Source organism: Protomyctophum parallelum, assembly GCF_964188405.1.
Source record: "Protomyctophum parallelum genome assembly, chromosome: 8".
Lineage (NCBI taxonomy): Eukaryota > Metazoa > Chordata > Actinopteri > Myctophiformes > Myctophidae > Protomyctophum > Protomyctophum parallelum.
The window spans coordinates 46,980,427-47,052,515 of NC_139703.1; the positions used below are offsets into that span (position 1 = coordinate 46,980,427).

Consider the following 72,089-nt stretch of genomic DNA (forward strand, 5'->3'; position numbering starts at 1 on the left):
TCGTCTGGGCAATTAAGAGGCATGGTAATGATTTGTCGCTCTTTTATCTCTGTATTGCTGGTTAGCAAGGCCAGGAAACTGACATTACTTGTGACATTCCAAGTCTGTTACACAGACACAGATGAAGAACGCCCTGAGCCCTAATGATTGTATGTATGGCATGGCAGCATACCAATGTAGAGTTGGCATAAAAGAGAGTTTCCCAGTAGTAGAGAATACTATTACGTCCCATGGGGGCATAAAAAGTGTGCATTATGCATTATCGTTCCCAGGGAGCACAAGTCTCACCGTCTCTATTGCAACAGAGTCAGTTCACACCAGAAGTTTCATTTCAGGAAGAAAAAAAAAATAGACGGTTGGCCAAAAAGTAACCATGAAGCCCTATTCCATAAATAGCTAAAATAACGGATTAAGCTCACAAAAACGAAATCGTTTATCATGCTCGTGCTCCAGTTTGATCTTGAAAAGCTGTCCTGCCAGCTTCACTTTCAGAGTCTGGATAGCAGACTTGTGCATAGTTGAGCCCCTTGCAGTTAAAGACTACAGATTTGTGAAACTAATGTAATGTGGCTGTGCTGTACTGTATGTCACTAGACAACAGAGGGTGTTGGAAATTACTTGTACCAAATACCCTGTCACCTACTATCTCATGTAGGCCTACTTTTGACAAAATAAAGCAGACAGAGAAAAGAGCGGTGACCACACATGAATAAACAGATTAGGCCTATTTTAATTTACATTTTATTACCATCAAAGTCTTCAACTCAGTCAAGGATTACGGTAGCCTACAGACTACAGACCTTACAGATGAGAGACAGGACCTACAGATGTCCACTGGCCCTGGTGAACCTCACAGCTAGATCATAAACAGAACACAGCAGGGAACCCACTGGAAGAAAAGCATTGCTTTAAAACTGTGAAACAGTATTTATTTGAGCATCTTAACTAAGAGAATGGACAACAATAAATAAACAGTTTTAAATGTGTCAGATGCAGCATTATAATATAAATAGAATAGGCAGCAACAAATGAAAACCTTGGATTAAAAAGAAAAGCTGAAATGTTCACAATTGTTCCAATCCAGATGACTTTCTCAAATTGAATCATCGCTTGGTCCTTTATTTATTCAACAACGCCAGGTCTGTTGACGAAAACCTTGGTGTCGGATTTGAACCAAGCCTGAAGTTTGACCAACATATTAAAGAATTGTTCATGTTTTTAGTTTTCATCTCAGGAATATATCCAGGATGCGTTGACATCAAAATAATCATGCTTTTATTATTATTATTATTATTAGACTGTACAGAACGCTGCTACTAGGCTATTGAATAAAACCAGGGGAGGAAAAACAAAACGTAGCCATCAGGGGATCTGGGCTCTGGAATGACCGAACGAGGAGTACTGCTGTGTACTACTGTATACATTTATCAGTATGATTATTATGTAACATTTTATTTTTGTTTGTTTTGCATTTAAATTCTGCCTATTGCACGCTTTTCTGCCTTTCCTTCATGATCTTGTGACTCCCAAGATCTTTCTCTTTTTTTAAACTTTCTGTTCCTTGTCATAATCTAAATATTGACATTTTATTGTTTGATCACACTGGACATTTTACACACATCATATTTTTAGTTTTATTCTGTAAAGCACTTTGTAACTTTATTAAGTGCTCTATAAATACACAAAAATAACTGCTGTCCTGTTTTGGCAAGCCTTTTTACATACAAGCAGCGCAGTGCAGTGCACAGTGTACATAGGTCTTCACAGCTTACGATCATAACTAAATTATGATCTGAGCTTTGCCCACCAAACTCTTATTTGAGAGGTGGCTGCTAGGTGTTAGTTAACCCATTCTGAACGGGCACCCATTTAGGTGTTGGCATCATGTTATGCTTTAGCTATTGAAAAATAGCAGATCTACAAGCTCATATCGCGCCACCGAGTGGCGCGATACGAGCTTGTAGGTCTGCTATTTTAGAAAAATCGAAGAGCGACTGACATTTTTAGAATCTGATCTCAGGTCAGAATGGGTTCATCAGACCAGTGTGTGTCCGGCGGAAACCTCGTATGAATCTGATCTCAGGTCAGAATGGGTTAAGTGGCCATGAACATGGGCAGGAGGCTGACAGACTACAGATGTTTACTTACAGGTATACAGTACATGCACACCAGGAATCACAGTTTCTGCAGCCAGTTGACTATTGCTCAATTTACTCCATCCAAGGTGATAAAAATAACTCTTTCTGTAGTTAATTATTGATACTATAGAGGGGACCATGGACAACTGAAATGGACAGCATGTAGTTATTGTTCATTATCAAGTACAGTATATATTAAAAAACAAGGTGATGAACACATAGTTACATCTTTTTTACAATTTTGTTTTACAACGATACAAGTAAGCAAAGCTCAGGGTTGTAACCACAGTAGATATGTACTAAGAATATTAATGCTTTCCCTTTTAAACAGCGTGTGGACCAATTCTTCACACCACATGTTAAAACGTACTGTATGTGTTATCATCAGAGTGAATAGCCATAACACATTAAATGAACTCAAACAAGAAACTGCAAGGATGAGCTGTTCTAATCGTCTAGTAACACTCACACATTGGACTGGATTAAAGATGACATGAGGCCTGCATAATCTATCTACTATATACAGATGAGCTACAAATGCATAGAAACTACTATGTAACAAAGACACAACAAATGTTCAAACCACATTTACAGCAGCAGCACTAAATGTAGAGTAAATAAATCGTATAATGTGCTGTGGACCTTTGAAAAGCGCATTAGTGCTCAACAACGCTTCTATCTGGAGCCTAGAGCATCATTATGCCTGACAGAAAGATAAGACAAGGTTGGCAGAAATTGACCGTTAGTGTTTCATGTGAAGGAGTGTCTTTATCCACCAAGTGCTTTAATACGAATGTGAAATAATCAGCATAAGGTAAGAATGCATGCTGTTTTGGCTACTTCTACAAAGGTCTTTATGTACAAAATCTTTACAATTACCGTTTTGAGGTTCTTTCCTGAGCAGAAAGTGGGCAAAGTAACAGAGTTTGCATGTGTGAAGCTGCCTGTCTCAAATTATAGCGACACATAAAACGTTTTATATGGTGTATATATAGCAACAGATAGGAAAGAACAATGTTCCCAAATGAGAGGAATAGGAATACTCAATCTTCTCCACATGGGAAACTACAGCAGTCCCACTATACTGGGTATCACTGTGCTTAACTCAATTTCAGGACCAAAATAACAGTGCTTGGTACCCTGTCAACAGCCACTATAACAGAAAAGAATTACTGTAATAGCAAGACTACTGCAGAGAAAGATACAGAATTTGGCTCATTAAAAAGCAATCCAAGCACGGTTTTGTTTTTCTGTTTTCTATTATCACTAAAAGGTAAGACACCGAAAGAAACCATTAGGTGTAAGCTACGAGCTCGGAGAGAAAAGGTCACTTTTGCCCAATCACAAATGTTTGGAAATATCTGTGGTAGACATGGTACAGTAGTTGGACATTAACCACCACTTAAAGGACCACTTCACCACTTATATAATTGGTCCTCACTAATGTTCATGATAAGTGAACATTAGTGAGGACATCATCGTTAGGCAGTTTTTTTAAACATATATTTAGATTTTTATTATTGGATGGCTTCCATTATCGCATTGCAATAGAAACGAATAGAAAGCCCGCAGTTTCTATTAGCTTGGATTCCCCATCCATGATGTCACTGGTTTTCAGGTTTCTGAACTTCCCACAGCCCTCCTATGAGACACAGAGACTGAGTAGAAAAGAATGGTGGCATTTTATCATGAACATTAGTGAGGACCAATTATATGAAGATACGTTGAAAAGTGAAGTGGTCCTTTAAAAGGGTCATTGTAAAAAGTTGGGATACATACGGTATAAATTAAGCAAATGCAATACAACACTCAGGAAAGATAGCACACAGCCTCCATGATATGGTACTAATGCTGCAAGTTTGAAAGAAAGCAGTGCCAGTATCCCCATGCTAGCAGCTAATGTACTGTACATTGAGTGTGCAGGAGTTGACGCAGCCCCACAGAGGGCAGTGTGCCTGGTGGCTCTAACCCTGCTCACCCCCAGCCTCAGCATTGAGCTGGAGAGGAGCCAATGTCTCTCCATTGCAACGCAATGTGGCCTCAACCTCCTGTGGGGCTGGGCTGGCCTGCTCTGGATTGGTGGCTGAGGCTGCTGTGCCGCTCTCCTCCACTGCAGCAAGAGGCTCTGTGACCGCAGCGGTGGGTGCTACAGAGAGGTCAGTCTGGGGTGCTGCGGGGTCTGCTGTGGCTCCAGCTGCAGGGCTGGCTGCGCTGGAGTCACCCTGCTCGGGCGCTCTCAGCCTTTTCATGATGGTGGTGACCCGAACCGCTTTCTGCAGGAGGACAGCATAAAACGCGTCAGAGCAAGTGTGAAGAACTAACTTTGACCTTTGTGAGAGGTAGCCTTCTGAAGCAGGCAAGAGGGATACTTACCTTCCATTTAGCTTTGGCAAAGTTCTTTTCGATCTGTGCACAGACATTCTCCTTAATGTTTTTATCCGAAGCTGCTCCCCCAGAGATCCTGAAGTACAAAATGCGGTGGTCATTTGCATTATAGTATAGAAATGTAATTTCTAGACACTAGTAAAATAAGAATCTTTAGTGAAAGCACACAATCACCAAATGCATGACTCGTTTTGAAAACTTGCCAAGTTTGTTCAGGAAGAGTTTCATCATACAATTAAGACCCCAATGAATAATAAAACAATTTGCCATTTTAATCACGTTACCACAGACAGCAATGTCATTTCATGATGTACAGCAAGAACAGTTCCTTCCTACCATTCATGATTAATGGCCTCCTGAGCTGTCAGTCTCTGGTCCTGGTCAACCTCCATCAGACGAGCAACCAGTGTCTTGGCTGGCAGAAGGAAAAACACAGAGGAACCAAGAAATGTAATGTTTATTCTCCTGTTGGATGAAATACACAGTAAATATGAGATGTTTTCTGAACATCTGAAGAGGAAGAAAACACACACATCCAAATAGGAAGGTGCTAGGTGCTGAAGCAAAAAAAAACAACAAAAAAAACAGCTCATACGGCTGTTGGGCTCTACTGTATTATTATTTATTAATAATGTCAGAAAAGCCAGACACTAATACTTACTTACCTGAATCTGAGATGTCATCCCAGTATGGAGAGTCGAACTCATAATCTCCTGCTAGGATCTTTCTGAAGAGGTTCTTGTCATGGTTTTCGTAATCATCGTCATCAATTTCATCATAGAATGGAGGATTGCCTGAGAGTCTGAGGTAAGTCAAATCAGCATCAGAAGTTCAGTGCATGTAGGACAAAAAATAATAATTCATAAACATAACTAATTGGTTGTCTAATTTCTCTATCTCAACAATCTGTATTAAATAAACTATGAATGTCACTATGGAGTGGGTGATTTAAGCGCACATGCACATGCACACGCACACACACACACACACACACACACACACACACACACACACACACACACACACACACACCACAGTGGCCTAATATCAAACTAGCTTTGAGTAAATATGTCCCTACGAATGTTTTCTGTGACAACAATATAAATATTATAATGGTAGGTACTAGGTTCTCTTGTATGCGATAAACATCATTGCACTCTGTATATTTTTGACATGGAAATCTCTCAGTCATTAAGAGGAGGCCAAAACAGTGTATCTACAATATTATCTATAAAGAAAAGGAAACAATAAATAAAAGGAAAACTCACAGTATGTACATGATCACCCCCATAGCCCAGCAGTCCACAGGCCTGCCATATCTCTGTCTGCCAACAACCTCAGGAGCTGTGGGAGAACAATAAGATGTTTAAAGTCACAGAATGTTGCTGCATTAGTTATTTTTCCTGTACTAAAATGACATCGTGCTAACTGCGGCAGCAGGCAGAGCCAGTATAAAAAGCAGAGTGTCACACTTGAGAAAAGCTCCATTTTGCTGATGCTGCTGTATGGGAAGACAAAGCGGCTGCGCTGTGGTCTGAGGCGTGGACGAGGCGTATGCTGAAAAGACAACTCATTTATTTACCAAGGTGTCACTCCTTCCATTTAGTGGAAAATGCAGCAGGCAGAAATGGCTGCTTCTGCCGGTGAGAATTCAGCGGGTAATTCAAGTGGGTGATATGAGCATTATTGTACAAAGTCTCTGTGTGTTTCTCACCCAGGTACTCTGGAGTCCCACAGGGGTCTTTGATCAGTCCGTTCTCCAGCTTGGCCAGGTGGAAATCACTGATGACTATTTTAGAGTGCTTCAGACGATTGTAGTATACCAAGTTCTCCAACTGAGGAAAAAGACAGACATATACAGTAACACTGTATAATTACAGTTCTTTTTATTTATTTATTTATTTTAATATTTTTTATCCCACGATTTTGTAACCCATTTTTTCACCCCTGTGTCAATTATCTAATGTGATCCTGGGCTCTACACACCCTCCGCCAACCTGGGGAGAGCAACGGACTTGAACTCATGCTTCCTTCATGCCTGAGTGTCCAAGTTGCTCCTTTACACCTGACAGGGGGGAGTTTCCCTGGTCGGACGTAGCGCGTGGAGGAACACGTTATTCCAACCAGTTCCTTTCCCCTCCATCAGACGCCCCGGCTGGCCAGGGGGAGGCAGTTTAGAGACCAGGATTACTGCATGTTTTTTGTGAGGGTACCTACCCTATAATTACAGTTCTGAACATTCACTTGCATTATACTTTTGGTCATGTTCATAGTGTATTATAATTGTAATTGTTGTAATAGATTATAAATAATTATTCTATAAAGCACTGTAAACACTGTGTTACAATGCAGCATTATAGAGTGATTATTATTACACTATACTGTAAGTGGTCATCAATCAATAGATAGCCAGGCAACCCACCTTGAGGTTCCTGTGGACAATCTGCAGGGAGTGCAGGTAGGCTACAGCCTCCAACACCTGGCGGACCACATTGCTGGTGTCCCTCTCTGAGTAGTATCCCTGGTCAAGGATCCAGTCAAACACCTCTCTGCCTGTTGCGCTATAGAAGGGTGACTGACTCAGTCACTGTATCATACACTGTATTTATGACACCTGAATTTCCCCCTGATAATAAATGCTTATCTTATCTTACAGTATCTTATGTTTATAATGGATTCAGTCAACCTCAACTCATACCTTTCAAGTGCCACAATTTTTTAATTTTTACAGTTTTTCATGTGTCTATGAGGTGACAGTACTTCATTAGACTCCCTGAAGTCGTTTTTATGTGCAATGGTGTAAAGAAAATCACGGCACTCCAGAAATGAAAGAAGTGAGAAAGCAAGCCTTTGATCCAATGTGCTACTGTAGAAGATGCAAAACAACTCTGACAAGATTACAATTTCCACAACACCTGTTGAAGGGAAAGGATTGTATCATATCCTCATGAACATTTCCTGTGGCATTATATATAATCATGTTCCTCATGAGTAGAATCCCCAAAACCCACAAATAAAATGCCCTCCTTGGAGGAAAAACGAGTACATTTAATATATCCATGGAAATACTGTACATCAAATTCCCCAAGAACACATGCTGATGAGAATGTGGGGCAGCTACAGTAACAAGCAATCTGAATACCAAATGAGTGAAGTTCAGAGCTTTTCTCATATCTGCAGGGCCTCGGGCTACAACAGCTCATTCCCCATGAGTGCATTATCAACACATACAGTTGTAGGCCTTGCCTGCCGCAATGACACTCTGACTACCATCGCTGCCTATAATCAGATGGTCGCTATACTCACAGTTCAAGGAAGAGGAAGTATTCTTTTCTGGTCTCGTACACATCCACCAGCTGGAGAATATTGGGGTGTTTGACCCTGAGGAGATGATACAGGCCACAGAGAGAGAGAGAGAGAGAGAGAGAGAGAACAAAGGTTAGCACTTATTCAGTTAGAGTAGCTTTGATCACCATAAATAACACACTACGTAATCAAGAAAGCTAAAGTGTGTGTGGGTGTGTGCGTGTGGGGGAAGGGGGGGGGGGGGGGTGAAATACAATTTAATCAATTCAGTTTTCACTTCAAGGCCCAGAAATCAGGCATGTTTAAATGACTGAGCATATGGAGCAGTGTCGTCGCTACGTATACGCGCAATACGCACTGCGTGTAGGGCAACACGCCGAGGGGGGGCAACAAAATGTGCCAAAAAGTGCCAAGCCGACCCTCATGATAACAAAGTCCTCTGTGGCTCTGCCGCATAATAAGGAGTGGCTGTGTGTGTGCGTCCTCGCAAACGCCGAAAGTAGACGATCTGCATGTGGAAATAGCACTCTCGGCGGGAGGGTGGGTGGCAGCACAAACAGTTGACCATGACGATGATAAGCTGTGCACCAGTTTTCATGGTGAATTAAGTCCTTGCTGCAATAATGACAAATGCACAGTTAAAGGAGATGTTGGGGCATTTGTTAACAAGTACATTCCAGGCTGAGTCCCCATGTCCCCATATATCCCCATGAATTACTAGGCACATTGATCGCTGCCTATCTGAAAGGACCTTTACACTGACAATGCACTGATGATGTAGAGAGTCCAGAGTGCATTAAAGCACAAGTCATCTTACATCTTCAAGATGAAGATTTCATTCTTTGCAGCCTTTCGGACTTTCCTTCCATCCTTTTTCAGGAACTTTTTACAAGTAAACATTTTCATTGTGATTTTGTCCTTGGCTCTGAATATCTCACAGAACTCCTCCCTGAAACAAAAGGGCAGAAGAAAATGACGTGATGGAATTGAACGCATTGATGACGATTTGGTGCATATCAATATCAATGTGGATATTGTGACCAAAAAGGCATGCATTCTTCATTTCACTCAGCTTCAACAGACTTAAGTTCCGTATTGTTTTAATATAATGCAGTATTTAATGCCACAAAAGACACGAAAAGACAACATTTAATATAGTGATGATATAATAAAATGTATACATTTTTTATCATTTCTATGGTGATATTAATTAGATCAATACATATCGCCCAGCTCTTCTAGTTGATGGAATACTCACGATTTAATAATCTGTCCCAAGTCATATTTATCTGTCACCTCTGAAGGACTGTTGTAATCCTTCTTTTCCCCAATTGTTAAACAGCCAAATGGCATGGCCACTCCTGACCTGGACAACAGAGAGAGAGGTGCAGAGAGAGAGAGAGAGAGAGAGAGAGAGAGAGAGAGAGAGAATATGACAAAAGTGAGAACCTTTTAATCGATTTTACATTCTGACTTTCTATTGGGCTAAAGATTTCTACTCTGAACTTTGGCTCATGAACAAAAGTATTAGCCTAAATGATGACTGGTCTGGGTAAATGCTGAGAAGTAAATGCTGAGAAAGTAAATGCTGAGAAAGCTTTTCCAAAGCAGAGGAGCTATTAAACAACACAAATTACAATTTAAAACACGCGCAGCATCAGGCTGACAGATTGTTTCACTAATCTGATGTGATGATGTAATCTCTCAAGAACAGATTCTGTGCTGCTTTTCCTTTTTTTGCCGATGGGTTCCCATATTGACCGATGTGACCTTTCATGAAACCATACTATTAACAATGGAGCAGCTAGAAGAGGGGTGTGTGAGGAACTACTGCAGGGTCTCATCTTTAGAACAAATCAAAGGTACAGCAGAATGTCTGGAGGGGAAATACAGTATGTACTGTAAGCATGTACAGTAGGCCTACTGTAGTGCTGCAGTCAAGCAAGAACACATGACATAAATTACATTGTGTGACTGGGATGCTAGTCTGAAAACAGGGCTGGATGTATTACAAATTGATTGCCATTTGCAGTAGCCAATGGGATGAAGTTATCAGTGACAATATGAGGATTGCTCTGAGTTTGCCTCTCTCGCATCGTCATGATACACTTTTTATCTTCACATTTTAAGCCCTCAGCCGATCAAATCATCGCTATGGGGTACACACAGACACACAAATCTGGGAAAAGGAGGGGGCTAGCGGCCCTAAACAAACCGGATGGGCAGTTACGTTTTTATGTTAGCACTAGCATGGACAGAGAGTGACAATCCACGGGGGTGATGGGCAGTGTTGTGACTAACGCCCTTACATGCGTTACGTTACATAACGTAATTACTATTTGCAGTAACTTGTAACCTAACGCTTTACATTTCCCCATTCCATAACGGCCTTATAGTTATTGTGCGAGCGTTACCCGCGTTATGGCGTTATGTCAACTTATGTGATCAGTGAAAAGTCTCGCAGTTCCGTGAGTCTATCATACATCATGCGTCTCTGTGCTGCTGACTGCAGTCAGTGCAGTGCAGAGAGAGAGAGCGCTCTCTGTGTTGACAGTTTCGTTTGTGCTGCCTCTCATACTAGCCTGAGTCAGCCCACATGGCTTACACCCTAACATGATAAAAGCACGTCGCAGAAGAGGTCATTGATTGGCTAACGTAGGGACAGATTTCAGGGTAAGCCAATCAGAGACAGTCTACAGGGTGGGCGGGCTTACTGAGTTTTGTAAACAGTAACAGATTTATTCACAGACACACGAACCCTTGTAACACATACATAGATACTATACACAGACAGAAATCGCCGGTAGAACGAAAATCATAATACAGTACCACACGCTGAAATGGCAAATGCGGATCATGACAGCGAGATCGGTTGCTTTGGGAGTTGGAAATTTAAACACTATTTTGAGTACTTGCGACCCAAGGACGACAAAAACATTGAGGTGAAATGTAAATTGTGTGGCGGACATAAAACATTGTCCTCAGCCAAAAAAAGCAACGCAAACCTCCTTTTTTTTTGTTAAATACCTCTTGTGCATTATTTGCAAATCAGCAGCCTTACTGAAAATGTGAAAAGCATCTCAATGTGCTTATTTATTTTTATTTATAACTTTACGGTGTAAGAAGAGTGTACTCATTTTATTTGATTTTATTTATTTTCTTCATATTGCACTGACAGCACCATTTGTTAATTGTTTTGAAGGCAAGTTGAGGCTATACAATAAAGATGCCTGTCAAAATTCCTGAACATGTTTTATTGTTCCACTACATTTCATAATGTTAGGAGGGAGTTGTGTTTTCTCTTAGCCTACTGTGCGAAAAGTAAAGTAAAGTAAAGTAAAGTAAAGTAGTTACTTTCATAATTTACAGGTAAAGTAAAGTAACAAATTACTTTTTTAGATAAGTAACGATAACTATAATTCCTTACTTTTTAAAAGTAACTTCCCCAACACTGGTGATGGGAAGCAGAAGTACAAATGACTAATTCTGCAGCAGAGCCAGCAAGGAGACCGTGGCAACAAGTGAAGCATTTCCAATCAAACGGGAGAGCTAGCCAACAATTTGTACAGACAAATTAAAGCACTTGTGTGGCTAATAGCAGTGCAGCCTTGCACTCCGTCTCTATAACAGGATGGAGTAATTAGTAAATATCCATCCAACTTTACTTTTCTGTTTGGATGTACAGTATGGGCTGTCAAGGCCAGGAAGTAGATTTCTTTGCCACTCAGTAGGTTTTCCCGCATAACGTCCGGCAGAGGCTAGATGAAAGCGTTACGACAACTCCGTTCACTTAATGGGGCCAGTCCAATGGCGGCTGTCCTACATAAACTTTTAGCTATTGGCGAAGTGTGACAAAGGACTGAACCGGAAGTTTACAGAGTTATACATGAACCATGTGACCGGGCTGTTTTCTGCCCCCTCATTGGCAGAACTCTTCTTTCAATGGCTCTGACGTCCGGGTACGATGTCACATAATTTATGAACACACGAAAAATATTAATTTCATTAAATGTTTAAGGGCAGGGCATGTTATCTTCTTATAGCTCAGTCACCTATTTCGCAATAGTTTGGGTTTAAAGATGCACATGGTGAATCAATGGATATCACTATTTGCAAGCTTTGCAGTGCACAAGAGTTGTACTGCTGAAGAAATCTCAAACCACCATCTCACAAGGTCAAGGACATTTGTACGTATAGGAATGTTTCCTCTATTTAAGTTCCCTTTAAAAAAATCATAAGAATGTGAATAGATATTCAGTAGAGCGAGAGAGAGAGAGAGAACAACCAGGTGATCAATGGAGAGAAAAGTTGAGTTAAAAAGTTAGATTGGTGCTTCTTAGGATCAACAGCAACTAGCTGGTCTTCCTCAGATATCATACTTTGATGAAACCCAGTGGTCGAAACACGTTGGCTTTCAATAGCCTACTTTTTGTAAACATGATTAAAGTACATTGATTTGACGTTATTTTTCCGAGTGCTCGGATCTCTCCTCTTCTTCAGGTATTCAGCAGAACTGATGTATTTCAGTCAGTATGCTCACTACATTCCATACCCTGCGGAGACTATTATATCACCATTAATTGCTGAGTTGTGGTTCAGTGCTCCAGGCAGCTCATGTCAGCAGCCATGCCCTGAACAACAAACACCCATAGATAGATTATTTATTTTTGTGCCCACATGGACTTACAGGACACACCATATCATTGCTTCAATATTGCATTGTGTACCATACTGATCAGGCAATCTGGGAACCCATTCGGTTAAAAGGAAAAAATAAAAAATAAATTAACTGCAAAGTAACCCAAAATAATATATACATATCTGATCCGTTTTAAATAGGACAAATTATGAAACCATCTAACATGAATAGGTGGTCTCCGTGATAATGATTAATTTTGTAATTTGGTCAGTATGCTCGCTAAATCCTATAGTCTGCAGGTATCGGCAGCATTTGACACAGTGAACCACCAGCTGCTCCTAGACACCCTAGCGGATCTAGGCATCGGTGGAACGGCACTAAAGTGGTTCTCCTCCTACCTCACCGACCGGACCTACCAGGTTTCCTGGAAAGGTCTGACTGTTATCATCCCCCCGAACCCTCCAAACTGGGGTCCCACAGGGATCTGTACTTGGTCCCCTCCTTTTCTCACTGTACACTAAATCCCTTGGCACTATTATCTCTGCTCACAATATATCCTATCACTGCTACGCCGATGACACACAACTGTTTCTATCCTTCCCCCCCTCTGCCACTCAGGTGGAAGAGCGCATCACTGCATGCCTGGCTGACATCTCACAGTGGATGTCCTCCAACCACCTCAAGCTGAACCCAGACAAGACTGAGCTTCTCTTCTTCCCAGCTAAGTCCTGCCCTATGCGGGAGCTAACAATTTCCGTAGACAACGCCCTGGTAACGTCTGTCCCAACAGCCAGGAATCTTGGTGTTGTCCTGGACAGTCAGCTCTCGTTCAAAGCTCACATCACAGCTGTCACTCGATCCTGTAGGTTCACACTCTATAACATACGACGAATTAGACCGTTCCTCACCCAGGAATCAGCCCAGCTCCTAATCCAGACAACAGTGACAGTCTTGTCAAAACTCGACAATTGTAACTCCCTCCTTACTGGCCTACCAGCATGTGCACTTAAGCCTCTCCAGCTGATCCAAAATGCTGCAGCTCGCTTGGTCTTCAACCAGCCAAAATTCTCACATGTCTCCCCCCTGCTCCACTCCCTCCACTGGCTCCCGGTCGCTGCCCGCACAGAATACAAAACTCTGATGCTGGCATTCAAAGCAACCAAAGGTATGGCTCCCCCATATCTTGCAAGTATGATTGAACCCTACAAACCCTCCCGCGCACTCAGATCAGCCAACGCAGGGAAGCTGGAAGTACCCTCACAAAAAACGCCGGGACAACACTCCACACGTCCCAAACTTTTCTCCCTTCTGGCTCCAAAACTGTGGAATGCACTTCCCATTGCAGTCAGAACTGCAGCATCACTCCCAATCTTCCGCCATAGTCTGATAACCCAACTTTTCAGACTCCATCATGGCCCATAGCACTTACCCTACTCCCTTAGATAGCATTTCTGTAGATAGCATTTGATACAGACTTATAGCATGTTATGTAGACAGCACTATAATTGCATTGTATATAGTCATAGCATGCCATAGTACATATGTATAGCATAGTAGTATATATGTATAGTTTATATGTATAGTTTCATTATATGGATATTCCACTGTTACTTTCTTAGCTTACGCATGTTTCATGATAAATGCTTTTATGTATGTATTCCCATGCTTTTTGTTCTTGCTTATTGTAAATCGCTCTGGATTAAGAGCGTCTGCTAAATGCCTAAATTGTAAATTGTAAATTGTACCAAGCCTATTAATATATCATCAGCTAATTGTTTTATTTTAGACTACTAATATTTGGTTACTGACTAATTGGGGAGAATATAGCCTTGTATTAGTTGTGTTTTCTTTTGTTTACCTCTTCCTCTGTATCTCTCTCTGATTTAGTAACCATTTGGGTTGGTAAAGAGGAAGAATTATTTATTTCTCTGGAACTTTTTATTTTCCAGAACAAAAACTAAAATATTGCCCAGGCCGTGGCGTAACGGTCTGGGCACCTGACTGGTAATCCAGTCGCAGTGTGCCGCGGGTTCGACTCCCGAGCCCGACACGGCCTTTACTGCATGTCATCCCCCCATCTCTCTCCCGTTTCCTGTCAGCCTACTGTCTGTCCCTTCAAAAAATCAATAAAAGGCGTAAGCCGCAAAAAAAATAAAATATATATATATATATATATATATTCCTTGACTTCATGACTTAAAAAAATGCACGATTAAAATAGAAATGATTTATAACTGTTTATAGCTTTATTTCTCATTTCATAGAATTCTCTCTCTGCTGCTGTTAGTGCCTCATCCAACTGCTGCAGAACTCCCCATAGCTTTATCAGCTTATGTTCTTTTCCATTATTGTCTCCACATGGCCAAAGGCATGGGAGAGTATGTTTTGCACTCCGTCTGTGTGTGTGTGTGTGTGTGTGTGTGTGTGTGTGTGTGTGTGTGTGTGTGTGAGAGAAAGATAATATTGTTTACACCTTTATTAAATTCCTATTTATATTAAATATTTATTTGTACATACATTGTTTTATCTTGATTGTCTCGTTTCACTTTTGCTTTGGCAATGTAAACTCATGTTTTCTCATGCCAGGCAATAAAGCTAATTTGATTTGAATTGAATTGAATTGAGAGAAAACCTTTAGCTGAGAGAGATGAAGCAGGAGCCAGGGACCATATCAAATTGTGTTGCAGATTCAACTTTTTAATAGATTTCATAGATAGCTTGCCCACTCTGTTTTGGTGCCTAGCTTTCCCTGGTGCCCAGTCTGCCCACCTTTCCCTAGTGCCCACTCTGTTTTGGTGCCCACCTATCCCTGGTGCCCAGTCTGCCCACCTTTCCCTAGTGCCCACTCTGTTTTGGTGCCCACCTATCCCTGGTGCCCACTCTGTTTTGGTGCCCATCTATCCCTTGTGCCCAGTCTGCCCACCGTTCCCTAGTGCCCAACTGCCCACTCTGTTTTGGTGCCCTCCCATTCATGTTCAGTATTTTTTAGACACCCACTTAGTCGCAGCATGAGGCATCGTTTGGGAACTTGTAGATCTGCTATTTTCGAATAATGTTACCCTCAGAAGAGGGATGCTAAGGTTTTAACACACTAGTCCTTACCCGTTCTGAATATATGAACAGCAAATCATGTTCAGTGTGCGATGTAATAGATCACATTACTGATAGGGGGGGAATTGTTTACAGATGGTCTTGGGAAGTTGGGTTGGGCACAAAAGTATAGGCTAATTAAATGCTGTAGTACAATCATAAGTACACCATTGATGTGTGATGTAAATATGGTGGTGATATTCTGCCTATAAATGGAAGTTATTGAATATTTTCAAGTTCGGTGTTGCACTTTGTAGACGGTCCCTAACCGCTCACCGTCTGCTGCCCATGGAGATATAAGCTATTAAACGGTGAACGCGGAGGTTGGCTTTTTGGGCTTCAAAGCAAGTTGTAGTTTGATCTTTATATAATCAGGATAAGAATTTGATGTTTTGTGTGATTTAGGAATGTGTCGTTGTCATTGCATCTGTCTGTATGTATTTTGTCATTGTGTTGTTTCGACGGCACGGGATCTGTCTTCCCCAAACGTCTCCATTTGGCCACCCCGAGACCCCGACAGATAAGCATTCCGTTGTGATCGTGCTGTTCAGTGTGTCACGCAGCCACGCTGGGTGCGCGCAGCAGGGCTGTAACCTGTCGTTGTCAGTGTCCAGGCTTTCAGCGTGCATGTAGCCCATGTGTATGGCACGGCGAAGGAGGTGGTTGAGGAGGGGGCGGACAGTGTGGTCTCGAAACAGTGTGTGTGTGTGTGTGTGTGTTCACGTTAACATGCCTCCGTCCAACTGTCGGAGCTTTCAGGTGCCTGTGCCACGCAAACCGGCCGCGATGCTTCCCCAAAGAAGAAGTTATGTCGACTGACGCAAGAGTAGCTGTACTATGGGTCCGAGTTGTTTTCCTCGTGTGGGTCTGATGCATAGGTCTGATGCCTGCCTGGGGGTGGTGTGAAAAAGGGGAAGTGTGTTGGAGAATGCAAGGGGAATGTTGCGCCGGAAACTGTGTCCCAGTATTAATCTGTGTCCGTCCCAACATGCATTTCACTGGTGACACTGGTGACACGTGATTTGCGGGGAGATGAGTTGTTCAGTACCCCCCTTGTGGCCGCAGGGGGTACTGCGCCCTGGGTGCGGTTGGATTATTATTTCATATAAATGGGTATTGTACTGTAAATATGACATGAATATGAATGCAAAGTAGTGGTTGAGGTGTGGACAGGCTAGCTGTTGGTGTTGTGCATGGTGAGATGTGTGAAAATGGTGTGGTTTAGTAGGAGAAGACGGCCAAAGGATGCAACACACACACACGCGACGCCAAATTGTATAGGGCACTCTTTGTTGTGTTGCGGCGGTAGCTAGAGAAAGCATGCCAGTGGGGTAACGGTGAGAACGGTGGCCTGTGATGCAGGTGTCGCTAAGGGGGCGGAGGTGTGTGAGGGTGCGAGGTTAATTCACTAATAAATTCATTATTAATTAATTATCATTAATGTGTCAAATCGAAAAAAGGTCTTCGTTAAGACCTCCATATTCATATGGTCAATGCCTGTGTGAAGTGGGAGTGATTGGTGCAGGCAATGACGAGATACGGCAGTGTTTCTGACAGACAGACAGACATTGACTGAATGATAGTATGATATGATAGTATGATATGATGATGATGATATGATGATTGTCTTTGTTTTGCAGTACGATCTAGGACTGAAACCCTGGCTGCCTGCCTCTCCAAGACCATGTACTGCTGAGAGGAAGAAGTTTGATCTATAGGACTGAAACCCTGGCTGCCTGCCTCTCCAAGACCATGTACTGCTGAGAGGAAGAAGTTTGATCTATAGGACTGAAACCCTGGCTGCCTGCCTCTCCAAGACCATGTACTGCTGAGAGGAAGATGTTTGTGTTGGATTGGCTGGCTGGCTGTCTGGCTAATGGACTGACTGACTGGCTGGCTGACTGACTGACTGGCTAACGGACTGGCTGGCTGACTGGCTGGCTAATGGACTGGCTGGCTGGCTGGCTGGCTAATGGACTGACTGGCTGGCTGACTGACTGACTGACTGGCTAACGGACTGGCTGGCAGACTGGCTGGCTTGTAAGTTCATGTTGTACCCATTGTACTTTCATTTCACGTTTGTTATTTGAATTGTACTAAAGAATGTTCATGAAGGAGTGAATTATTATTGAATAAATATGGATGAAGTCGAAGATTTGACTAATAGATCTTAATTACTTTGTTGTGGTACTTTAAGGCTTATTTAGCATATTTAGAGTAAGTTTTTGCTCTAAACACATTGATTATAGTCCTGGATAACTGTCTAAAACACTCCGCAGAATCCCGCAGATTTTCCTCCGGAGTCACGGCAGAAAAACAGAAAAAAACCTGCAGATTCCGTTTGGCCTTAATCATTACACACTATCTCTATAGTCATGTTCAAGACGGATCTGTCCAATATTTCAAATTCCATCCTAATTGGCTATCATTGGCTTCCAAAGTTTGCAGGATTGACCCGTTTTGAACAAAAAGCCTCATAACATGAACTCAGCGTGAAATTTACGTGAAAGATTTCACACACTTTCCTACTAGGCTGAGGAATAAATCCCACCCTTTTCACATTGGCCTGTTATAGCACCACCAACAGGTGGATTTTTGCAAAACACATTTTTGGAACAAAATGCCTCAAATCATCCAATTGCCATCAAAGGCGTAAGAAGAAATGGCACCCTTTTCACATTGGCCTATAATGGCGCCACCAGGAGGCCACAATAACCTGACCTGCCCTTGTGGAGACCTAGTTGTTTATGCTCCCTCTCTAATATTTGTATTTTAATTTCCAAGCCTTTGCTTCTTTTTATTCAACTCTATAGAACTAATCTTCACCCTCATTGTGAACCTTACTGGAATCGAAACTAGAAGGAGGGAGTGACATTTCTTGTTTAATGAGTTTGTTAATAATGAGATATTGAGCACCTAATTCCTAAAATGATTGTCTAACCCTGGCCTGAATATATATTTTCTACAGTGAGTGGACTGCGGGCTGAGATTGTACTTTTGCACTAATGTACTTTTACAATTGTAGCTACTTCTAACATAATCATTGCACACTGTTCTGAAGTTCCCAGAAGCAATTTCATTTGAGGAAATAAAATTGCTTCTGGGAACATCAGAACAGTGTGCGGACTGCCTTCCTTTATCATTCTATGTATTTTTTGTTCTGCACCTGTAGACTTTTTTTGTTAGATGTGTGCTTCCCTCCTGGACTTTATCTCTTTGTGTGTGTCCAGAACTAATCTCAGAAACTGCTGGACAAAGTGTTAACCTTTTTGTGCACGCTGCCAGTAGGCCAAGGATGATACTCCACGCCAAATGGTTCCAAATGTAGAATGTATTTCCAATTTTGCATGTTAGACATGGATAATGTGGCCGCAAAGTAAGTCGCAAGGCACAAAGGGGTTGTATTTAATCTCTGAATTAGTCATGGGTATGTTTTTGGCATAACATTATTAGACCATTCAGAATGCCATCTCCCTTTCCCTTTAAAAGCCTGCACCTGGCACATTGTTAATTAAGACAGATTCCTCACCACCCTCATCATCCATGCAAAGACCCGGCTACTTTTCAAATATTTTCTTATTTCTTATTTGTCATATTCTTATTAATAGGAGATAAATCAAGTGCTTGAAAATTAACGAAAATGATTATGATGTTGGTGCCTCCCATAGTGGGTGTGCTGTTCTTCTCACTTTCAGTGTGAACAATAGATATTCCGTGCATAGATGTGCCAGTGCCACGCAATGGTAGGCCTGAGGCCTGACCGGTCAATAAAAGAATGCTGAATTAACTAGCTTGTATTGGTAACTTTGACTGCACAATAGCCTTCTATTTAACCTCGTTGTATAGGCCTATATATATATTAACCCACAATCGAATGTTATGGTCACTTGCACAATGGGACAGTAGTGTTTTCATATAGGCCGACATCACTTCGCCTCTGAAATGTAATTTAATAATATTTGAACTGCTGGACTAAAGAGGCTTTAGGGAAACAGGTTTTCTTCTAAATGTATTCATGCAGGAGGCCTTACGTGCACAATGAGGACAGGTATGGCTGTGCTCTAGTCTAGGTTTTCTATTTATTGTCTCCACCAGGCCGAAGGCATGGGGGGAGAGTATGTTTTGCACTCCGTCCGTCCGTGTGTCCGTCCGTGTGTCCGTGTGTGTCCCCGTGAGCAGCTAATCTCGGCCACCGTTAACCCGGTCGATGCCAAATTTTGCACACACACTCCCTGGATGCCAACGATGAACCTCTGCCCCAAACTTTCCAGAACGGCCTGTTATAGCGCCACCAGGAGGCCGCTTTGTGCAAAACAAGTTTTTGCACAGTACACCTACAGATTTTGTCCAAACATCGCGCAAATTGGTACACAGTCTCTCTAGAGCCATTCAACGAAACCGGTCTTTCAGATTTCTCAGACTCCATCCTGATTGGTTAAGATTGGCTTCCAAAGTTCACAGGAGTGCTCAGTTTCAAACAAAATGCTGCAAATCATGAACACATCGCGTGATTTTCGTGAAATTGTGCACGCACATTCCCACTAGGCCGAGGACGAAATGCCACATGAACAATTTCAACTCAGCCTCAAGGTGGCGCTATAACTGGCCGAAAAGTGTTTTACCTCTAACTGCACGGATCTGTGGATAATTTACTTTTGTTGCCCTTTTATCCAACCACCAGATGAAGGCAAGCTGCAATGTCCTATACATTCCTATCCTGGTGGAGACCTGTGCCCAGAAGGGCACTTTTTCTAGTATGTTGTTGTGTTTGACAGTGTCTCCCAAAAAAGGACAGTGTCTGATTGGCTGCCATGCAGCCAATTAGGCCTCTGTGTGCGGCCTAGAGGGGTGTGTTCAAGCTACGTGCAACACAACATTTATTTGGGAAACCCAGCCATTGTCTAGTACCATGTGAGTACTACTACAGTATTACTACATTACTACTACAGTCTACAGTACCATGTGAGTACTGAGTAGTGATGGATTTTTTTGCAGTGTGCGATGTGCATTGCAAACCTGACTATATCTACTAGAGCATCGTACTAAAGGTCAGAGCTAGTCTATGGTATAATAGCTTTCGGACTTTAAATATTCCACCAAACATTTGCTTGAACACACCACATTTTAAGACCAACATCCCCATGGGCGCACATATGGGCACAACTTAAGTACACACAACATGCGCTGGGCATGAAAATGACAATAGCAGTGGTTGTAAACTAGCAATGACATCTGTGGCTACTCTTTGTGCTATTTTGCACTGGGTCTAAGATAGGGCCTTGTCTCTCTCTTTTTCCAGCTCCCATTCGCTTTTTCACTCTTTATCTGGACTATCCCCATTCTTCTTCTTCTCATCTGTTCACCTGATGGTGTTCGGTGCCTCAACCCTGGGAGGAGAGGCATGTGATCGATGCATCTCCTTCTATCCCTGCTGATCTCTTGGGATTGCTCAAAGAGTGTGCGATGAGGGATTTGCCTTCAGCCAAAAGAAGATGATGATGAGGTCAACATGAAGGTGCATTAACTCAATCACGCAAGCTTATAGGCCAATGAGAGGGCAATGCTGCTTAAATTACTATTGTTATGGCCTCCTCTACTGCTGTGACGAAAGGTGGTCACAGTGATAATCTATGTTGTTCCCAGTTCAGCTCTATAGACAAAGCTATTAGGTTACAAAAAGTAGTTTTACAAGCCCCGTATTTGCACACAACTTGAGCTTGTGTTTAAGTATAGTACTGCACCTCTGGTATTATTTACAGAGCCAAGGTGCTACATGTGCATACAGTATACAGCTAAACATAATGATTTGTGTTTGATGATTAAAACATACAATATATAGAACATAGGCCTACAATACAATACAAGCTGTCTTCATGTCCTTGAATCATGTTCATGATTTAGAGGAAACACTATGTAGGATAGACTGAAGCCATAATATTAACTGGAGACAATAAACTGATTTTATTTCTCATTTGCAGACATCACTGTCCAGCGGTATAAGAATTTTCATGCAAACATGCTAGTGAAATGTATGGCTTTCTGTCAAATTAACGTCAAAGATTATGTGGATGTTTATGGATGAAATGCAGAACATAGCAGCAAGATACTGCATTAGCACTGTGATTTATTCCGTGAACCCAAGGTGGAATATAGATGCTATGCAATAAATCAAATTCGGCCACTATATTATGAGTGACCCTTGTGGTGCCACTATGGTGGCATAATTGTTGTTGCATTGCTGCTCCTAGATAATTATTATCTAGGAGATAACAGTAGCCTACCAGTGTCCTGAGTCACTGTATAAGCAGAATCAAAGCACATACAGTATGTATTATAATACTATATAAAGAAATGCATTTATTCAATGCCATCTGTATTCACAGAACTGCTTCTCGTATACAGCTCGCTGGGGTTAGAAACAATCTGCAACATCATCTTGCTTCCTCATTACTGCAACTCCCAAGAATGATTCCTTTTCAAACTTTACTTTAAGGTGACTTAAAAGTTTCCCTGCACCATCTCGGGGGCTTTTTATATTTTAGTGCACTAATTAAACTTGCAATGCAGCATATTAGAATTTCTGTTTCTTTGCAAGACTATAGATTAATCTGGAAGCCAGATCATCAATGAAGAGAGAAAAGCAGTATAACAACTACAGTTAGGGAATACAAGGGAAATGTGCATAAATCGGTGCCATGTGTACAGAATGAGGGAGAGGTTTAAACAAGTGCTGTAGAACATACTGTATTGTAGACACAAGCACAACACAAGCACAATACTGCTACCGTACATGCATTATTCACACAGCAAACAGTCTCTTTTATACAGGAAAAGTATGTCTCACTGGACCTGCGTTTCGTTACAACAGACAACAGACAACAGTCTTGTCAAAACTCGACAATTGTAACTCCCTCCTTACTGGCCTACCAGCATGTGCACTTAAGCCTCTCCAGCTGATCCAAAATGCAAAATTTCTGTAGACTTAGATAGCATCTGATACAGACTTAGACTTAGATAGCATCTGATACAGACTTATAGCATGTTATGTAGACGGCACTATAATTGCATTGTATATAGTCATAGCACGCCATAGTACAGATGTATAGCATAGTAGTATATATATAGTTTATATGTATAGTCTCATAATATAGATATTCCACTGTTACCTTCTTAGCTTACGCATGTTTTATGATAAATGCTTTTGTGATGTATTCCCATGCTTTTGTTCTTAAGAGCGTCTGCTAAATGCCTAAATTGTAATTGTAAATTGTTAACTCTTCTATCAAGCTATCTGTGTGTGGAGTAGCCTACCATCTTACTGTTCTAGAAACAGGAGTGCTGTGGCATGAGCTACTCTAGGGATGGGCAACTTTGACGATGGAGAGGGCCACTACATTTCCACACTCACTCCAGAGGGCCACATTGCTGTCGTAGGAAAAAATAGCCGATCTACAAGCTCAAAACGCGTCGCACTGCGACGCGTTTTGAGCTTGTAGATCGGCTATTTTTTATATATTTGAATTGAAATCCTGAATAATGTTTTGCTATTTTTTTATTGGAATCCTGAAAAGTAACCTTTTTATTGAATTTCAAATACATTTAGTTAGTTATGTTGACTTTATGAACTGTTAATATAACAACATTGGACACAAAAAGACAATAATATTTTAATACTAGTCATTAAGTACTTAAAGCGGGTCATGTTTGGAATTGTAACAGCTGCAATCAATACTATATCAGTGTTCTGATATTAACCTGTGGGCCGCATTAAGTTAAGGTGGGGGCCCCGCCAGTTGCCCACCCCTGAGCTACAGTATAATAATACAGTACATCAGAGCCGAAGAGTTTGATCAATCCTCAAGGGCCCCCCCCCCCCCCCCCCCCCGCAGCCCCGCCTCCCCGCGGAAAAAAATAAGTTGTTTTCGCTGGTACTTTTAAAGCAGCTTCTATAGGCCAATGTCCAAGCCAAGGTGAGGACTTTCAGGACTATATTATTATTATTATTATGAGAGAGAGAGAGAGAGAGAGAGAGAGAGAGAGAGAGAGAGAGAGAGAGGGAGAGAGAGAGAGGGAGATATAGAGAGATACAGATTTATTTATTTATTTATTTCCCAAATGGTCTAAAAATGAGTTATTTAGCATACTTTTACCAATGAATTAGCCTATACACAGACAGCGACTGATCAGCCTATTTTGGACGATATGGGTCTTTTCTCAAGTCAGTGTGTAGTCTCACTAGTCTGTGGTTAGGTCTCTTTGGTGAATTCTTGATCAGTGTTATTATGTCACGCCTCAAGAACAACTACAAAAGAAACCCGATTAGCACTTTTTAACACCTCTTGGACGGCCGGTGTCTCTCAAGACAGACTGTTGCCTGAGGAACAACAGGGGAGGCGCTGTTTTCCCGAATATTTGACGATGGGATTCTCAGATTGCCGGCGGAGAGGTCCAAAATGTTCGGAATTCCCAGAAAATATGTAATGTAAATGTAAAATGTCCACGAAAATCTTCATGGGGGCCGAAAGGGGCCCTAGGATTCTTCATGGGGGCCATGGCCCCGTGGCCCCCACAGACTCTACGTCGCTGCAGTACATCCTCCTCTACACTGCCTTTCTCTAATTGTGAGTTCAGGTTCACAGACTCTACCAGACTGTCTGTGTCCATGTGATACCTCTATCATGAATCGATCAAATGCCCATTTCTCATTCAGCGATACAGTATAGTCAAGGACTCAAGAATCAACGGCTTCACACAATGATTCCAAACATTCATGTCGGGATTTACTCAAGGACTGTGAGACATGGTACGACTAAATGATTAGGGCTTATATGCAACAAGCTTTAAACATGGCAGGAGTCTGTGAAATTTATTCAAGTACCAGTCTCATACTGACTCATTCTCAGCAGGTTAAACAGCACTGCAGTAGCTTCAAACTTTGCCCCAAATTTTCCTGAACGGCCTGTTATAATAAGGCTGACTTTTGTAAAACACATTTTTTGCTAATACTCCTCCAGATTTTGTCCCAAAATCCCGCAAATCGTTACACAGTATCTCTATAGTCATGTGCTCAAGACAGATCTGTCCAATATTTCATATTCCATCCTAATTGGCCAACATTGGCTTTTAAAGTTGGCCCGTTTTGAACAAAAAGCCTTAAATCATGAACGCAGCGTGCAATTTACGTGAAATCTTTCACGCACTTTCCTATTAGGCTGAGGAATATATCCCACCCTTTTCACATTGGCCTGTTATAGCGCCACCAACAGGTGGATTTTAGCAAAATGCCTCAAATCATCCAATTGCCATTCAAGGCATAAGAACAAATGGCACCCTTTTCACATTGGCCTATTATAGCGCCACTAGGAGGCCACAACCTGACCTGCCCTGGTGGAGACCTGTCTCCCGAGGGGCACTTTATCTAGTTTCTCCTAATTTCAACCCTTTATTGGATCAAGTAAAATTAGTAATTCTCTTGGCCGTAACTCTTTTGCAATTTAATTATTTTATACAGGGAGGTATAAGCAACCCTGGACCCAGAATTAAGAATTATTGTTTTACAAAGAGGCCGCGATAATGGGGGTTTAGCTCAGCCTAACTTTACATATTATTTCAGCTCCAGGCCAGATCAGAAACCCATGTATGGTATTGATCCCAGGTTATACTCTGAGATCGATCATGCATTTTAGCATGTGGTTCTCAAACATGTTCCTGTCAAGGACGCTCAAATTGATATTCGCCATGGATCCCCATTTGAAAAGATTTTACCCCATAAGAGAAGATTTGACAAAAAAAAATTGAAAGTAGCAGATCTACAAGCCCACGATGTGTTGCATCATGACACGCTGGCTATTTTCGAATTGTCGAACATGTAAATAGGCTATACATGTTTAAACTGATCTGCGTTTCGTGAGGGACCGCCTGGAACCCCCTCAAGGACCCCTAAGGGACCCCACTTTGAGAACTAGTGATGTAGCTGGTGTGCCTCTAGAACTACCAGGGCTTTTCTACAACTGCTGCCTGTCATTGCATTAGTTTTTCTGTGCCAAGAGGAAAAGCTAAGAGCACAGAGAAATAATGAGCTGGAAAAATGAAAAGGGATTGTTGTTTTCCATTATTCTGCTATTCTTGAGAAGCCTGCTGTCTGTGCTTTGCAGATCCTTGCACAATGTGCAAGTTGGACATATATAGTTTGGCAAAGTTTGGACATATATAGGCTAGCATCTCTCTGATTAGTCAGTAAACTCCTTGTGACCCTCCTTGTGTTCCTTAAAAGCCCAATGCAGTCACAACTTCAGATTTCTATAAACACTAGATTGCTTTTTTTTTTTTTTACTTAAAACAAAACAAATTCAACAAGCAGAACTTCCAGTGGGGAGGATTCCTAACACTGACTCAAAACACCTGAAACACCACATTCAAGCTCCTTTAAAACATTGCTTTAAAAAAGAAACCTGTATTTAACTAACCATCCATCCATCTTCAACATGCTTATTCGTAGTCGGGTTGCGGGGGAAACAGCTCTACCAGAGAGCTCCAAACTTCCCTCTCCAGAGCAACATAGATTACGTTTATCGTTGGGGATTGTGTGAAAATACTTGCACCATGTCTCCGTACATCTGTCTGTCTACGTACATACGTGTGTACGGCTGCAATCAAATTCGACACATGCGTTTCACACCCCCACAGGGAGTAGCCTACAGTGCCTAGTGTCAAGTCGGTCGGACCCACAGTTGTCCAGAACCGCCACAAAAGGCCTATGGCCGGGCTCTGGACAGGACCCCTGCCCATGGACCATATATGGAGCTGGCCTGTTCTGACATCACAGCACTCCATATTTGGTCATGCCTGACACAGAACTCCATATATAGGAATAAAGGGACACAGAGAGACACATACAGAAATCTCTATATATGGTACTTTGACACGGGTACAATGGGTATTGCATAGCCGGGTGGGGCATGGATCTCCAACCTCCATCGTTACTGTCTCTACAGCCGGGCATCAGTCTAGTATATAGGAATAAAGGGACACAGAGAGACAGGTACAGAAATCTCCATATATGGGCATAAGAGGGACACAGACAGATGGGTGGAATGGGTACTCTGACATACAGGTACAACGGGTATTGCATAGCCGGGTGGGGCATGGATCTTCAACTTCCATTGTTACTGTCAAGGAAATGTGGAATACCTAATATACCTAGAATACCTAATATACATTTAAGGTGATCAAATCACTTATGGGAAACTAAACCATGAGAAGCTGTTTTCTGTCTCCACTGACATTTGACCTGTGACTTGTGTGATCTGGGGGGGGAGTCTTCCCATTGTCATGTGTTAAGACCCACCTACTCCCTGAGGGGGGTAGGAAATAGGAATGTATTTAAACTGAAGTCTGACTGAGATGTGTTGAGTCAGTATACGGTGTTCCATTGCAACGCTTCATTGCTGGCTCCGTAATACATTTCGAATACATTTATTCCAATACTCTGAAACTCTGAATTGTGTCTGTCTCAATGTGTTGTTTAACTGTGTCATAAGTGCTCACCGAAAGATTTCATTAACATTACCGACTCTGTGCTCTATGTCCATTCGTCTGATTAACGCTTGTTTTATTGAAATTGATTTTCCGTGACAGCTTGTTCGTCAAGCCAGCGCCAGTAGTGCTGTGTCAAGTGAAACCACAGTAAACACTTGAATAAGAGAGTGCATCCTACGAAAGGAAGCGTTTCACCTTCGGTCAGAGAAATTCAAAATAAGAGTGAAACTGACTTTTCTTCTTTCGTTTTCTTTTAATTTAAGAATGCTTAGTTTTTATTGTTTTATTGTTGTTATACACTTATAAAATATATACGGTAATATAAAATTAAGTGTGTGAGCCCAATAATAGGATACTTGATTGAGTGATATTGACTTGTTATTATGCAGTTTTTTGAATAATGTTTAGTTTTCAATATGACATTTTAACGGTAATATCGTATTTTGCAATATTTGGCATAAATATTGAGATATGACATTTTATACAGCTATTTTATATAGCTAGGTATAACTAGGTGTACCCTGGGATTTCTTTGGCATTGAAAAGTGAGCCCTGGCAGACAAAAAAGGTTGAGAAACACTGCTTTAAAAATTGTGTGAAAGAGTATCATCATCTATAAGAAATCTCTGATAACAGTGCATAGAGACAGGTGTTGCCCCACATTGAAACAATATCTCTTTGAGGACAATGGCAGACTTGACATCCACAAACAATCTGTGTTAGCATGATGTTATGCACAGGGATGCAGGAAAGCAAGCAAGCGTGGATACACACACATGCACAGCAGCACAACACATGCGTTACAGTGTGGATGCATGTAGTGCACTGTAAATCCGAGCGTTTGTGTCCTTTTCTATTTGCAATGTCTAATTTTGGCCTCACATCAACCCGTAGTCCTACGCCAGGAATGGGTTGGGTATTGTCATGGCAACAGTGTCATGGCAACAGCATATAGGCACCTGAGCCCCAGGTGACCGGATCCTTTGTGTACCGTCATTTCCCCCTGGTTGTTTACCATTAAACGTTCGTTACTATTCCTCTCGTGTCTGTGGCTCCTTTGGATATATCCCTGTGCCTAAACTGGCGTGGTGGCAGCGGCGATCGGACTTACGTCTCGCACCGAAAGAGGATCGTATACCATGTGAAGAGAAAGCCGCACTGTGGATATACTTCTACCGTCGGAACGCGAGAGGATCATTATGGCAACGTCACACAGAGCGCCTAAACAATGGTGCTTGACGAAGATAGAGAACGTGAACTCGTTTGAAAACTGGCGACAGAATCTCCTGTATACGCTGTTACTTGACAGCGAGTTCGCTCCGTTCCTTGTTGACGGCGCAGTATGGGAGAAGAAAACTAGAGCGTCACCACACAGAGGCTTCACTGACGACGAGGATGACGTAGCCCGCCCGCAGCGCCGCACAAAGGAACAAAAAGTGAGCATGTTGGAATTGATGCTGGGGCAAATAGCCAATTACTGCCCTGTCATTTCACGTCAAAGCTTCGTGAAAAATTCTACATGTATTGACAGTATATGGCAAGCTATCCGCCAGCACTATGGATTTCAGTGCACAGGAGCACATTTCATTGACTTTGCTGCTATTAAATTGGAACCCAATGAGAGACCAGAGGATTTATTCCAGCGCTTAATGGCATTTATGGAGGACAATTTGCTGCACAAAGACGCTGGTATCAGTCATATGGGAGAGGCTGTGAGAGAAGATGAGGAACTATCGCCATCACTTGAGAACTTTATTGTGCTTACGTGGCTCCGCCTACTGCATGAGGAGTTACCCAGACTGGTGAAGCAGCGATATGGCACAGAGCTACGATCACGCACGCTCGCATCCATTAAGCCAGAGGTTTCACAGGCCCTTGATTCCCTGTTAGATGAGCTACAGGCATCAGTGGATGCAAGGGTTATGCGCACAGCTGTTGCTGGATTTTCCAGGTCTAGTTCTAGATTTTCTAGCTCTAGATTTCCCAAGCCAAAACAGACAAACTATGTGCCGAGGAGGAGGGTGTGCCCCCTTTGCAAGGAGGCCAGAAGGCCTGATGAACATTTTCTGAGTAAGTGCCCATTCCTGCCCCCAGAGGACAAAAAGTTCATGGTAAAGACACGGCAGGTCACGGGTGAGCATAGCGAGTCTGAAGAAGAATCAGACAACTTCACGGGTGAAGAGATGACTGCAGCCAGTGTAGTTCAGCGTGTGGACATCAAGTCATCACCATATCTCGACACGTTTCATGGCCATCTAGCCGTAAGACTCACGATTGACAGCGGCGCAACAGGAAATATGATGAAGGCATCATGCGCCACGAGACTGGGCGTGACCATAACAAAGACCACGCAGTCGGCCCATCAGGCCGACGGCTCCTCCCCTTTGAAGGTATTGGGGGAGATAAGAACATGCTTTCAGAGGGATGGCCACAACCTCTACTTTGAAGGCCTCGTTGTGGAAAACCTGGATTCAGACATCTTGGCCGGGATCCCGTTCATGGTGAGGAACGACATCTCGATTAGGCCGGCCAAACATCAGGTGTGCGTGGGGGAGAAAACCTACTATTACGGCGCGCAGCACAAGAGTGACAGACATGCTGTGCGGCGCGCACATGTACTACGCGCACCAGACAAGGCCACAGTGTGGCCTGGGAAGTACATCGAGCTAGATTTGCCAGCCGACCTGTGTGACGTGGATGGCGAGTTGGCCGTTGAACCACATGAACACCAATGGCTTGCCCCAGTGTTGCTGCAAGGCGTGGCAGGGAAGATTCGGGTCCCTAACTTCACCAGGGAACCACAGCTGATCCAGAGACACGACCATGTATGCCGTGTCAGAGCTACGTTTGCTCCATCATGTGAAGATGTGTCACCTATAGCTGAAACTCGCAAGCCTGGTCCTGGGTCCAGGTCTGTCCCCTTTTCTGATGGTGTGGCATTGGACCCAGACAACATCATGCCTCCTGCCATTAGAGACAAGTTTTGTGCACTGCACACGGAGTATGATGACGTGTTTGACCCACAGTTCAAAGGATACAATGGTGCAGTGGGACCGTTTCAAGCCAAAGTGAACATGGGACCTGTACAACCCCCACAGCGGAAGGGCAGGGTCCCACAATATTCCAGGAATCAGCTACAGGAGCTCCAGGCTCAGTTTGACACGTTAGAGCAGATGGGTGTCTTCAGAAAGCCTGAGGATATTGGTGCTGCAGTTGAGTATGTCAACCCCTCATTTCTGGTTAAGAAAGCAGGAGGTGGCTCTCGCCTCGTCACTGCATTTGCGGACGTTGGTCGGTACAGCAAACCTCAGCCGTCCCTGATGCCCGACGTTGACTCTACATTACGGTTGATAGCTCAGTGGAAGTACATTATTGCCACTGACCTCACCAAAGCCTTTTACCAAATCCCCTTATCAAAGGACTCATGGAAGTACTGCGGAGTCGTTACACCGTTTAGAGGTGTTCGGGTCTATGTGCGTAGCGCCATGGGCATGCCAGGGTCCGAGACGGCATTGGAGGAGCTGACATGCAGGGTGTTTGGAGACCTTCTTGAGCAAGGCCTCTTAGCCAAAGTTGCAGACGACATGTACTGTGGCGCAGAAACGCTGGATGAACTGTTAGCTGTCTGGAGGAGGGTGCTGTCAGCCCTACAGCATTGTGGATTGAAACTGTCTGCCACCAAGACCACCGTAGCGCCCATACAGACTTCCATTCTAGGGTGGGTGTGGCGTCAAGGTACCATCCAAGCCACACCCCACCGTGTGTCGGCACTAGCTGCGTGCCCGCCCCCAAAGACTGTGACTGAAATGCGATCATTCATTGGGGCGTACAAGGTGTTGGCTCGCGTACTTAAAAACTGTGCCACCACACTCGCCCCACTGGATGACGCGATCGCGGGTAGAGAATCAAAAGACGTGATCCAGTGGTCAGACGAGCTGCTGTGCGCGTTCAGCAAATCCCAGAGAGCCCTATCTTTGAACCATGCCGTCACATTGCCACGACCGGCTGACCAGCTATGGATTGTCACGGACGGCGCGGTCAGGGATCCGGGTCTGGCTGCGACGCTGTACATCACCTGTAAGGACACCGTGAAAATTGCAGGATACTTTAGCGCCAAGTTGCGCAAAAACCAGTCGACATGGCTGCCCTGTGAGGTTGAGGCTTTGTCCATAGCAGCAGCAGTGAAGCACTTCGCTCCCTACATCATTCAGTCGTCTCAGAAGACATGCGTGCTGACAGACAGCAAACCATGTGTCCAGGCCTTCGAGAAACTGTGTAAGGGAGAGTTCTCAGCAAGCCCTCGTGTTACTTCGTTCCTGTCGACAGCCAGCCGGTACCAGGTGCTTGTCCGGCATGTGGCAGGTGCATCCATCTTACCATCTGACTTTGCTAGCCGCAATGCACCGGAGTGTGACAACCCGACATGTCAGATATGTACATTCGTTCAGGTGGCTGCTGAGTCTGTTGTGCGCCAGGTCAGCACGGGGGACATTATGAGATGGCTGAGTGTTCGGATCTCAGGCGTACGGGTGCTCATCTTCGACAGGGCACACGACCGTCGAAGAAACTGACGAATGTGCGCGACGTGAAGCGCTACTTGAGCGTCGCCACGTTGTCCCGGGATGGTCTCCTGGTCGTCCGGCGCCACACCCCACTCGCGGCATCAACTGAGTGCATTGTGGTGCCTAGGGCTGCGCTGGATGGCCTACTCACTTCTCTTCACATCAAACTTGACCATCCGTCCACCCACCAGTTGAGAACAGTCGTACAGCGGTACTTCTATGCCTTGGACATGGATGCGTCTGTTCAACGCGTCGCTGACGGATGTCACCAGTGTGCATCCTTGAGAAAAGCCCCTGCAGTCATGCAGGACCAGTCAACGAGTGACCCTCCCGAGGTCGTTGGGGCAGCCTTTGCAGCTGATGTGTTCAGACGGGAACGCCAGTTCATTCTCGTTGTTCGAGAGTGCGTAACGTCATTCACGCTGACATCCATCATTGAGAACGAACGCGCAGAGACACTCAGAGACGCGTTACTTCGCCTGTGCGTAGGTGTGTGTCCACTCGATGGGCCCTTCGCAGTGATTAGAACTGACCCAGCACCAGGATTCGCTGCGTTGGAAGGAGATGAGGTGCTCGCGAAACACAGGCTGGTCGTGGAGGTGGGCAGGGTCAAGAACGTCAACAAGAACCCGGTGGCTGAGAGAGCTATTCAAGAACTGCAAGGGGAGATCTTGCGCATGGAGCCAAATTGCAAAGTCGTTACCCCTCTGCTGCTCTCTGTCTCCACAGCCCGCTTGAACAGCCGTGTCAGGTCACGTGGGTTGGCTGCCCGTGAGATGTTATATCAGCGGGATCAGTTTTCCCATCAGCAGTTACCCGTCGACGACCAGGCTCTCATTAGAGAGCAGCAGTCACAACGGGTTGCCAACCACCCGTACAGCATGAGAGCAAAGACACCGTCCGGTCGAGTAGCTACGCCAGTATCTCTCCAGCCGGGAGACCTGGTGTACCTATATGGAGATCGGAACAAGTCGAGAGCCCGTGACAGATACCTGGTTGTCAGCACTGATGGAGCGTGGTGCAACATCCAGAAGTTCACAGGCAACCAACTGCGTCGGACCTCGTACAGAGTCAGAGTGAGTGATTGCTACAAGGTGGTGGGCCCTGCAGTCACAGGCCCAGTGGACACGGACCTGTCATCCGATGAGGATCCAGAGGAATCGTTCCCACAAGGCCCTGATACACCACCAGCGATTTCGGAGCCTCCGTTGTCACCCCTGTGTCCCCGTAGTGACGTCTCAGACAGTGCGGAGCGGACGGATGAGACGGTGTCTCCTCCTGAGTCACCCGGGCCCGGGGAGAGACCTGAGGAGGCGGTCAGACCAGCGAGTGGCCCAGCTGCGGGGCCTCGCCGATCAGGGCGTGAACGCCGCCAACCAGACAGACTTCAGCTCTTTTTCTAATGTGTATTTTGTGGGGTGTAGATGCACAGTGTGTGGGGTGTATAGGGGTGTGTATTTAAAAAGAAAAAAAAAAAAGGAAAAAGGGTGGCGCCAGGAATGGGTTGGGTATTGTCATGGCAACAGTGTCATGGCAACAGCATATAGGCACCTGAGCCCCAGGTGACCGGATCCTTTGTGTACCGTCATTTCCCCCTGGTTGTTTACCATTAAACGTTCGTTACTATTCCTCTCGTGTCTGTGGCTCCTTTGGATATATCCCTGTGCCTAAACTGGCGCTATAACACATTTATTTCACTTTTAGTCCAACATAGTTGACCACGGTGTAAGGTTTTGTGTTGTGGATTGCTACAATATATGACAGCTGAGCTGACACATTTTGGATGGCAAAAGCATACAGAGCAAATCCGTAGGAGAGCTCCACATCACAGCAAATTATTCATGGTGATGGTGATGGCAGGCCTGGGGATGATGAGCCATTAGAGATGCTCACTGGGTTACAACCTGAGACTGTGCTGCTCTCATGAGAAGCTTGTTTAACTCAGCCTGACAACCCTCGAGGGAGACAGCATCTCACACACACACACACACACACACACACACACACACACACACAGTACGTACGTACGTACGCACGCACGCACACGCACACACACACACACACACACACACACACACACACACACACACACACACACACACACATTCCTGAAACACCTAAACATTTGAAAAATCAAAAACACTTTTGCGCTTCAAGCGGGTGGATTTTGGGGCTTTATCGAGGTGGGGTGGAAACACTTGCCGGATAGGTTTTGAATTAGATAGCATTGAACTTGCATGGTATCGCTTTTTAAAGAAATACAAAAAAACATTGGGGAGCCAGTGGAGAAGGGTGGGTGGCCAGGGTGCATGGGTGTGATGTGGACACATTTACGCACTCTCATTCAAGGATCCTAGCAGTGCTGTTTTGAATATATTGAAGCCGCTGCACTGTCTTCAGGCTCTTGTTACCACTGCCAGTTTTTCAGGATGGAAAGCTCTGTTAAGACTATTGAAATGTGTTCAACTTGTATCTTTTGTATAACAATGGCATGCTGACCATAGAGTTGCTCTTGACACCAGTAAATCCTGTTTATGGGAGCTAAAGTGTCCACTGACCCAGCTCCTTCTGTCTAGTGTATGACAAACACTGTGCCTCTAATCTCATTAGACTTCTATTCCACCATGGTGCTTCAGCAACCAGAAACTTTAATTGCCTCCCATAAAATCGACATTACATGAAATATCTCATGCCACATGAGGTGAAAATATTGGACTAAATTTTAATCCACTGTAATTGAAGGTCCTTTAAGATTGCTGACTATAATAAAATTTATAGTGCAAGAAAGAGAGCGATTGTAAATTGAAGACAGCCCATTAATGATGCTGAAAACCCCATGCCACAATTAATGCATCCCTATTCTGCCAACAAGGATGAACTATTTCCTGTGGCAGAAATGGAATTTGTTGTACTAAAGCTGAACCATAGCAGAACACAACCTTAGGCCATAGCATGATAGTCTGATTTCATATTGTACAGTGTGAACTGCAGCGCATGACATTTCGGTATCATATCAGGTATTACATAATTGCTAGGCATGGTATTGTGTTTATGGTACAACAAGTTCTTCAACTTGAAATCCTCCTTTACTGTATGGTTGTTAGTGCTGCACAATTAAGTAAATAAAATAGATTCAGACACCTATGCGATCTCATTTCTAAATTTGAGCAAGAAACGTATCGTAATTGTAATTGTAATCAGCAGTTTCAGCACTAGTTGGTTGTCTGATTCATTTTAGTTACTCTTAAATGTTTTTGCTACAAGAGAGAGACTTAGAGTGGTTTAAGTCATGCACTTAGTAGTTGGCTCCAGGTACGTGCTACATTTGAATGTATTGTTCAGCAACTACAGACTAAAGACAATAAATATTGTCATGGAAAAAATGAGAATCGTGATAATCGTGGTCTCAATTATTGTGGAGGAAAATCGAGATTCACATTAGAGAAATAATCATATGCACTAATGATTGTGTAGTACTTTTATGACAACTGCATTTTCTGAAAGGTCATATTTTATATGAGGTTCTGCTTTACTAGTCAAATGAACACGCCTGCACCAATACTACACACACAAGGTCAATCAATCAAAAACAGTCAACCTTAAAGGAGTAGTTCACCCTATCCTTTACTCACCGTGGAATGGTTTGAATACAAGGAGAATTCTTTGTAGCATTCCATTTTTGTTTTTACGGTAAACGAATAATAATAATAAATTGAAGGAAAATAAGAAAGAATTGTGGTGAAATTAATGAATGAAATTAAAGTTTCAGTCTGAAATGTCCTCTCAACCAATCAGAAGTCACAAAATCACAAAAAAATATTGTTCATTTCACCACAAGTAACAACAGCAAAAGAATATAAAAATCTGTTTATAAACTCTAAAACAAGGTCACAGTAGCTTATGCTTTGTTTTTTATCCCGTACAGCACTGGCTTGATTTAATTTAGTCTCTCACTAGTTTCTCACCTGCAGTGACAGCCACTGTCACTAATCCCATTACATCCAGAACCAGAAACCCCCTTCAGTATATACACCACTGTACAATAAAAAAAATAACAGGTAAAATCTTTGCAGTCAGCTCTTTTATGTGGCCAGCGGCCAGCCCTACCAGATACTGAAGTCAGTAAGACGGCAGTCAGCTCTTTTACATGGTAGCCCTACCAGATTAAGTCAGTAAGAAAGCAATTCAGCTCTTTTACTATAGGGTCAGTAAGCTCAAAGTTTAAAAACACCCCAGGCTGAGTAGGAGGGTGATGCAAGAAAGAATGAATAGTGCAAGTCTGAATCCGATGGCTCTCAACATAATGGTTGCTCTTGCTATTTAGCCAGTCATTTGCTATATCCCTTATATGACTGGGGTAGGTACAGTATGGTGTAGTGTAGTTTCCTTGTGGCCGTGGGGGCATCAAAGTTCGCAATCCATGTAAGAATAACAATGGCAGATGTATATCCTTCTCCATCCACAGTAGTCTAATATCTTATCAGCAGATGTTATATGGTGAGATCAAGCAGGGTAACCTGTAACATTTAAATATACCAGCAACGTCTCAGGATATTTCAATTAATACATTCCAATGATTACATTTCTCCAGACTCACACATGACAATTACAAGCATGCATATAGTCAATAAACAAGGTAAACCCAATGATTACTTCCCTCCCATCTCGTCTGTAAATACGTCTCTATTCTTCAATCAATCAATCAAATTTGCACACGTCATGTTTCATGAGCAAGCTTTGAATAACACCTCAAAACCATGGGCTCATTACTGGGAAAAATAATATTTTACGGGCAAGCATGATGATGATTGGGGCAAGCGTGATTGACATGATTTCTCTTTTCTCTTGTTTGCCCCTCTTTTGATTTTTATTCCTAGTTTTTAACCTTTTAAACCTTTTAATTTGTTTTCTAATAAATATGTCTGTATTTCTTTCTGTAAAGCGACTTTGGGTACCTAGAAAAGCGCTATATAAATCGTATATATTATTATTATTATTATTATTAAGGAGATAAATGTTTTCTCTCGAGTTTGCATGCTCTGTAACTGTGCACAGAAATACTGTACACATTTAGTCAACTGTGATATGACAAGAACTTAAGCAACAATATAACCCTACCCCCTCGCAATCTGTTTGCTTCCTCTGTGCCCTGTAAATAACTTTCTTTTCAATGCTCTCATTATTTTCCACTCATCACTTACATGTAGTCCTATGCAAACAACCTCCATCCCTCATTGTACAGTACCTTCGAATTCAGTTGGAACGTCAGCTCTATTTTTCTTCACACTGGAGATAAACCTTGCACTGAAACTATTATGTTCAGATCATGATTCGTAACAGTCTTTCGCTGAATTCACACCAGTGGCGTCAGCAATTTCTGCATTTGTTTTTATCGTAAATTGCGTGTAGAGGTATGAGTAAGAGCCTTGTAAATAAGCAAGTTGTCATTCAGTGAGATCTCCACTGCTCCATGGAGCTCAAGGCAGGACAGCTTTGCCTGGCAGGAGAGCTCAAAGGCAGAGAGGCAGTATAGACACTTGATGCTCGTCTCTGACAGCTTGTTTGTAAATTAGCTATACATTTTTAGGTAAGAAATAGGCCATGCAGTTGCCCAATTATGATTAATTTCACATACAATTGCTGGTTTAAAACTTTGTTATCAATATATTCAATACTTCCAGTGCAGTGCATTTTTGTAGGCTACATCTCAAGTGATGTCAAGGGTGTATGCCTTGTGCATGCCTACTTCAGATCAAACCGCACTTTTTTCTGACTGCCGCCATGTCTTATGACATTACCGGCAGCGGGCAATTTTGCCGCTCTGCTTTTTTTGCTGTCTTCATCTCCTGCCACAGTAGGGAACGCTTGTTTCACCAGAGAGCATTCCAATTCACTGCAGAAAAAGCTAATTTATACAAATCAATCAAAAATGCATAGAGACAGACTTGAAGACCGGACCAAAATAAGTGATTTATTTTCAGATGATATGATGAGTGAGTGACCTGTCTTTGGTGATGATAATAATAACGCAGATTAATGACAACTATCGCACCACGGGTGCGGCAATACACTACTGAAAAGTAGTGTTGCCATGGCAATGTAGGCAATAATGACGGCGGCGAATGCATTTTTAAGTTTCTGTGTTGGCTTCATTATTCAGAGCACAAGCTTCCTGCTTGGTTTTTCCTGCAATGTGTCTTTCGAAAAACAGCCTGAATGTTGTAGACGAGAACATACAGTTTTAAAGCGCCAACTGAGAATTTCGCCTATGGATCAACACTTTCTACATACGAATCCGAAGAGTGAATTCATGGCCACATACTGATTTTAATATGACTGAGGACATATAGAACTGTTGGCATGGTTCAGTGACTACGTGCTATAATGTGGTAATATTTAAGTATTACGTTAAAGCAATGAGTCAGCAACAGTGAATACTGCAGTGGAATGTGTTAGTGTGCGTAAATCTGCATACATATGAGAATGATGTGCAGCATGTGCTGTTTTGAAGACTTAAGGTCAACAATGTTGGTGCAGATGGGTCTTTGATATCTAATTCAATCAAGGGACATGAAACAAAAATGGCTATGTAACTAAGGCTGGCAAGTGAGCACTCAATTAACAATTAGAATAGGAATACAAAAGCTGGAACTGCCTCCGCCAACCAGCTGCTATTTACAGACTAATTTAATCTATTTAATCTGTTTTGTAAAGTCACTGTGACCATGACCTTTTAACACCTTTTAACGTAGACTAGTCTTCGCCCTACACCTCCCGCCCAACACTCCCTGCTGACACGTGCCGCCCCATCCCGTAGGAGTACTTGTAGTGACTTATATCATCCCCCCAGATTCTGTGGTAGTGTGCAGGCACTTTACCACTGCTCCACCCAAGTGCCTGACATTTGCTCTTCTAAAGGACCGTTAGAGGAATGGATGGATCGATTGATTGAATACTTTATTAACAACGAGGCTAATTTTTCCTGGAGGCTGCTCAGCCACTCCAGTCTCTGCCCTGTCTGCACCGCACAGAAAGGACAGCTGTCCTCATCAATGAACTAAGCAGAACTGATTAACTTTACAGTATCTTATAACGCGCGCAGACACACACACACACACACACACACACACACACACACAGTATGAATCAAATGGCCATGGAAAGTGCATAGCGTAGTAATAGAATCAATCTTCTGAGTTTTTTTGTCTCAAAATAGGATCAATCCTCCTCCTTTATGATGCTAGTTATAATGTGGCTTGGAAACGTGCACGCACGCACGCACGCACGCACGCACGCACGCACGCACGCACGCACGCACGCACGCACGCACGCACGCACACACACACACACACACACACACACACACACACACACACACACACACACACACACACACACACACACACACACACACACACACACACACACACACACACACACACACACACACACACAGTGTGAGAGCCAAATGGAAAGTGCATATAGGGTCAATCTTGTGGGTATTAAGTCTGTGGCTTCGACACGCAGACAAACTTACTATCCAACACAAAGCTAGAGATATGCTTCAATTCCTCCCACATGGATGCAAAAAAACAACTCTGAGGCCTTTCTCCAGTCAACAGTAGCAGTCTGCATCTAAATATACACTTGCTTTGTTGTGCTGCCTTGTCTAGGCACTGATACAGTTAATCTGTTGCGTGTGTGCACTGGTGCTCTGGTAGGCGAGTGCAAGGCTCACATAACATGCTGAGAGCAGCAGAGGACAGTTTGACTCATGTGACAGGTGGGGGTTTCAAGAGGGGGGGGGGGATCAGTGTGATAGAAGTTATTGTGATGAATCTATGAATCTTTGAATCTATGTCGCTAATGATGCATCCACATCCTCCAGGGCTCACAAGCTCTTTGTTCAACATCTCTATATAATCTGCTTCTCGTTCAGTGGTGGAAAAAGTGCTCAAATGTTTTACTTAAGTAAAAGTATCAATGCTGCCCTTTACAGGTCCAAACAGTAGGCAGTAGGCCCATCAGCATTCTGCCTGTGAATGAATTGAGTAAGCTTCTGCAGCGAGTTATGTTTAAGCAGATCCAGCAATATTTTGCAGAAAACAATATTAACTCAGATCTACAGCATGCATACAAAGCAGGTTACTCTACAAGCACTGCACTGATTAATGTCTTATTGATGAGTGGTTCAAACAGATTGACATGAAGTCAGTTGTTGGGGTGGTGCTCTTGGATTTCACTCATTTCAGCACAGCCTCTGACATTATAGACCATGAGCTACTACTCATGAAACTATCAGCATATGGATTCAAAGATTCTGCAATTGATTTATTGAAGGGCTTTAATTAACAGGAAACAATGTGTTACGACCCCCGCCCAGCACCCCCTCCCCACCCCCAATACAAACTGACTGCAAAAATAACCTTATAATAGAGAAAATATATCATATGAATACTGAAACCAGATATAATCATTAAGGAAAGTTTATGAATTTCCATATTCCAGCCATTAAGTTGCAAAAAAGCCCCATGGGTTGAGAACCCCTGACTTACACCACTGTTCTCGTTCGGGCTCTTGTTTAGCTAAGCCTCAGTATGTTTGTGTATGTTTTGTCCCCCATCCTGATGGAATGGGAGGGATGGTACAGTATGTGGTCGGATCAGCCTGAAACCTTGCCCCAAACCTGGAGTCATACTATGATAGATGGACAGCCTGGGTACAGAGGCTATCATAGATGTCACAGACTGGCAACATGATGCCCATTGTCCAACTAGTTTCTGCTCAGCAAAATGTGGTTGCCAAGCAGTGAATGCAGTACTGTATGTTCGAATAATGTGAATCTCAGGATCCACATGTGAAGAGTGTGGTTCCAAGGTGGATCTCGTACTTAATGTGGCCATTATAATGTATGATGTCTGTTATGTAACGCCAGTCATTTCTGACATCTTACCAAAGTGTGAATCCTTTTCGTTTCCATTTTAGTCTCAGTCAGAGACTATAGATCTGTGTTGCTTAACATAAAATCTGAAATGCTCTCGCTTTACACTGCACCAGTTAATCTGACCATTTTCTGTGCCTGTTGTTTGTTGCCTTGGTTACAAAGTCCTTCAATGTGGCATCATAATACAGCATGGTTACTGCTGAAAGCAGAAAAATCATCATTTGCTTAGGAGGAGGAGGATGTATACGCTGCATTGTGCTAAATTTAGGAGGCATGCACATCCTCACACTCATATCTTGAAATCCAAGGGGGCTTTTTTGTCTTTCAGCAATATTACTGTGTATTAACAAAGGGATTAACAAAGGGATGCGTGAAACTGTCTTTCACATGAAAGAATTAACAGTTGTTTTCTGTTGTGAACAGTTCCTGATTCCATTCTTCCTATCGGTTGATAGAAAATTGCTAAATGGAATGGAATGGCAACACGTATAAGCAGAAAAATATATATTTTTAAATTGTCTAATTAGTTTAGGTCAAACAGAAAATCAAACCATGTTTATAAAAAACAATCTCCTGTTTCACCTTTCATACATACAACATGACAGTTCTATCCTGGTTTTAAGCTTTCAAAAATTACGGGGTTGTGGGACAGAGCAATGAAGGGGTTCACCTTGCTCAGTCAGATCAAAAAAAAACATCTCAGTGGTGCATCTCAAAGGGGCACCACTTCCTCTTTTGATTATTTTTTATTCTCTCTGAATGATTCAATCACTTTGTCAAATGACAGATGTCTTGTTCATGTTGATGGAATAGTAATTTAACATCATGGAAGACATAAATCATTTACAAAACTGAATATTTAAGCAGTTATGTTTAAATTAGATTTATTTGAAATGTTTTAGTTTACTTATTTCTTAGAAACTTAGAAATGTAAAAGTGCTTCCTGCTCCCTCAGGTGGTTCAAATCCCACTGGAACTGTAATGTAATTGTGTACTTTCTGTAAAAGATTATGCAATACATTGTGTGTGAGTTTACCGCCCTATGCTTTGCTAACCAGCGCAACTAGAACCAAATGTTTTGTTATCATAGCATTTGAATGCACTTTAAAGTTGATTTCAAAAGTCTATCTGAAAGTAGGCCCTGGAGAAAAGATGAGAAAGGATGAGTCTTAACCGGCCACGTATGTGTCTTAACCGGCAACGCATGTCGGAGCCACGGATGAGTCTTAACCGGCCACGTCGGACTAACGTATGCCCCCCCTCTGACTCGATATACTCTGCCTAGCTCTGACAGTTAAACACACACACACACACACACACACACACACACACGCACACGGTGCAGCTCAGTGATCACCGACGCTCTCCTCCGTTGTAGACCAGCTCAGTGGCCTTGTGGTTTGAGTGTCCGCCCTGCGACTGGGAGGTCGGGGTTCAATCCCCAGCCGGGTCATACCAAAGACTCTAAAAATGGGACCCAGTGCCTCCCTGCTTGACACTCAGCATCAAGGGTTGGATTGGGGGTAAGTCCCTGCGACATACTAGCATCATGTCCAGGGGGTGTACTTGTACATCAAGCTGCCCCAAACTAGGGATGTTGAAAAATGTTGAAAATCGACTCGATTATCGACTCATGCCTCCCGCGACTCAAAACGTATGAGTCGAAAAATCGTTTTTATTTGTATTATTATTTCAGTCAGTGCCGCTCGTCACATGCAAGTTAACTTTGAGCAGAGCCTGTGGCTCTGAGTTTGAGAATAGACCCCATCGTCCAAGGGTGTGTGTGTGTGTGTGTGTGTGTGTGTGTGTGTGTGTGTGTGTGTGTGTGTGTGTGTGTGTGTGTGTGGTGGGGGGTGGTATCTTAGCAACACTGAATGATCTGTCCCATTGGTCGTGTGCTCATATCATGAGCCAATGGCTGCAGCTCTGAGCTTCCCAGACCCAGGTTCACATCTCATCTACACATGCCGTAAAGTGAGCTGACAGGCTAGCCACAGGTCTGCTCTGTAATGAGCGGTGAGCGCTCTTCTCTTCTTGTGAAGAAAGCAGGACAGATCGTTGTCAAATAAATCCCGCCGTCATTTATACTGTATTTATTCTCCGACCCGACATTAAAATACGGAACAACGTGCGTCCCGTATCAGTTCATTACGGGGCTCGTGACAGGCTGCAGACACTTGAGAGTTGGGACTAGCGGCTAGCCGATAGCGCCGCTGCTCCTTCAGTTTCATTGTTTACAAAATAAAGTTTATTTTGTATTATTGGGATTTGATCATTGATGCGAATTCTAAACATATGGATGCAGCTGCAGAAGTTGTGTTGCTTAAAGGAATGCATAGTTGCGTTCTCCTCAACTGCTGCGCAGCAACAACAAAAATATAAAAATGGAAAAAAAAGGAAAAAAGTCGTTCGACACGTCGATTTTCGGCCTCGATTCGTCGATTGGCCAAATATGAGTCGTTTGGCATCCCTACCCCAAACAGGAGATAGGCTCCTGCCCTATGGGCCTCATGGCTCGGCAAGGCTACTTACTCCTCCGTTGTATCAGTGAGTAAGTGTAGCCTCGATACCCAGGCTTTCAGTGAGTAAGGTGTTAACTGCTAACGCTGTTAACACCAAGAGCTGACAGCCGGTACTCCCGTATTCCGTAGCCCCGTAGCTAAGCCTATACCCGGGGACTGTCCATTGGACCGTGACATCAGAGTAGGGTACATTCCAAGAGTAACCTGTGACATCACACCCTGTGGCCATGCATGCTCAGTAACGTCCTCTCTGCCGAATTCACAAAAACTGCTTACATTTGAGAAAAGTGAAAAATGTCACCCGTGAGTGTTTCACGTGGTAATGACCATATTATTCCTGTGGGTTCAGATTAATTGCTGAACCCACTGAGAAGAACAACGTGTCAGAGACACAGCAAGACATTTGGGACAGAAGCAAATGAAGTCTGTTGAAACAGTTAAAACAGACAAGACCATTATCTGGCCTTGGTAAGCATAGCATAATTAACGTCCTCTGTCTGATACCGAGGTCAGCTTGATTCTCAAACTGGACCACATCGTCATGCAACTTTAACCCATTCAGGATCAGGACGAGAACCCCTTTTGGTGTTAAGGATTATGTTAAGATTATGTTAAGGATTATGCTATACTTTAGCTATTGAAAAATAGCATATCTACAAGCTCATAGCGCGGCACCGAGTGCCGTGCTACGAGCTTGTAGATTTGCAATTTTCTTTTAAATCGTGTAATTGTGGCTCAAATCTTTGAATATTACATTATTTTAGAGCCTGAGCGAATGTTTTTAACTCAAATGTTTGCTTCTTGGGGGGTCCCTGGAAATAGGATCCAGCAAAAAAACATATTTTCGGATGGGGTCCGCGGCTAAATACATGAAAATGGTTGAGGTTTTTCAGAAAACGGTCATAATTTAGAAGACATTTTGTAGAATCTGCCTCAGGTCTAAATGGATTAATGTTTTTTGCCTGTAACAGCATGCAGTGAAAACGGTGCACAAAGCGTGCTGTTGAGGATAAATTAATTTGGCCTGGATTTATCTATTGACAGAACTTCTAAAGCAATCTTTCCACAGAGCAAAACAGACTGCTAGAAAATCCACTGCTTACAGTGAGTTTGTTATAATATCATTCCTCATGACAAACAAACTCAACTTAATTTATCTTCAGCGATGCAGGTTAATTTATCTTCAGCGATGCAGGTTATGAGAAATGTCACTGTAATGTAAAGTGCATCAAAATATTCGTCAGCATCTGTGATATGAGCCGGTAACCGTGCGGGGGCTTTGTGTCGGAGTGTAAAATGTCACCTACTGTAGATATTTAAAATTGCCCTTCCATTCGCTCACACATGCGATTAACATAGAGAATGCCAGCTGGCTGTCAGTATGTCCTGCGGGTTTCTAAAAGTCAGTAATACATTCCATTCATCACATCCGTTATCACTTCTGCCTCAGCCATCTCCAGTGCTGCCATCAATGAGAAAATTACATGGCAAAGGGATAGGGTGGTGAATTGTGTTGAGATTATATGAATTGGGAGCAACACGCTGCACAGGAGACCCATTATTTTCTAATGTACAGTGGAGAGGAGGTGCCAGATCAAGACCATGGCAGCGTCTACACTCCTCTTTGCACAAGCGACTCCATGGAAGATGAACATGTCTACAGTGGCAGCATGAATCAATGCCGAGGTGAAATATTAATCCATTTCCATGTAAAATTCCCCTTTAAATTTGCAATTTGTGGATGTTAGCTGGGGTTCTCTTTGAAGCTGAATGGCGCCAGAAGTATCCTACCGTTTTCGACAAAGACGAGTTTTGAGGGCAAATTTGACCCCAGCTTTTATTCTCCAACTTTACCAGCCCTCACTTCCCCTTCACTTCCCCTTCTGTGTATTTGTCTGTGTATAATAAAATGTGTTTTGTTTAAAAGTGGCTAATGCAAACTCTACATTATAAACTACGGTTGGCCAATTAGAACTTGGTTATCCTCAATCAAATCACATTTTTATAATCTTCAAACTGAAAGTGCAATACTCTTACAGTTATCCACTATTTAAACCAAAATAAATTATCACAGACAACAGAAAGCTACTGTATATGGCAATGGCTAGGAAGTGCTAAGTCAAAGTCAAAACAAGCGTGTTTGTGAAGGTCTCTCTCTCTCTCTCTCTTTCTCTTGGAAGAAAACAGTATCGATGATAATGTGTGTTCGGTAAAGTTTTTTGATAATGTCGACACTATCGACATTCACTTGCTACGAATTCGGCATTAGAGATGTTATAATAACAATAAGGGTAATATTAATATATAGTATATATTAATTAATATTAATAATATTAATATTAATATTAATATTAATATAGTAATAATAGTAATAATAATAAACTTTATTTATAGTGCACCTTTCATAACATAAAAATGCAGCACAAAGTGCTTTACAGAACAAATAAAGAAAAGCAGAAAGTTAAAACAGCATTGAAATCCAAGCAAAAATCTATAATTGTCACGTCTGCCACACCTACCCGGTCTTCCTCCCCTTCTTTCTAATTCTATCCTCTATTATAGGAGTGGAGACAGAGGTGCAGGAGAGGAGGCGGAGGCAACCACAACCAATCAGCACTACTATAAAGCCTGGTTCAACCCTTCATGCCCTGCCAGATCATCCGTCTCTGTTGGACCATAGTCAGTCTTGTTCCACCACCCGGGCTAGCAGCATCTTTCCACCTCAGTGTGCTATTCTGTTACTTACATCTACCCTCCTGTTTTCACAGTGACCTTGTACCACTCCTGGATCCGGACGCCTGCCAAGTTGCCTGCCTCACCTGCCTCTGCTCTGCTCCTCATGTCAGAAGGATAATTATAAATAAATCTATATTCTAAAACTGCAACTCCGTCTTGTCTGTCTCCTGTCTGTACCTGGGTTCAAGCAATCATATACAGTATATGACAATAATAGCCTAAAATAACATTCAAACGAAAACATTACATGAAAACTCGAAAAACATTAAAAATATAACTAGCAACAGGGGGATACAAACTCAGTCAAAAGCAAGGGTAAAAAAGTGGGTCTTGAGCTGTGTTTAAAAAATGTCTACAGCAGCTGCCTTGTTATGGTTGTGGCTCATTACTCTCTGCCATGTACATGAAACGTACAGATTGCAGCTTTGAAATTCACCTAATTTGTAACACGGTGTTACAGGTGATCCATCTTGTACTCTTAATTGTTTGTATATGCTTTTATCTATGGCTACTCTGGGATACTTTATAGTTGTCTGTGGAATTGTGTTGCTAGGCAACAGCTTGGGTCCTAGTTGATTTCCTGTCAGCTACTGATAATGACACTGTAAACTGGAAATAAACATGGACCCATTTAGAAAGTTTATGTTGTCAAGTGTGAAAAGGTCTATCTCTCTGTTGACCTGATAATATCGATGCAATGACTGAAGCCAGTAGATTGCATCCATGCACTCTGTCTTGGTCAACAGTCAACACACTAAGGCTGATTTCCTCTGAAGCTTCTGTATGAATCAATCTGGAAACCCATCAGTAAAAACAAAATGAAGAAAACTAATCCTTTGAATTTGCTGCAGAGCTTTATGAATCTGTCTTGAGACTAGAGATTAGTATGAATAGACCGTGAGAATGTACTAGGATGTGGGCTTAGATAAATAAAAGATGAAGGAGATCATATGTACCAATTTGTGTGAGTTTTAAGGAGTTAGGAGTAGTAACGAAGAAAACAAATATTATAGTAACAAAAAACACAAAATTGTTGAAATTGGTGGAAATGGGTGTGGCCTATATCGTAAGTTACGTCATGATCCAAGGAATCCAGAAAAAGAATAATTGTATGACCTATGGCTCAGGAGTTATAGGCTAAAGTGTGAATCGGCCTGTTATAGCGCTACCATAAGGTTATTCATTGGGAGTGTTTGTGTAAAGTTTCACACTGGTCCGTCTGTCTGACCGATCTGTCGTGGGCGGGTGTACAATAGGCATCAACTTCCTTGATAGGCCAACCATATTTTCACGAGACTTTGCAGTATGGCAAACCAGTTAACCACAACATTGCGTGGTTACAAAAACACAGCTCCCATCTGCGAGTGCTGATTCAGTCTTGGGTTTGCGCCACATGGTCACACCCCTTTCTCCTGCCTACCACAACTGCGGACAAGACCTTATTTATAACTCTATGGACTAGACCACAAGGAGGCCCGCTGTCTCAAGCGAGCTTGAGCCACGTGAGACATCACCGAGTTGCTGTGTCGAACGTTGCGAAGTTCGATTGAGCCGACTCAATTGGGCCATTCGAGTTGCGACCCGATAGACCTAGTAAATCATGTTCTGGCCAGAGAGTTTGCCCCGACTGTCACTCAAAGTGGCTACTGGCCAATCACAAACAACCCAAGCTCCCAAGCCGAGGGACGTGACCATTTGGCACAAACCTGAAGGAATTTTACAAACTTTTTTTTCTTTTACTGTACTTATCGATCTGAATCTGTGATTGTTTCTGCTGTGCCATATTTTGCGCCTGAATTTCCCCTGCAGGATCAATAAAGATATCCATCTATGTGCCCAGTGTATGCCACTGCCAAAACGGCACCTGTCTAGTATCATCAATGCATCATTTTTAAGTCACTTTCAGCATCCTCTCCTAAATGCGGGGCTTAACTACTTTATATGAAACGCTGCATAGAAATGGCTCTGTGACTATAGTACAATGAATCCAGCTACCAGGTATCACTGCAGGATTTCACAAGCTTTATTTATCAGTGGGGTGAGGGGAGTCTTTTGCAGCTCCTCATATAGCCGACAATTGGTCCTGAGTAAATGCATTGAGCACAAACAGTGCTTAATAACATACAGAATAATGATTCATAATACCCTCCTTTTTGCCTACAAAGCTCTGAATGGACTGACCACCTCCTATACATCTCTGACCTCCTCTGATATCCAACCTCCATTAGGATCCTCAGGTCAGCAGACAGACGACTATAGCAATTCCAGCGACAAAGAAGAGGCTCAGGGGCTTTTGCTGTCGCAGCTCCTACGTTATGGAACAGCATCCCCCTTGCTGTCAGGTCTGCCCCCTCCGTTGAGAGCTTTAAGTCAAGACTCAAAACATTCTTATTTTCAGTCCACCTGATGCTCTTGCACTTTAATACATACGGTAGGATATGTGTGTAGCTTTTAAACTGCTCTTAACGTTTTTCTTCTCTGTACCATAACTATGCATTGTTGAGCATTTACTATGCAAACGAGCAGTAACACTGTAACGCGTTACGCAAAACCGCATCACGCTCTTCACACACACACACCACACAGGCGACGCGTGTTTTGCCACTACACACACATTTTAAGAATTTATTTATGTCCACACAAAGGGAAATGAACAAGGACACAAACATTATGGGTGCAGTTATGTTACAATCACATTAAGCCTATGACACATAGATGAGAGTCGTTTTTAAATGTGCTATATAAATAAACACCAATTTCAAAGCGTCAAATTGATTTTCATGCCTTTTGGTTGCAGCGCTTGGGTCAGTTGAGGACAGATATTGAACTGAGTTCAGTGGTCGGTCAATGCCAGCAATAAAACACGAGCCAAACACGTCGATTTAAATATTTCACATCACTGCATACATAATGGTTCCCTTGCACATTAGCTGAACATTAATTGGCCTAACAGTAACAGTATTAGTGTAGTCTGTAGAACCATGACTACTCATTACACAGATTTCTCTATTTCAGAATAATAAACATTACTTCATTGTACGATAATTAATTAATATAGTTAATATTGCAGCTATAAAGGATATAGTCTTATCTTATTCTAAAATAATACATCGTAATTAATTTGTTGATTATAATAATTTATATATTGACCAATTTCTTTGCATTGTATCACATGTTCTTATGCCCAACGAGGCACACAATCAATTTAATTGAAACCATATCCTTATTGTCAGGTTCCAGGTGGGGGTCCTGAAGCGACGGAGTGCGCCGTCTCAGATGTCATCCAAGACGGACGCCTCTCTCTTGGGACCCCAGGCCAATACTCAGGGTCCAATACCCCCATTGGAGCCCAATCATCTGTGAATGTGGAGAAGAGGACCATACGATGCAGCACTGCCTTGTCTGCCCTCTACTACCCAAACCGTGCAGCTTAAAAGGTCTCGCAGAGTTCAACAATAATGCAAAAGACTGTGTAAAGAAGTGGGGAAACTGTCATCTAACCACATGCTTCAAAGACACGAAAAGAAGAATTGGAGCCCACACGGTCATCCCCTCCCTCGTCGTTCCCTCCTCTCAGGGCCACGCTCTTCATCCTCCCCCCCTCAGGGCTACGCCCTTCATCCTCCCCCTGACTCATTCGTGCCCCTAGTCCACACCTCCCATCCTCGCCACCATCGTCCTCTCCACCCTTCCTCACCCCTTCAGCTCACCTCCGTAGTGCCCCTTCATCTCACCCTCATCCTCACTCCCCCCTTCCTTCACTACTCATCCTCATTTAATCATACGTGCCCCCTCGTAATCACTCCCTCCTCCTCACCTCCCCCATCCTCACCTGCGGGTCTCACATCATCGCCCCTTCATCCTCACCCCCACCTCCCCCATCGTACCCTTCCATCCCTCCCCCTTCTCTCTAGCCACCATAACCAATGCATTTATTCTGACCGTTTCATTTCCCTCCTCCTTTTATGAATAAAACTTTAGACGATGTATGGTTTGAATGTGTGGTCTGTACTAGTGAATATAGGTGTGCGAGTTAGGCTGTGACACTTGGTTGTGAAAACCAACCAAAAGCAATTTTCCTGCTCGGACAGACCCAGCCAGCCAGCCTGCCAGGAACGGACACAGCCAGCCAGCCAGAGACACACATACAGTAGCTGTCTATAGGAGTTGCACCACTCAAACATAAAGTAAAGAAAACTCTAAAGAGGGGCATACCACATATGAGTTTTAAGTCATGCTGTATTGAGAACAGCAGTCAGCCTTTTCAGTACTGTGTCCATAATCTTTTGAATCTTATCTTCAAAGACAGCAACTCTCAATCCACACAGCATCATACAAAACAAGCATATTACTCTATCCCTTTCACACTTGTTGGATGTTATCTCAGAGTCATATCTTTAGTTATCACTAATACCCCACCGGTTTGCAAAAGCAAAAGCCGACACACTATACAGAAATAGATAGTGCATGCCATGGGGAATGTCAGAAACTACATTTCATGCATATTTACCAGACATACAAACACCCAATTGTCTTGGCCTCAAAGACATGCTATCCTTACACACAATTCTCAAAAATGGCATCACTCAAACAACAGTCAATCTCTGAGCAATAACAATATAGAATGTCAGCCGGCCATTCCTCATTCCACAACATTTCCTGAGTAACTTCTGCCTGCAACAAAAGGAAATGTTGCACCTGTCATCACCTATCTATAATCTTTCAGAGAGACTGCCCTAAACAGCACTGACTAACCCTGCAGGGCATTCTTTTACTACTGTATAACATGAACGAGGAGCTCAATAAACATGGAAGATCACACAAAAACCTCAATGAACAGTGATTAGGTTTCTGAGAGTGACCATGAAAACTTATTCCAACACCATATGAAAAAGAAACTAAGAAAATTGTACAAAATATTCTAAGCTGTCAAACTTGGATAAGCTATAGGTGTAATTTTAACATGAGGGAAAGTCCTGTCAAAATCTGACCGTTTTGAAATCAACAAACATATAGAAATATAATAATGATAATAGAAATAACATGAAAGTCATTCCATGGTCTCATTAACAACTCTCCTTAGCTATAGTCGTTAAGTTACATAAGTCAGGGCATCATTACATCAGTAATAACTAATAACAAACTTGTGTACTGCCATCATTTTCAAAATATTCAAACATTTTCCCTTTTAGACACAAAACTGTATGCCATCGATCAGCTCACAGATCTGTGAGCAGATGTAACATGAACGGCTAGAGCTGCTGTCTCCAGGGATCTAGTTGTGTACAAATTCTGAATCTATGTGGTCTATAGTTGCCTTGGGCCACCTTGGATCCAGGATAGGAGCCCTTCTGGAAATGCACACAGCTGTGCATGCCATGCACACAGCTGTGCATGGCATGCAGGCCTTGTCTTCAAGGTCTCTAAAGACACCATCATCACTCATGCCATGGGTGAATGACATCAGTATACAGCTGAACTGCATCCAGACTTCTAAAACACTGGCATTGCATTTATGTGTAAATGAGGAATATATGTAAAATAGATGTAAATTGTATCCTGAATTTCAATAATATTGTTGAAATCTGGTTGGCCAAATCATATTAAAACAATGTTCTTACTTAAATGTTTCTCTAAGTCAGGGAACGAGGCATGGAGTAATTTATGAGAATTAAGATGATGTGATTAATGCTTCACACTCCCATATCCACATAGTTAACAACTAAATTCCCCAATTCCTTGAAATTGTGACGGCAGTATAGCCCATTTCTTATAAACCTAAACTTCCATTATAAGTCCAAAGCCCAAAAGGTGCAGGTCATCGGTCTGTCTGTACTCTGTAGAAAAACAAATGTGCATATAGTGCATTGCAAAGTCGTCTTTAATAGTTTAAAATATTGAACTATGTAACACTCATGTAACCAATAAACAGTGTGAGATGGAGGTGCTACTGTAAGTGGCATGTGCATGTGCGTGTGTGTGTGTGTGTGTGTGTGTGTGTGTGTGTGTGTGTGTGTGTGTGTGTGTGTGTGTGTGTGTGTGTGTGTGTGTGTGCGCGCGCGCGCGCGCGTTTGTTAAATAGCTCCATATTCTGATGATATTGATTGTTCAGCAACAGTCTCCATTTCTCTCCAGCTCTTTAGTAAAGCAGAAATTGCATGTTCATGCCAGGATACCTATATCCAATCAGGAGAGAGAACTCGCAGGATACATATTAAGTGGAATTCATGGAAGTAATGACACAAAGAAATGGAGGAATGAGCAGACAAATTTGGAACACAGAACACTATACAATTAAAGCTAATAAATGTACTCTTTCGTGATGATGGATGGATTGGCAACCCACCTGAACATGTATTTTCTGTTTAGCCTATGTAACAGTATAATTACACATATACACCTATACTAAAGAGGTGGAGAGGTGGAGAGATGGCGAGACCGAGAAAGAAAGAAGATTTTTGTCTATACCACAATGCTTCAGTCAGCAACAGCACCTGCATAGTTATGAAATTGCGCCAGACTGAGGCTGAACCCATAGCGTGCTGGACAAAGATGCCGCACCAATTGCAATGTTGCGTATGCTATCAAATAGTATAAAAATTAATATTTTGCGTAGCCTCCACTGCAAAATATATTCTGGCGAGATAAGCTCAATTTGGATCTTATTCAATATAATTGTAGGCAACAGGCTACATTGACAAATTAATTTAAAACGGAAACTTTTCAAGTTAATTTAAAAGCACCCACGTATATAGGCTGTAGTCTGTTTAACTTAGTCTGATAATGTGACATTATAGGCTAGCCATATATGCTGCAGCCTAACTTCCACAGAAAAGAAAAAAAGAAAAGACGGAAAAAACTATCTGAAAACATGATCGAAACGTTGTGAAAAAGATGCAGGCTGAGGCTACTGTCAATGAATGGGGCATTTATTTAGTCGGGTGCTCCACTTACAAATAATGTCACTATAAACTCAGTGGTTTTCATGGCTGGGTTCTAATTGTTCTAATTAACGAGAGTTATCACAAACAACATGCGTTAAAGAAAGCTTTATGCCCTTACCTTGGCACAGATTCAGAATCTCTCAGTAGAATCCACTGGACTGCAAGAGTTTGGTTTCTCTTTCGAGTGCTTTGCGAAGTTTGAACCTTATAATAAAAGTAAGCTACTTTTATGTCAAATTCCAGCGCCTCTCTCTTACCATCTGTTGTGCCCTGTACGCTACGCTGCGTGCTGGCGCGTCGAGATGTTCCTGTGCTTGGTGAGGGAATAAGAGGGCGGGGGTTACTGGCTGTCACGCACATGATGCACATCGAGTAGCCCAGGAGAACGCGCACAGGAGGAGAGGGGTCAGTTGATCTGATCGACACATGTGTACTGTATACTTTCAGACTGACAGGTGACCGTGATTTGGTGATGCCATTTTGGCGATAAAAATTCTGAAATGTACCTTGACACAGATCTTTGTCACACTTTGTACTAGGATATATTATTCTTAAAGGTATATTCAGTGATTTCACTTAATTCAAATATCACTTATTTTTTTGTTTTGTTGTGATAATCCTCTCTACTATAGAGTGTGCTGACCATATAAGGAGTTCCTCCCATAGACTGTCCTCCCTGTCCCCAGTTAACCCCTGGGGGTCAAAAAACCTTAGGTTTCGTTTTTGGCTCTCTATCCTGATTGGATGAAAGGCTTAGGTCCCAGCCAAAAACGAAACCTAAGGTTTTTTGAGTGAAATCACTGAATATACCTTTAACCCGTGTCCTAGTGTGCGCATGTTTATTTGTTTAAGAGCTCAGTTTGTTCATAAATTACTGGACATCACCCGTTTTCAGATAGAGATAACTTACCTAGCATTTTACGGTCTATATGTTAACTATAACTATAGCTATAATTTAGAATTGGTTGTGATTGTGACATTCTACGTTACGTTTACACAGTATAGGCTTCAGTGCAATGCAATGGCAAGCATGCATGTGTGAACTGTGAAGTGAAGCTGAGAACAAGTCGTGCTCTAACATTTCCCGACTTGACCTATTCCCCTAAGGTCTGCATGTCGACACATATCAATACACAAGAGAAAACATAGTAGGATAAAAGCCTCATGCTGTGCAAGAAAGGAATGCATTCTGCTCATATATAAGATTAACAGGTCATGTCCTCTGTTACACACTTTATTCATGATGCTCAATGCTCATATAGAAGATGAACATGTCATGTCCTCTGTTACACACTTTATTCATGATGCTCAATGCTCATATAGAAGATTAACATGTCATGTCCTCTGTTACATACACTTTATTCATGCTCCTTGACCTGTATGGAACAGCTCAGCATGATACATACACTGACTGTAAAAAAGAAATAAAAAAGAAAAGAAAATAAAATAAAAGAAGGGTCTGTTTTCAATAATCTACAAGTATCCAAACAAAGCCCATTGTATCATTTTTTCATATGAAACAATAGAGGTATGGAAGTTATGCGGGTTGGTAACACCTAAAAAAACGACTTTCTGGCTGTGACAGCCCATACAACCAAACAGAAAAGTCCTATCTGATTGCATTAAACAACGTTAAACAAATAAGCTCACTTTGCCTCTCACTTTGCCTGCACTTGCATACCCTCTACAATTGTTAATCACAGTGTTTCTTTATTTAAAAATTGTCAAACAGTGCAAAAGCAATTCCATGCCTCTTCCTCTATAGATTAGCCTGGCTTAATGAACCAGAAGCGAATCAGTCGTTGGCAAAAAATAAATTGCAGTGTGATTTGAGTCTGGCTTATTAGCCAGGCTACTCATAGATAGCCTGCTGCCTATAGAAGCAGGTGAGGACAGCGGCTCACCAGGATGGATGCGTGTTCATGGTGCAACACACGCACGCACGCACTCAGACAACGCGCGCGCACACACACACACACACACACTGCACGCACACACACACACACAAACACACATGCACATGCCACTTAGCACCTCCATCTCCCTCGGCAGGCTCTTCAGAGAAGCCATTATCACAGTCACATGGATACTGTAGGATAGCCATCGATGGTCCATCCCGATGCATCACACTATTCAGACTTTTCGTGGGCATGAAGGTCAACTCCACAGAAGAGGACCCCTCCCTGGGTCACCACAATTTGTCATCTCAGACATTTAGAGTAGGCCTATAGGGATAACATGCTGTCCTCTCTCTGGCTGCTAAATAGCCAATCTACTTTTTCTTTAATGTTAAACTGTCCGCAAATCAGTTTTTAATTCTTATTTATTTATTTAGCCTATTTATTCATCCATCCATCCATCCATCCATCCATCCTCTTCTTTCCAGTTGACCTCTTTGAAAGCCTGCTCTAACAGATCCACGTCCACAGTCAGTTACAACAGCTACTGTACTTTCTGCATTATGAAGTTTCCCCTGCTAATCATTATTTTAATGTGTGTTTTATCTTTCAATTCAAGTTTTAGGTTTTCCTGTCTTGTCTTGTTCTCTTCAACCAGATATCAGGAAAGTTTAGAGGTGTAGTACTTTTAGAAGTGGGGTAACACATCTATACCGCTTTGCTCTTTGCCAAAATACAAATTTGTTGCCAATCTACAAACTCACAACTCATTGCAGCGTGACTCGTTATGACTGAGCTTAAAAGTAGATTGGCTATTTTGTGCTAACGTAACCCAAAGAATAACGATATACTATACTGAGATTCAAGTGTTCTTTTTATAACTATATTTATAAGATTTTCAATTTTGATAGACAAACAACCCCACATATACCCCACCCTCCCCGGTTCCCTCACAAAAGAAGAAGACCAAGTGGATTTAATCAAAACTGAAATCCTAAATTTGGAAGTGGGCGAGTGTTGCTCCCTTGCCGTCCCCTTCCACTACATCATACATGGTAACTGGCGGCCTGCAGCCCCCGCAGGGTAATATCAGAATACTGATATATTATTGATTTCAGCTGTTATACAATTCCAAACATGCAAACATGACTCGCTTTAATTACTTTATTAAAATGTTGTCTTTTTTATGTCCAATGTATTTGTATATTTAGTTGATAAGGTTAACATAACTAACTAAATGCATTTGAAATGAAAGAAAAAGGTTACTTTTCAGGATTCCAATTCAAAAACAGCAAAAAACTATTCAGGATTTCAATTCAAATATAGCAAAAATAGCTGCTCTACAAGCTCAAAACGCGTCGCAATGCAATGCGTTTTCAGCTTGTAGCTATTTTTGCTATGACAGTATGGCCCTCTGGAGTGAGTATGGAAATATAGTGGCCCTCTCCATCATCAAAGTTGTCCACCCCTGTACTACATGATCTCAGTATACAGTAGGCTGCATTCTGTGCATTGAATGATCACAGCTACCGTTTTGACAGCGACGCCGACGACGCTCATTGTCCGACATTACTAACCCTAACACTGAATCTAACTTTAACCCTAACCCTAACCTCAGTCTTAACCGTCCATGTAAGTCCCCTAACCTCATATCAGTCTTAACCTGCGTAATCCCTGAAACTCTGTAAATCAGTTGACAACGTCACTGTTAAAACAGTAGCCATCAACTCACAGAATGCAGCTACTGAGATCATGGTAGGTCAGTAGACGGCTACTGAGAGCAGTCAATGCTCTGATTAAATGTGATGTTGTCCCTTTCGATGCATTGATAGCATTAAAAGCGTGAGTACATTGCCTGGTACCTTTGGCCACAGAGAGATTGTGCTGTTTGACTTCAAATGTGTGATATCACAATGGCACCCATGGCCTTGTAGCGTCACAGTGCTCAAGATGGAGTTGCTATAGCAACGGATGATCAAAGGGTTATGTTTCTGCTTTTGTGAACATACAGTATACAGTATAGGGGATGACAGAGAAAAGACCATAATGTTATAATAGCACACCAATAGACGTCATCATTTTAGACACAACAGCAGGTCTTTAAAGGCCTGTATAATAATTAGCGCACTCGCACGCGCACGCACACGCACACGCACACGCACACACACACCCCCCCCCCGATACGGTTTCCTTTTAAGTTTCTATTCTCACAAACAGCTGCAGGTAGAAACATTTTTTCATCTAAGTCCTCATTACCTCTTCAGTGGCTCTTAGGGATACCTTTAGTCAAAGCTTAATACATTTTGTGTTATTTATACCAGACCCCATTCAAGGAAATAATTTCATGACATTATTACCTAAGCCATTTCACATCCATCATGGGGGTAGGATGAATGTTCCCATTCAAATTAATCACAGCACTTAAAAGACCAATTCATGTCATGTGGATTCCTCCTGGGGCTTGCACGGACAGGAAACTTTTCAGTATTCCACAGCACATGCAGAAATAAAATAGCAAATAATAACTTCATTCATACTGCACCACAGGAGGCAGGAATTATGCCCCACAATGTTTGTTAACTGACAGCAGAACAGTGTGGCTGACAAGAGACTAGAGCAGCGGTGCCCAAACCATTTTGGCCGTGCACCTCCTGTTACCTCCCTACCTAGCTGATGCACCCCCTGTTACCTCCCTACCTAGCTGATGCACCTCCTGTTACCTCCCTACCTAGCTGACGCACCCCCTGTTACCTCCCTACCTAGCTGACGCACCCCCTGTTACCTCCCTACCTAGCTGATGCACCCCCTGTTACCTCCCTACCTAGCTGATGCACCCCCTGTTACCTCCCTACCTAGCTGATGCACCCCCTGTTACCTCCCTACCTAGCTGATGCACCCCCTGTTACCTCCCGACCTAGCTGACGCACTCCCCAACATGGAAATATAAATTGCATAAGCTATATAGACATATATTTCCTATTTATCCACATATATGCACATATATGAACCTGAATATGGAATATATATGCAGCATAGGCTATATTCTGCATATACTTGCCATATATTGGCATCACCATTAGCCTTTTCATGTCGCGCTCCCCCTAGAAGCTACTCGCGCACCACAAGGGGTTGAAGAACCACAGTTTGGGAACCACTGGACTAGAGAGAACACAAAGAGAACACAAAGCTTTGCCAAAAGACACTATACTAAAATGAATGTTACACTTTATAGTATGACTTCATCATTGTTTGTTGAAGCACCTTTGTTATTATGCCACAAAAGAGACAGTCACCACAATATACAGTAGGACAGGCACACAAGCAGCCAAGGTGTATAGCACTGTTTTACCACTGAGCACAGCATTGCTATTTGAAAATTAACGACTTAATTCATAAAGTGCATACATGCAGTATACCGTTGTCTTTATAGTTTCCATCTAGACGTTGCGTTTTTGTTCACAGTTTGTCCAAAGCTTTTACAACTATATTAAACTTATCTGAATAATGTAATCAATGTTGACCAAACAGCTGTGTGGTTAATAAGTGATGGGTGTTTGAATTTAGTTTGTTTCCGCTTTTCCAGGCAGTGGATTACACTATCTATAATGAATAACCCGCTTTAATGGACTAAACATGCCAAACCACTCTGGGTGCAACACTGGTCTCAAACAAGATATTGTTTATGTTTATGACGTAAATCATTTGCCAGCCAAGTCTATGGACTTTGAGGATATTACAATGTTTGTTTAGCGCAGTTATGACGTAAATCATTTGCCACTGGCTCCAGCTCATAGATGATCCAACTTGAACTGCTTCCACATCACAGGCACTTCAACAACAGAGCTAGTACAGACAGATGTTTCCATGACAACGTTATTTGATGAGTTCTCACAAAGTGACCAAAAGGGGAGGGTGCAACTATTTAAATAAAGTCATAGGCTGGTGAAAGAAACCCGTTTTATTGTTCTAAACAATTTGATTGTCAGTTTCTTTTATACAATGATTTATGGCAATTATGCCTTTGTAGATGAAAAGTCAATGGCATCCCGTGTACACTGCAAGTTGCTCCTAACCTAGTTATTATGTTTGTGTGACTGTGTCCCCTTATGCCCATATATGTAGTTCTTTGTCAGGTGTGCCCAAATATGGAGTCTATGCATATCACATCAATGTGATGTCAGAACAGGCCAGCTCCATACAGTATGTCCAGAGCCTGGGCAGCATGGGCAGAGGCTTTTGTGCTGGTTCATGACAACCGGCGATCCAGATATGGAGTTCCTTGTCAGGCATGCCCAAAATCCAAATATGGAGTCTATGTAGTAATGTCAGAAGTGATGTCAGCTGTGTCCCCATATATGGAGTTATTTGTCAGACATGCCCAAATATGTAGTCGCCCGGGCAGGCGTTTTGTGGAATTTAAGACTGTCTTAAAGGGATATTTCAGAATTTCACTTTAAAAAAATGATTTTCTATGAGTTCTTACCAGGGGGGCAGTCAGCCAGATATTTCGTGAAGCCTCATTTGAAATCGGTAGTTCATATAATGGCCTGTTGTGGCGCTGGACTGGACCCAAAAAGCCCCATAGCTCCATAGAGGACCATGTATTTTGGCCCAACTTCACCTAGACTGTATTACCTTAATAAACATGGTCATGAATACTTTCTTCTTCCAGTCACTAGTTTAAAGTCTCATTTCTAATGTCATAATATTCTTTTTGGAAAATTATGGTCCCATTAATTAAAAAAATGACCATAAAGTCGCGTATGTTCTGAGGGGCGTGGCTACCGTTACAGTCTATGATCGGGATTCCCCTCCCACTCAAGAGTCTTCTCCTCCCACTCGAGTCAAAATAAAAACCAACGGAGAAGAAGGGGGGAAGTCCCGCCTCGTTGTCTGGGCAGCCAATGACCAGCTGGTACAAAACGGAGCCAGCCAATGGCCAGCTGGTACCAAACGGATCTAGAAAGATGGCGACTTACATCAGGAATTAGCATATTATTACAGGCTTCATTTTACGTTCATGTTAGACTCGGGGAACGCTTTGTCCATATTTTTTACAGTCTATGGTTCTTACCCAAAGCGCTCACAAAGGTCCATTCATTCATACATTGAGAGGCGAAGCAGTGAACAGCCAGCTAGCTGCCCCACCCCCTTCCTATACAAACTTTGTACTTCAAACTTAACCTGCATGATAGATTAATCGAAAGTAATTGAAAAAAAATCTAAATCTAAAAGTTTGAAGTTACAATGGGTTTGTATAGGAAGGGGGCAGCTAAATTAATATAAAATATCTAAATACTGAATCAAGCAACCTAAAAAATTGTCCTGGGTGTGCCGAGTAGACGATAAAAGAACCCAAACCTTTTTGAAAGTGAAATATCACATTTAGGTTTGGTATTTAACTTTTTTCCCCCCAAATGTCTGTTGTTTGTTATGTAAATGATCTCTCCTTCTTCTTCATCAGCTCTATGGTACAGTTTATCTGATACGTTATACCAGAATTACAGGAAAGCTACAGCATATTAAAGGGATCGTGACATAAGAAAAAGTTCAATTGCACCCAAAAAAACGTAGAACTTTTAATATTCAGTAGATTTTCTGTGGTCTGGGGTTTTCTGGCTCAAACAAGTGCTCTGATTTGCCTGTAAGGTAAGAGTCTACAAATCCCATATATGACATAAGAATTTGCCAGCATCTCATTGTCATTTTTGAGGGATTTTGCCTGTTTTCATTGCAGCTCAAAAGGCTTCAGAACACACAGAGAAAACCCCAGGCCACAGAAAATCCATTGAATGTTCAATGTTCAGGTTGTCTGGGTGTAATTGAGGTCATAAAACCTAAAAGAAAAACGAAAAATAAAAATGAATGAAACTTAATGTCATGAAACCTTTAAAGTTACAGGTGGTAAAATGCATGCTTGCAGCATCTCATGGTGTGATCGATATGGCATACTGAAAATGTCAGCACAGTGCATTCAAAACCAATATCCATTAATGGAGTACATATGTACAGTTGTATTACAGAACAGAGGTTCCGCATCAACAATTGAATGTACTGATCAGATCAAAGCACCTGATGCAACCATGGTAACCTATGGAGATTCTAGGTTCCGTCATAACACAGTTGCATAATCACTTAGACTTAGACTTCTCTTTACAGTATATATTTGGACGTGCAATAACACTAATGCTATTCAGTATTGCGGTGCAATGCATGCAGGCAGATGTCTGCAATACCGCAATCGGCATCGTATACTGTGTGTGAATTTGCAATCTGTGTTTGTGTGGGCTTCTGTGTTTATTTACAGTGTTTATAAATGTGTGGGTGTGTGAAAAGGACGAAAGGGGGATTATTCAACCTTAAAACTTTGTTAAGTGTCTCAACTGACTCCTTTGGCAGAATGTGGCAGGTTTACATTCATAGACACCATCTGGTTCTTGCAGTAATACAGTGTATTTGAGCTCCTTATCATACTTACTGTATAAACAGGGTGTACCACAACACACAGAGTATAGTACATTGTAGAGGAGAGAGAACACAGTGCCGCATTGAAATAAACGGATATGGAAAGAGACAGAGAGGGTTGGGGAGAACACTTGAATCGATGGTGTGCAGAGAACAAAATGGCATTTTAATACACTGCACCTGCTGACAAATGCATTTAACTGTCAAATGATTTAATACAAATCTGTCAATATATCAGAGAGTAAATGTGATGAATGATTAATAATTAGTTTCTTCGGAGTTACGATGATGATGATCTGTGCTAGTGATGATTTGATATGATTGATGAGTTCTTTCAGTTGACCACTTTGGGTATATTGTATGCAACGGATGTACAATAAGAGTCGTCCATGCATGGGTCTTTGACAACCTTTACAGCACACATTTATGTCTGTATGTGTGTGCATGCATATTTGCGTGTGTGTGTGTGTGTGTGTGTGTGAGTGTGTGTGTGTGTGTGTGTGTGTGTGTGTGTGTGTGTGTGTGTGTGTGTGTTTGTGCTTGCGTGTGTGCATGTGTAGCTGGGCGCAAATTTGTGTGTGTGGTTTGTACTGTACGTGTGCATGCATGCGTGCATGTGTGCGTGTGTGTGTAGTACTACAGGTCTTCAGAGGTGAAGAGGAAGTCGGGGGTAGAGGAACCAGCATTAGGAGAGAGGGCACCTTTTCTGCTCTTAATTACCCACAATTCCTCAGAGAGAGATCTACATTTACACTCCTCTCTATCTCCCACACTCTGCAGCTATAGCCTGAAACTACCCCTCACCCCTTTTGTCTCCTGCTCTTTTAATTAAGCTGCAGTGCAGGAGACAAATTCTTCAATCGCCCATGCTTCCAAGAAAAGCAATGAATATTTCAGTGTGTTGGCGATGAGGCAGGGGTGTGGCGTCTCCTGGGCTCTGCGTGCCTGCCTGGGTAGAGAGGTGTGACACAGCTGGTAGAACTGGCAAAGAAGAGGTGGATCAGCACTTCAGCCCCGCCACCCGTTCTCACCAGCCACCGCTCTGCACTGTACTACTGCACCACGCCACACACCTACTGTACACACACACTCACTCAGCGCCACTCACACACACACACTCACTCACACACACACACACTCACACACACACACTCACTCACTCACTCAGCGCCACACACACACACACACACACACACACACACACACACACACACACACACACACACACACACACACACACACACACACACACACACACACACACACACACACACACACACACACACACACACACACACACACACACACACACACTCACTCACTCAGCGCCACACACACACACACACACACACACACACACACACACACGGGTGAATGCTAGATAATTTCACATTCAGGTTGTGTGCTATATGAGTCTTGAACAGTCATTCTCAAGATTTGTCATTTCAATCCAATTAAATTTGATATGCATTGGGCCACGGACCCCCATTTGATACGATTATGTCTGTTAATTTAGTTACAGACCCGAATTGACACGGTCAATTTGGTTCCTATAGGAGCCCAGGGACCCTCTCATGAGGAGCCACATGGTCTAGAATAGCGACTAGCCTACATGCAGGCTCCGGCAGCAGAGTTGGGTTGCCTGTGGACACGAAACCATAATGCTTTATGCTTCATACTGTCAGGAATTCCATATGTCCTTAAGTGGAATCAATAAGTGAGCAGATAATAGTGATGATGCTATATCTAATCAATATCCATTTCCACGAACAGCCCCTTGAGGTAAGATATAACTCAGATAAAATCCCCCCCCCCCCCCCCCCCCACACACACACACACACACGCACACATAGGAAGAGAGAGAGAGAGCATGCAGAGAGAGAGGGTTCCATATGGTATTCCTAAAGGCTACATAGAATAGAACAATATATTTTTTGCCTCTTCTGTCATATTGCCACCTTTGCTAAACAGCATCCGTGTGCAACGGATTCTTCCAATATCAATCACCAGTCAGGTGTGACTCAACACTATCCCGTTCCCGTCAATCTTCATTGGTCAGTTAATCCAATTCACCACCATGGAGCCTCCATGTTATATTTAAGAATGCAGATCCCAGGGGTCTCTTACTATAAAAACTGCATGCGCACGCACACGCACACACACACACACACACACACACACACACACACACACACACACACACACACACACACACACACACACGCACGCACACACACACACACACAAACGGCAATGAGGAAAGAAAATATATTCTGTCCAGCTAACAGCATGCTGTTTTCTAGTCTGGGAGACAGAACGTGTACTGGTGATGTGAGTAGGATCAAATGGAATAGAAAATGCAAAAATGAAAGGGAAAATATGTACAGCAGTATGAGTGACATCTGAAGTTATTGTTGCCTGCTAATCCTGCTGCCTAGCTCCTGTTAAGAGGTTACATACATACATGCATACATTGATGAAAAATACACACAGGCATACAGTACACAAACACCAAAACAAATCCACGCCAAATGCAACCATCATAATCTAATCACAAGCACTAATCAGTCTTTATTCACATCAATCCTCTCTGTTCAGCAATTAAAGTTTATATATTAATTAAGATGCATGGATACAGCATAGTCACCAGCCAGGAAGTCATCTGCATTGCCTTATGCAACCATTAATCAAGTGTGTACAGTATATCTGTCTGTGTATTGGGCAAACTCAGGACTTAGTCCTGCAGTCTCTGCTCAGGCCAAAAGCACTTCCAGGCAAATTTCTCAGGACTACAGAAGGGGCGAGGCGGATGTGTTGGGTAACGGGTTGTAATTCTAGGATAAAATGTATCACATACATCTTTTTTTTGGTGGCTTTTTCTGCCTTTTTATTGATATAGGTTGAAGTAGACTGGCAGCATTCAAATCCATCCAGAGAAGGAGAGGAGGGGGGGGGGGGGATTATGACTGGCTGGTAGGTTGATTGTTGCTGACCCATTTGACGCCATGTCATCCACTAAAGTCTTTGACATAAAGTCTGTCAACAAACATACAGTATACTGTACCTGACAATCATTTGATTGATTGATTGATTGATTGATTGATTGATTGATTGATTGTGATTCATTGAATACTTTAGCCATTGAATACGTTAGCCGGCAGTTAACAGAATCTATCCATTACTTCTTAATTGGCCTAGCGGGAATGTGCGTGCAAAGTGTCACGGCAATCGGAAGCTGCGTTCAAGACTTGTGGCATTTTACTCAAAATGGGCCATTCCTGCAAACTTTCGAACTTTCGAATCTTAGCCAATCAGGATGGAATACGACAAATCGGACAGATACATCTTGATCACATGAATATAGAGCTAATGTGTACCTATTTGCATGAGGTTTGAACAAAATCTGTAGGAGTAATATCAGAAAATCGGCCTCGTGGTGGCGCTATAACAGGCTGATGTGAACAATACAGGGCAGAGGTTCTGCTCTGGCCTCCAGGGAGAATGCATGCAGTTTCTAGCCGATCAGTCCAACAGTTACACCCGGACGGATGGGGGCGAAAACATATTCTCCGGCCTTCGACCATTCAGCCTGGCGGACACAATTAGTGATGCACTGATGCCATATCTAACCCGGCAGCTTGTACACCATTGCTTTAGGCTCTGACTGAAGCCACTGTGATTCGTCATCACTGAAAGGCTAAAACACTGAGGGAAGCTGCAGTTCCACAAACACTACAGCAGCTTAGTCGACAACGCCCCAGGGTGAGCCATGTCAGTCAGCAGCAGCATGCAGAGAGCAGAGACCATTTGGACCTCAACACACTCCCTACTGGGAACATTACAAAACCCAAGCCTTGTGGCTAGACAGACATGAACACACACTCTGGTTAGAACAGGAGGAAGAAAACAGGATATTGGGGAGTGTTGGGCTTTTTGAAAAATGGTTCCATGCTGGCGAGCGTCAATTGTGCAGATATTTCCGATTATGGCTCAGTATGAGACACAATAATTACTCACACTGATTGAGAATGCACTGATTCTGAAAAAGTAAGCACTGGATTTTGCAACAGGGGATATAGAGAATACATCCATCCTTCAGCATACTGTATCACTAGGTTAAAAAGTAAAATCATATTTTTGTATGAGTGAAGCCACGAATAAAAGCTATGCAAAAAAATAAAAAATAAAAGAAGGAAACATTCAAATAAACGTACTGTATGTACTGTATCCAATAAATGGATGTTATCCCTCATGCCTCATGCTTCAGTGTAAAAAATATTTACACTGAAAAATTATTTCTTTCACCCGTCCTTACTTGTTATCTCTCTTTCAATGTCTCTCTTTCTCATCTTTAGCTAATCAGTTCTTGCACATGAATGCCTGCAGGAATTCAATCCCTCACATACATGGAATAAGTATGTTCCATCTCATATACAGTATATGGCCCACAGGCAGTCTATATTGCTTGTGCCCTGCAGTCTCATAACAACAAAACTCAACACTGCAGCAGATATGGTTCTGTTGGCTTGCTGTCTTTTTCTCTTGCAGCTTGACTGTTGGCCACAAATACTGTTTATGCCTCAGGCTGCCCAGCTGCTCATTGACTGGTGGTGCATTGGAGAAGATATCTCAAAAACACATTTTTGGTAAGAGCAAAAGCCATATCCTGTTTATTCTGTTGATTGTTTGTATAACAATGTTCAACTGTAGGCAGATACAAATCAAGGTAACACTTGCAGATAAGGTTCTGAAATAATGATTAACTAATGAATAACTAATACATTAGTTAAGCAAATGAACACCAACAGTAACAGAACTGTTTGATTGTTAATTTAACTCTGAGAGTGTACTGTACAAAATATTTTGTTTTGTTTTGTTTTGTTTTACATTTGCACACTCTTTACAAAAGGATAAATGAATACTGAGGATTTGCCTGTGTTTACAAGGTTGACCCAAAACACATAACCCAATAGTATGAGTTCATAATATGCTTACAAGTTAGATTATGGTCACAAAAACACTACTTGCTTTCACATGTGTCTGTAAAAGCAGTACAAAGAATAATGAAAGTAAATGCATGCAATTTTAATGGCCTGCATCTCTACTGTTACAGATTTGAACAGTAGAGATGCAGGCCATTAAAATTGCATGCATTGCAAACGTGTGTAAATACTGAGCTACCACTTGTGCAGTGTGGGATTCCTCATGGTGCATTCATCAATCATTGACTTTAAATGTGTTAATGACTTTCTCCTCTTCTTAACGTGTTTTACTAATATTATTCCTTAATATTAGTATAACGTAAACATAATTCAGCCTTGGTGAAAACGTCCAGAGCTACACTGTCATTAATGAGGAACTTAACTCTGAGCACATCAATTAGACCTTTACCCATGCAGCACTCTGAAATAATAAGCTTAAAGCTGTTAAAATGTAAACCTGAAACATTTCTAATGAGCTAAAACATAAGTTGGAATTGAAGATGCAGCATGGCTGTTTAATACCGACAACTAATGAGGACATTGTTTATATGAGCAACTATTACCCCTCTGGCCACAGGATGAGGATTTGTGCATAATTTGCTGTGCTGTTTCAGCAAAATCACACAAAATGAGGTTTGTTGGAAAATAAATTGTAAAATATTAAACATAACATGAATATTCATTAAGCAGTTACAACATGTAAAAAGGACAATAATGGCTATGTACTGAATGAGTCATATGGTATAGCAGCCCACACGACTGCATAGTGGCAACTGGCAACGGACTCAGCTTTGACATTAGAACTTTGCATTTATGAATTATTCCAGTACAGCATATTCCATTATCCTGTACTGTCAATCTTTCCCGTAGATGTAAATGAGTAAACATTTTGGCCATGCACATCTGCATTGCTGACTTGGAGTCAGTGATATTGCGTTGCCATCCATGTCACTTTCACACCTTCGGGTGCCATGCCAGTGACCTCTCATTCGCTGTCTTGGGGTTCGAATTTGATCTTAGGGAAAGCCTCCCTGTGTTGGCCCAAGAGGATCCCTGTGTGTCGATGACATCTCACAGAAATGTCAGCAGCTCCACCAGGACTTTCTTTTCCCTGTCAATTGACCCCCTGCCATGTGCGAAAGCTCTGATGTATATCAGTGGTTGAATGTTAAGTTACCAGGCGCTCCCTAATTGTTAGCGGGCGAAGCTGCCACTTGCTGGGGCTCTGCACCGATAAGTGGCTGTGTCAGGTCACATGCATGGGGTTACACTCTTGGCATTTAATCAAAATATGGATGAAAAACATTTGAGTATGACAACACCAAATGAAAGACACAAGACAAATAAAGATGCTTACATGGTATAGGGAGATACTGTATATTGTAGAAAGGAGTGAAGCAAACGGGAATTGATATTTTCCTACAGTAGCATCCCTGCTGCCTTTGCTGCACCCCCCCACACAGTGTCTGCATTACAAGCAGCTTGTGGGTGGTGAGATTCCTGGTTGACGTCTGCTCGTGGGCAGATTGTCTGTAAAGTTGTTGTTTTTTCAGATCGAGATGAGAGGCTCTCCATTGACTGGGAAGATGGACTGCCTTCATGCATAAGTGAACTAACATACGCTGTTAGAGAGAATCAGACTTCTTTCCTCCCTCACAAGTCACAATAGACCCAGACTCTCCTCAATACTTTTCACTCAGTTGCCATAGTTATGGGAGGCAGTGGAAAAACACAGCTGAACGATGTGGAAATTATTAATAAATAACAAAACAAGTCTTCTGCACGGGTTGAGCCTGCTACGCACAATCACACATGCACTGCAGAGTAGGCTTAATAACATCCTGCCTAAATACAGACAATATATGTGGGTGCACAAATTACATGACTCATTTTAATACACTGCTCCATTTGTTGTTCTGGCCATTCGTGTTTCATGAGCAGATTAATGTTTTTTTTTGTGACGGCACATTTTCCATCCTGGAAACTGAAACTCTCATTATCTCTTCTGCCACTGAAACATTTTTTGTGACAGTGTCAACAGTCCTAAATCCTAGATTAACAACTTTGTGGTTATTCATTCAGTATCCATTGCCCCTTTCATTTAGGGTTTATGTTTACAACTGATAATCGCACCCGTGTGAAGTGAGGGGCGATCTACATCATCATGACGTAAAAATAGACACTATGCCTATTTGCTCAGACACTATGATGTAAAATTCTCCATTCATTGTCAATGGGAATTTAATGTCTGTGTAGGACAAAGTTTGTGAACATACACTAAAAGCTGGATATAGGGAAAAAAAGTCAAAAAAGTCAAAGAAGTTAGCAAACAATTCACCAAGGATCTTCCTGAGGTCTATCTGAGGATATTAGTGTGTAATGAATTGCATTTTTATGGCGCTTTTCTATGAACTACGTGCCTACTCAAAGAGTGGCGAACAGTCAACGCCAGCGTCCTCACTTCCCACATTCACACACCAATGGTGGCAAGCTCACACCGACCAACTCATTGGAGTGTGTAGGCAAACCTGCGACTGCACATGAGCCTTTTTGATGTCCTCATCTGTACAATTGAGCATAAATGGTAATCAAGTGTGCTCTGCTAACTCAGGAACATCCATTTTCCATGATGGCTTCCTTTCTCACATCAAGAGGCTCTCACATGAAATATAATGAAGTGGCCACTCGAGATCAGCGTCTTATGAATCTCACATTCATAGTGAAACTCTGGCAAATGAACCATTTTCCTATTTGGGGCATGTCATCATTATAGGTGAACATAAAAATAAAATAAAAACGAGACTGGAGGAGGAGGAGGAGGAGGAGGAGGAGAAGGAAGAGGAGCAGGATGGCGATTAGCTTGACAGGGTTTTTTTTTCCTTTTTTGAAAGCTGCTTATCCCACCACAATTTAGGAATATCAGGATGTTATTCATTACATGCTGCCATGGCAACAGCTGCCATGCAATAGGTCTAAAGGTGTGCATAGGCTGGATGGAGAGGTTGGAGAGGTTGGGGAGTTAGTGGTTGCAATGCACGGTGGGAATTGAACCATAGTAGGTTGAGTCGTAGAGCGGAGGTGGTGATGGTGGTTAGGTAAGGGTTGAGGTGAGGCCTCTTCATTACACTTGAATCAGAAATGACTTCACAGCGTGATTACTCAGGTTAGTCACACACACGGTTACATAAAGCACCACACACGTCATTATGTTTAAACAAGGTTACGTTGTTGCAAAGGGCTGACTCTTGACACACCTAAATAATGTCTTGTTTTGTATGGATAGGTAAGCCTAATTTATATTCCCTAATGTTGTTACCTAAACAATCTGAAACTTCAAAATGATGTATTATTGGAGGAAAGAGATGTGGATTCATTTAAAATGTGCATTTTGTCTTATCACTTTTGAAAAGTGAATGTAGGTAGAATTGTTTCTCAATTGATTTATACAGAACTCCAAATTAAGCATAAAATGTCTCAACTATTGGGTCAGATCCCTATGGGAGTAGGATTATGCATTTTCACACATTACTGCTGCACTCATCATGGGTCATAATATCCAATGAACTGTTTTTATTTTTGTTGAGGACCATGGTGATTTAAGCAGAGAAATGATAAAAGTGAAATTCCTCTTACATATCTCAGAGCTGCTTTACATTAAAAAGGTCGTAGCTCTAAATATGTTATGGAATTTAGACTACATTTACGTACATTATTTTGTGATACATATATAAAAGGCACAGATTTGTAAATTAAAAAAAGAAGATAATAATAATAATCTAGCTATTTTTGATGACACGGTTACTTTAAAGGAACTGCTATTCTTACAACATCCTTACATGTTTTGTTAATCGGCTACTGAATATTGAGAATAGGTTTCATCTCCCTGGAAAGGCTTGTGCAAACTCACACAGTAATATCATTCTTAATCAAAATTCAGTAGGCCTATTACACTTTGTAAACACAATCTTGTTCTCTATAAGCTCCATGAGAAAGCCCAAATATAAATATTGTTGTATAAAGTTCATGATGCATACAACATAAGCCTTTTGATTCCAATATCAGAATTGACAGTTATTCGTGTTTAACTAAGTTTCTTTTTTTAATAACCCTGTTTAAACAGTTCTCATTCTCTTACAACCAGCTGTGTTTCAAGAGAACTATCTCTTTAATTGGACTTCTGCTGGACAAGACTTGGCAATTAGAGGTCCCTCAGTTGTGCCTGCCCCTAGGGAGGTGCCCGGAGGTACTCCCATGCCCATTAATGTTTAAACTGGCTTGATTGAGCTGAATAATTCAGTGAATCACTGCTCTTCTGAGTGTAAGGAGCACTTCCTTGTTGATATGGCCCCCAGGCCAGGCCCCAATCCACTGATTCTACCATCCTCTGCTTCTAATGGAGACAAGAGATCTTAAGTCTTAAATCATGTCGACGTCCTGCACTGAAAATAGACGATCTACATGCTCACAATGACACATTTGTGAGCTTGTCAATCGTTTATTTTCAGTGTGAGACACAAGTATAAATCAGGTATTACTGAGTGGGACCCACCATCGGCTCAGTTAGCTATGGGTGGAGTACCCGTTCCACCTATCTGTCTGTGTCCCTTTATTCCTATGGAGTTCTGTGTCAGGCACGCCCAAATATGGAGTGTTTTGATGTCAGAACAGGCCAGCTTTATCAGTGATGTAAATAGGTTTTCAATGTAATGGGTCCCGGGGACCCAGGAGTGGTCTTTTAGATGGGTCCCAGGGACATTTTATGAGTCCTATTTCAACAATGTTAGATTACAGTGCTGAGTACAGTATTTCATCCCAGGAACCCCGGAAGGTGACATGTTGCGTCCTTTCTCAATTTAGTGCGTCTAGGGATGCAAGATGCAGGCTATTTGCATCACTGAGATACAGATTACAGAAAAAGGTAAGAATTTATTGCGCCGATCGTCCCCTACTTAACAACAACAGCTTGAACACAGAGTGAGAGTAGCGCTGTGAGAGCAGAGTGGGGAAGAAAAAAGAACAGCCAACCTAAAACTACTCCTCAGATCCTCAGAATCTGTACTTAAGTACATTTACTTAAATTTGGTGGACATCTGATTTGTTTGTATGAACTATTATCATGTTTTAAAGATAAATAGCTCTACAATTTCAATTAAAGTCAATTGCTCTTGCTCGTTACAAGTCAACAGCTCGTTTGCTGAATGTATCCGTTTTTCTTTTTTTTTTACAAATCTCTGCTGTAATGTACAAGCCTTGTTTATTTACACTGAATCAAATTCTGGCATTGCTTTTGGCATCCTACACATCTCCATTGTGAAAACAGCAGTTACCTTGGTAACAAGCACACCACAATAAGGGCATCTTAGGAGACAAATGAATCGTGCTGTGCAGTGGAAACTGGGGTTGTGCAATAGATTTACGCAATCAAGGACATTTACTGTACAGACATCATGATCTTCGGTGGAAAATCTCCACAGCAACACAGATCGCTTTCTTTCACAGACTCCACTGCTGTTCAGACCGAAGGCTGAGGCAACCTTGAGTTGTGCAGGCTTTCTTAGAATCTGGAAAATACAGAAATGGAATAGCACCACTGATAGTGATTGAAATGTTCGAAAGTCGTAACCGACAAACTGATGGCCCTTTCCTCGTGGGAAAGCTGCATGGGGCATCTTGATGTGGATAATTGGATAATTGCTTGCACTACAGTCAACAGATGTTCACATGCATTCATAATAGTGGCTTTATTTGGCATCTGAATACACACATTTCTCCTTCGTTGCCATGTCACTTAGTGGTTGAAACCAACCATACTTTCTAGATGTGTGACTTGTGGGCATGTGGCTGGAAGTGGGCACAGCCAAGCCGAGCCTCATCTCCTGTCCCATGATTACTGGGATATGTGGGATATCATTACATGCTCTGGACCTACTGCGTCATGTG

The 72,089-nt window shown here is 42.3% G+C and overlaps 1 protein-coding gene across 1 annotated transcript; it reads right to left on the reverse strand.

Annotated features, from left to right (window-relative positions):
• Positions 1-3,390: 3,390 nt before the first annotated feature.
• On the reverse strand, positions 3,391-53,053 carry LOC310862713 (caM kinase-like vesicle-associated protein). Its single transcript, XM_083770769.1, has 11 exons — positions 52,923-53,053; positions 9,088-9,195; positions 8,647-8,778; positions 7,830-7,904; positions 6,946-7,084; positions 6,238-6,358; positions 5,792-5,867; positions 5,189-5,325; positions 4,860-4,938; positions 4,512-4,599; positions 3,391-4,411 (listed from the first exon to the last, which is right to left on the reverse strand). The coding sequence occupies exons 2-11, from the start codon at positions 9,180-9,182 to the stop codon at positions 4,103-4,105; spliced, it is 1,251 nt and encodes a 416-aa protein (XP_083626895.1). The 5' UTR covers positions 9,183-9,195; positions 52,923-53,053; the 3' UTR covers positions 3,391-4,102.
• Positions 53,054-72,089: the final 19,036 nt, after the last annotated feature.

Bases quoted from the DNA above. Each gene is read 5' to 3' on its own strand.
- LOC310862713 (XM_083770769.1), bottom strand. From the start codon at position 9,182: ATGCCATTTGGCTGTTTAACAATTGGGGAAAAGAAGGATTACAACAGT. The intron at 7,905-8,646 runs GTAAGATGACTT...TCATCTCCTCAG, and splicing joins GAAATCTTCATCTTGAAGAT to GGTCAAACACCCCAATATTC. The intron at 4,412-4,511 runs GTAAGTATCCCT...GTCCTCCTGCAG, and splicing joins TTGCCAAAGCTAAATGGAAG to AAAGCGGTTCGGGTCACCAC.